Source organism: Erpetoichthys calabaricus, chromosome 2, assembly GCF_900747795.2.
Source record: "Erpetoichthys calabaricus chromosome 2, fErpCal1.3, whole genome shotgun sequence".
Classification (NCBI taxonomy): Eukaryota; Metazoa; Chordata; class Cladistia; order Polypteriformes; family Polypteridae; genus Erpetoichthys; species Erpetoichthys calabaricus.
The window spans coordinates 77,731,595-77,803,683 of NC_041395.2; positions in this window are offsets into that span (position 1 = coordinate 77,731,595).

The window sequence follows — 72,089 nt, forward strand, 5'->3', positions numbered from 1 at the left end:
TATGACCAGCAGTTTGGCCATCTTGGAGATAGTGCTGTTTGGAACTCATATATGAAATGACATTTCCACATTTTACCTCATAATTTTGTGCAAACCTTCAAATACATGGGGTCACCAGGGTGGTGCCCCAACCCTTTCATGTTGTCGTGTCTCCTCTTATAATTTTATTTCAGCTAATACTTCAAATATTCTTGCTGTGAAAAAAAAAACAAAAGAATTTTATAACACAGACATATAGAAGATGAAGCTAAATGATACCACAATGCAAAAACGCTAAGCTAACTGGATTTGCTTCCTTATTTTTACTATTAAAAGATCAGTCTTATGCAATCATATTTCCAAAGAATCACCTTGCAAAATAATATTTATTTCAAATGCTTTTTCAGGATTTCTGGTCTGTTAGATTGTAAAATGGATAAAATGTTTACTCTGCAAGTTCTCCGGTTCTGCATTTTTTTTCTCTTAGTTTGTCTGTGAATGCATGCAACGTCACACAGAAAGCTTGAAGATGATGTGCGATGTACACTAGCACCTGCAACAACTATTGAAGAGAAGGAGATTTTGATCTCGCAAGCTTAACTGTCCTATTTAATTTAGAGAATGAAAAATAAAAACTTGAGATTTATCTGACACATATACAGTATGATACTTTCTGTTTAAGTTAGTAACACCAACAACAAGGAAAAAATACACCGTAGGATTCATTGACTATTTACAAATCGTATGAACTTATTAAGTACACATCAGAATTAATACTAAGCCTAAGCCTGGCTCCTGTTTTCTCAAGGACTGGAGGAGATGTTTTGTTCTTTGGTGTCCAGATGCTATTGGGAAATGTCACTGGTACATGCTGAAAGATAGTGTCATGGGTGCAGTTTCATTTTTAGGCTTGGAGATAGGGGGGCAGATGAAGGATAAAAAATAGGTGCACAACTGTACTGCTAAACATTTAAATGAAGTCACATGTTAGACATACTGTATGTAAACAAAAGACCTGTGTGTTTGTGCATGTATTAGCGCGTGTGTATGTGTGTATGGAGCAGTCTGCTCTGCTCACGCTCAAGCACAGCCACTAGATGGCGCATGCATGCACTGTTAAATTTTGTCAGCGCATGCACCTTAGTTCTTACTACGAAAGATGTGTGTGTGTGTGTGTGTGTGTGCGTGTCTGTGTGTGTGTGGAGCAGTCCAATCTGCTCACTCTCAACCACAGTCACGGGAGTTGGTGTGAATTCTATGAAAGATGTAGAAACTTACACAAGTGTGACGTGCACTTGGTGAGATGGCACATGCATGCACTTTTACATTTTTTGCCACTTGCACGCACCTCATTTCTCATTCAACCCATGTAGACAAACTCATCTTTGTGTCACATGCACACTGTAAGTTAACACAACGATCTACCTTACATTTGTCTAAGGTTCCAGCCTGTTCTGTTAAATTTGTCCCACGGCTGCACTTGACTATACATCCGTCTTGGACAAGATACGACCTGTCCCGGCCCACTTAGCTGACGCATCTGCAAGTTCACCAATATAGTAAAACTGCTATGGAGTCTTTGAGTTGTTTTTTGTCCTGAAAACCACACAAAGCTTGTTATAGCATAATACAAAGTTTTAACATAACCTAAATCTCACTTACAATAGCACACGTAATACTTTGAAAGTCTAAAAAAATACACAAGTTCGATTACCGTATGTACTCGTGAATAAGTCTGTTCTTGAAACCCGAAAAATTGATCATAAAATCAGACTCTGACTTATACACCTGTTCAAAATTTTTTTTTTTAGAACTTCATGCCTCCTCCAATCTCGCACCAGCTTCTCTGACACATCGAATTTTGTTGCAGCAGAGCAGTTACAAATTTTTTTCGCCACTTCAACGACTTTTAATTTAAAGCCAGCTTCATATTTTCTTCTGATCGAATGCTCCAGCTTTGGTAAGTTATGCTCTTATGATAAAAGTGCATGAGGGTGTGTGATACAAAAAACACAAATCAGTGCAAACGTTGCTTTGGAATGGTTCGGGTATTACTGTGTGAGAAAAAAAGGCTGCATGCTCAGTGGTTACTCTCTCAGGTGGGCGTTAGCATATCATAATCTCTTGAACCAATAGTGTGAGTTTTCCGCATTTGACTTATATGACTGACATTATAAAATACCGGAAATTATACGGTAAAATCAAGCCCCGACTTATCTGTGGGAGAACTTAAACGCGAATATATACTGTACGGTAACTATACTGAACTGACAGAAAACTCTTTTTTTTCTGGTTTGTATGCTTATTGTACTTGTGGCAAAATATACATGTTCTTATTCTTTAAACAAGTTAGAAAATGTACTGTAAGCATGACATCATGTGTTCTGGGATTGGATTAACTGTTTTGAAAGATATTGAGGCTGGGTGGGTTGGCAAAGCTAAAGTGGCCTTTATTGAGTGTGTGTGTGTGTCTGCAATGGGCTGGAGTCCTGTCCAGGAATTGTTCCTGCCTTGCGCCTGATGAGCTTGCCTGTGTCCCTGCTCTGAATAAGTGGGTTTAGAAAATGGATGGATTGATGGAAAGTTCAGGCATTTTTAATTTTGTATTTACACACAGACGTGTATGTTGGGATGTAAATATTAGCCCAAATAAAAGATGACAACTTCCATGCTGAAAAAAGTGCTATGCATTTAAAAACAAAAACACAAAAAAAAACTTATTTGTTTGGGCTATACACGTTCATCAGCCCTGTCACCATAGTGTAGCAGCTTTTGTTGAAGTAAAAACAGACACCGTTTTGGATGTCATCACTACACAGTCAACTTGGAAGAGCTAAAATTCCAAGAAATGCAGAGTACTGCCTGGGATGGCGTCATTTAATCATGTTTCAGTGAAGTACATTTCTGCCAAGTGTGAGAAGTCTTTGTTTTATTTAAAAGTGAAAGTTCATTCATTTTGCTGCTCAGACATTTGCCAAGTAAATTCCTGGGAGTGGCACACAGAAGCCCCTATGTCGCTGCAGCACTAGTGCTCCAGTTTGTTTTCTCCAAATGCATCTCAGTACCAGAAAAAGAATCAGTTGTGTTCACCAGTATTTCATCCATCCATTTTCCAACCCGCTGAATCCGAACACAGGGTCACGGGGGTCTGCTGGAGCCAATCCCAGCCAACACAGGGCACAAGGCAGGAACCAATCCCGGGCAGGGTGCCAACCCACCGCAGTTCACCAGTATTTAATATACATAAATCTAACTTGGTAGGTTTGAAGCTGCTTATAATAAAACACAAGAGCACATAAAAATAAAAAAACCTTAAAACAACATACGTTATAAACAGTTGCAAATTAGTGCAGTTAAGAAGGAGATGTGCAAATGATGTGCGCAGCTTTTGTGTAGAGAGCTGTTGCTCCACCAATTAGAATGTCCAAAAAAGTTTCAGTTTGTGAAAAATCAGAAGTCTGATTGCTTGAAACAAACTCCCTAGTGCTTAGTAGATCCTCTCTGGTGTACGTGGTGGTGGCTGGTTGGCTTAATACAATACAGACAAGCAAAAACAAAACAATAATGAGAGAGCAGCCGTCTATGGCACCACTACTATTAATGTAGAGGACAATTTTAAATATGTCATATTTAAATACTGTATGTCTATAAAAAATCATAGTAATTTTAAATACAGATTCATTAATACATAATTTAATTTCCTGTTACTGTAGTTTTTCTGTTTTCAATGCTTCTGATTTGCTGTTATATTGGGAAATCTAAATGGTTGTTTGACTGTGGATTTTCACTCCTCCTTTCCTGACCTCTACCATTATGTGGAAGTTTTATTGTTTGTTGTAAGACTGTTACACGTTAATACAAGTTTATGAAAGAATTTTTTTCAAGATGCAATGATTAAAATCTCCAAAGATAATGCTTGGCACATTCACCAATCAGACACAACATTGAAACAGCCGACAGTTGAAATGAATAACATTAATTATCTCACTGCTGTGGCACCTGTCAATGGGGTGGGATATGTTAAGCCGGAAGTGAACAGTCAGTTCTTGAAGGTGATGTGATGAAAGCAGGAAAAATGGGCAAGCGTAAAGATCTGAGTGACTTTGACAAGTGTCAAACAGTGCTGGCTAGACATTTGGGTCAGAGTATCTCCAAAATGGCCGGTCTTGGGGGGTGTTCCCAGCATGCAGTGGTTAGTATTAGGGAATCCATTCCCGGACAGGTTTATCCATTCCCGGGAATTCGGGAATCCCGCATTTCATTCCCAGGAATCCCAGGCTCCCGGGCATGATACAGTGCACGGGCATCTCACATGTGAACGGTTTTAGAACAACCGACACTTATTTTTAATAAAACTACCACAATATGTTGACACAAATAAAAGACTAACCTTATCTACAAAGCAGTTCATGCTGTCATAGAAGTACATGTATCTTTAGTTGTGGTAATAAGAGTGTAGAAAGCACAATATCCTCACAGGTGGCGCAGTGGTAGTGCTGCTGCTTTTCAGTAAGGAGACTGTGGAAGATTGTGGGTTCGGTTCCTCCCTGTGTGGAAAGCGCTATGAGAAATGAGAAAAGCGCTATATAAATGTAATTTATCATTATTATTATTAACGTGTCCAGCGTGCGGTCGTCCAAGAACACACCTTCGTGCATAAGTACGCCAGCCGCTAAGAAAGCACGCTCTGCTTCCACTGAAGTAGGCAGCACAATCATCAGATACTGATACACTTGTTCTAAACAACGGCCGTGCTTGCTGTTGCTCTGAAACACCACCATTTCAGCTTTTACTGATGCATCCAGTTTCTTGTCATCATTCTGTGATGGCAAGTTTCTTGGCACAGATAATGCCGATGCAACAGACTGACGAATTGCAATTTCAAGTTGCTGTTCAAAGCTGTTGTCTGATGAAGTGCAAGCTGCAGCAATGGCGCCACCTTAATTATTTTCAACTATAACTCTGTTATTTCTTGATCGATTTTTACATGCTATATATGCAAGCTTGGCCGTTCCCGTTTTCCTGGGAATTACAGCAGTTTCATTCCCGGGAATGAAAAATGTCCAGGAATCCCGGGTTCCCGATTCCCTAGTTAGCATCTACTAATAGTGGTCCAAGGACAGACAACCGATGAATCAACAACAGTGTCATGGGTGATTGATATACTTGAGGAGTGCAGGCTAGCCCATCTGTTCCGCTTTTATAGAAAAGCTACCATAGAGCAAATTGATGAAAAACTTAATGCTGGCTATGCGTGAAAGGTGTTAGAACACAGTGTGTATGGTAGCTTGCTCTGTATAGGGATGTGTAGCCACAAACCATTCACAAACCATTATTGGGCCCTATCCACTGCCGAAAATGCCTAATATAGGCATGTAAGTGTCAAAACAGGACTGTGGAGAAATGGAAGAAAGTGGTCTGGTCTGAAGAATCACGTTTTCAGTGGACGGCCAGGTGAGTGTGAATCATTAACCTGGGAAAGAGATGGCAGCAGGATACACTATAAAGGATCTGCTCCTAACACTCTGGTGCCAGATACCACAGGGCACCTTCAGAAGTCTTTTGGAGTCTTTGCCTTGACTGGTCAGTGCAGTTTTAGTGGCATGAGGGGAACCTACACAATATTAGGCATTTTTAATGCTGTGGCTAATTGGTGTATTTTGACACTTACTGCAAAATGTGAATTATTGAATCTTGTCTCTGTTGCATTAGTATAGTTCAATATGGGATTCATGTAAAATGCTGTAACAAATATTTTTCAAAATTCAGTTGGCAAATAAAATGGTTTGAGAGATACAGAGAGCTGATCAAAATCCATGGAGCACAGGCATTTTCTGTTACAGAAGTTTTGCCTCCTCCGTCAGGGCACCTCTGTTGTTACAAGAGACGCTAAAAAGAATCTGTCTAAGTTATCCAGCTGTCCCAGAATATCATTTATCTGTAAATGCCACAATAAAAGTTTGCCTGTAGTCTTCCAACCTGAAAACAAGTCTTTCTTTTTTGGTTTGTCCAGTTTGCTTGAAAAGAACTGTGCCCACTGTATAATTATTAACCAAATGTATGTGTCTTCTTGTTTTCTCAGATAACAAGCAAGAATGAGGGTACGTCTTGTTGCATCTTTGTTCTCTGGAAGAGCTTAAAACATTGCATATTAACTGAATTGAATTTTTTGCAGTTTTCATTATAAAGAAAATGTATAAACCTAAACTCCTATCACTATGAAATGCAAAAACTGATACATTTAATGATGAGATACTATGGACACAAAATGACAACAAACGGAGTGATTGACATGGAGATACAGTATGCCATTAGAACAAGCTACAAAACTCAGACATTTCTCTCTAGAATTCATTCCACAGGAAAACATTTTATCAGAAGGCTTAGCTGGATCAGAACATGAAGCCACTACTAATGTTGCATATTTATGAAGCCACTAATAACATTGCATATTTATGAAGCCACTAATAACGCTGCATATTCATAAATTTTTTTGGCCTGGATAAAAATTACATTAGAAAAGAAATAACTCTACTAAGTTATTTATTAAAGTCCTAATATACTGCATTAGCACTTCAAAGTTCTGTAATTTAAAATAGTATGCTCATTTCCTTATTACCTAAAGCAAGCCTGAAATAAAATATTAAAAGGCTTTCTATTGTAGACATTATAAGGAAATAAAAAAATGTTAAATCCAGGAAACATACTAAAACCATACATAGCAGCATATTATAAAGTTGTAAATTCAAAATAAAAATTTGGAATTTCAGATTTAAAAAGATTAAAATTATGATTTTAAGAGTTAAGTAAATGCTTTTTCAGAGTTGAGTTTTTTAAAAGCCAATAATCAAAATCACAACATCCTAAAATTTGAGCTTCAAAGCTGAAATTCTGAGTTTAGATGCATACATTCTCAGATCCATTTCATTGTGGGTGTCAAATGGCAAGCACATACACTGGCAGCATTGGGTGCAAGGCAGGAAATCACTCATGATTGATGGACAGGTCATCAGTCAATCACAGCACCTAAAGTGATATGTGTGGGAGGAAAACTCACTAGACTCGGGTGGTGCTTGTGCAACACAATTATATGTACTAGTAGTAGTAGAGTCAGTGAAACCTGCAGAAATATAAGAATTAAGATAAAATGGCTTCTTAGATGGATAGGTGGTTAGCTCCTTTAGGATACTGGATTGTAAGGGTTGTGGGTGCCTGTCTTTCTACTCTAAGAGAAAAAGAGGACATTAGGTCTGGCAGGTGGGAGAACATGCTCCCTTATTAGGGGTCACAGTGGGCAATGCAGGAGAGCTACTTTGGTGACAAAGTCCTTTTAAGGGATGTTGAGTTCTCGGGCACAAACATATAGAGAACACTAGTTGCCTCTCTGTCTTGGTGTTCCAGTAGTCAAACAGGAACTGCGCTGGTGCTGAAAGATACACAATGGCTTCTAAATAGAAGTAGGTGTAATGTTCAAAAGTTGGGAGCAGAGTTTTAGTGAAAGCTCATTGGATAGAGGAAGCCGAAGAAGAAAGGCATATGTCACAAAAACAGGGAGAAGGTGACAGAATATGAGGGTGGAAGGTGCATACATGGTACTATGGATATGGGCCAGTGGATCACTCGACCTGATAAACTGTGGTAAATAATCCAAGTTTTGTTTCTGAGCCATGATCTCCTTTGCTATTTATTACTAACTTGTGTGTTACTCTTTAATATAGGCTGTGCAGACATGAGATTGTTAGAATTTTTTGTTTATATTATCTGCATCTGGTGCATTATTCAGACCATAAACAACATCTTTCATTGCTTTTCATTATGAGGCCAGTCTTGTATCTGTAATTAATCAAACATACTGTCACACACATGCGGACGGGAGAAGGTTTACGGGCTCAAAAAATGTTGTTTCTCAGTCAAGCCCAGGGTTGGCACTAACATCTAATCCTCTCTCCCTTTCTACTCCTGCAGACCAACCAAAGAACCCTCCCAGTAAGGTCTCTTCCTGGCTACAAGTCCTACCTCCAGATGACATCACTTCCACCTCCCAGAACCCTCCTCCTGATGATCTCTCTTCTAGTCCATGAATTTCCACCTATTCCTGTCTGCCACATATATATATATAGAATAGCCTTCCTATTGTTAGGCAGTTTATTTGTAATCTTCGTTTTGTAAAGACGTGTTTCTTTTTGCCATACTTTCAGTATATGTTGAGGCCATCCCCAAAACCTTTATCTGCCTCCATTTGTTTTTTGTGACAATACATAATTGAGATATTAAAGAAAAGCCAAGTTGAGAGTATATAAATTCTAAACAGAAAGAAACATACATTTGTACCCATAATGCTGGATCTGTAAGGCAACAGTGCTAACCATTGTACCACCACGGTGTTCTTGTTATTACAATATAATATTTTTCTTCTTGCCTTGTGACAATGTATATGTGATAATAACAAATCATTCATATTTTCAAAATTTACAAGACTCACAGTCAGACTTTGTCTAAACTGTACAATTTCATATGCAACATAACAGAGACGTTAGGAGAGTATTAGGAGAACCATTATATAATGGAAGTGAAAATCATGAGATAGAGATTTTACTACTGTTATTATTATTGTTATATTTAGAAAGAAAATGCAAGATTTCAGAAATGACATGAGATTATGAAATGATCTCCAAAATATTCATTTTACAGAAGCCCAAGCCATGGTGGCAAACAATGAGGAAAGGACTATAAAGTAAGTTCTGAATGTTGATTGGGGGAAAGCAACGTTATTTTCAGATAAAATAAGGAGTGAAGAGGAAGCTATAAAAGCGATGAATGGACTAAAAAGTAAATGTACATACAGGGAGTTATAAGGGCATAAGAATAGACTGTCATTAAAACAGGCTATCCAGTCTAACATTGCTGGCCAATTCCAGCTCACATAATGTTGCCAAAGTAATGTCTGTCCCCAAGGTGCCACTATGATCTGTATTGCTAGGTAAATTTTTCTTTGTTTCTACAAATCTCTGTGTGAAGGAATAGCTAACATTTGTTTGAAAATTACCTCTAATCAGCTTCCATCTGTGCCCCCATTTCCTTGATGAAGAACTTATTTTAAAGTAACAGTTGGCTTTATCCTTAATTATTCCCTTCATAATCCTATATACTTCAATAATATCTCCTATTAATCTTTGTTTTCTTCAGACTGAAAATATTCATCTCCTTCCATCCCTCTTCATCGCTCATAGCCTGCAATTCCAGCACCGTTTATGCCCTATAATTATTATTATTATGGAAATGAAAATTGTGCACCTAAATGTGAAGCTTCACATGTGTATTATAAAGCTGTCACTGGCAGGCAGTCACTCAGAATTACACTGCCACTCACAGCTAGTCATACTCCCTGAGATGGCAGCAGTGGGATGTGAATCTACAGCCTTTGAGTTGTAACAGAGAGCTTATACAACTGACCAGTACAGGAACCCTCCATCAGCCAAGCCAAGCTGGGTCTCTGACTTGTACCACATTAAATGTGGTGGGCTTTCTCTGTGTCTTCCTCTTAGTCTCCTTTGTGATTGTCCTGCTGTTACAATAGCACAACCAGAATCTGTCCCCTCTTGCACTAAATACAAACTAAACAGCAGGCTCACCCAAATATTAGCCTTTTTGGTTGCTTCTGTAGTTGCCAGTGATAAGGCTACTAGGCTTCCCAAGTCATTTTTAAAGAGTATACTAGCTTAAAATATTTTATTTTTGTCTCCTATGTACAAAACATGCCATTCCATCTGCAATACTCACAACTTTGATTTTATCCAAGTTTGCTGGGTGTGCTGCCCCATGCAATGGTAGCTTTGCACAGTTTCAAACTCTGAGTACCTGGAGCCGTTACCACAGATTTATTCTCACCAAATCTACGCAGAAACTGGAGTAAATCTGTCACTATTACTACCTATAAAATTAGGCACTCTTCTCATCGCTTCTCGCACTCAGCAGCTATGAAGTTCACATTAGCCTAAACACCCATCAAAAACCACTCCTGGCAGTTTGGGGTGCAGTTTTATATGGTTAGCCTTTATGTTTAACCAATCCCCTCTCAAGCCTTCTAGGATTCCCCAATAACAAATGATGATGAGACGTGAACCAGTCATCACACTCTAAACAGATATAGTCCTATGTCAATCAACAAATACATGGAGCAGGCTGCTCATTCACCTCACAGGTAGGTGACACTGTGAACTTTTTCTTTACTTCCTTTCACTAACCTTCTCGTTATGTGTGTATGTTTGCCAGTAAGCTTTTAATCTTAATGCTCTGTTTGTATCTACCTTTTTCCCAGAGCAGCTTCAGACACAAGCCTTGGTGTCCACCAGTTTGAGCACAGAGAAGCCCTCTGACTCTTAGGCCTCCAAGCCAATTAGCAACTAATGAGGGGTAACCAAACGGTGGTACAACATCACCCAACTACAGTGTTATCCCTCAAAGGAGCGCTAAACAACAGGCAAGTGTCTCTTATCCCTATAACTATTTATACAATCTGTAAGCTATGGAACTATCTATCTATCTATCTATCTATCTATCTATCTATCTATCTATCTATCTATCTATCTATCTATCTATCTATCTATCTATCTATCTATCTATCTATCTATCTATCTATCTATCTATCTATCTATCTATCTATCTATCTTTACCTTGAAATAAATCAGGACTTAGTTTATCACACTGGGCAAAACCTACTCACTCAAGACAATGTCAATACCCAAGATTCAATTGTCTCTGGGGTTTTTGTTGACTTCAAAGTATCCCAGTGTATTTAATTTTGTGTGATCTCTAAATCTAATGTGCGTATTTGTGCAAATATATTTCCCAATATCCATCCACTTTTACCTTTCTTATTGGGTTCTGGGCCACAGAAGCTGTTGCATGATCTGGAAGCATTAGGACCAATGAAGGAGGACAGTCATAGATTGGGCACCAGTTCATTGTAAGGCTCAGTCACACACACACACACACACGCACACACACACACACACACGCACACACACGCACACACACACACACACACGCACACACACACACACACACATACACACACACAGTTTCTCAAAGTGGCCCATTTTAGAGTCTCTAATTAACCTAACATGCATGTGTTTAGGATGTGGGAGGAAAGCCAGCACCTGGAGAAAAATCCATCAAAACACACAGAGGATGTTCAATATCTCTAAATAAATTATGTATATTAAAAAGAGCAATGCACTTTGTGCGCTTATCTCTTGTAGATTAACATTTTCACTGCTGTAGGGCTCTGACTTACCAAGCTGCACATTATCTAAGCACAGTTGCTTAAATATTTTTAAAGGAATTAACTCAAAATATTTGTTTCAATTCCATTCCCCTTCCTCACCAAAAACTTAAGAATAAAGAGAAAAGAAGTAAAATTGGAATACTCAGGAAATCATAGATTAATAAAGCTTAAAAACAAGTTTACAGTTTTTTTTTAAATTAGTTATTTTTTCAATGTGCTGTGGCATGGAATGTCATGGAGCTGTGACAAAATGATGGGTTACAGTTTATATAAAAAAGACATGCAATCATGGAACTCTTAATGTGGAAATGGGAAAATTACTGGTGCCAGTGGCGAGTGAGAGATTAGCGCAGCCATGCCTTCATTAGCAGCACCAATGGTCAGTTAGCCCAGCATCGAAACTAAGGGTAGGTACAAAAGTCTGAGCCCAGGGAGAAGGAAAGGTCAAAAACTAAGGTTAGAAATGAAAGGCAAGTACAAAAGGATTAGCAGAGTAACCAGTGCAAAAAAAATGTGTAGTACCCTGCAATCTTACTACAGGGATAGCAGAGACAGAAAGAGAGAGAAATGGAGAGAGGAGCACCAAGGACTCTCGGCAGGCACCGTTGAGGTGGCAGTGAAGGTTTGCAAAGATTGCATTTGTTGGTGTCTCTCACCTGTTGTATACCAGGGAGGGACTCTGGTACAAGAAAACATGTGGAGACAGATTCTGTTTTTAAAGCCTGGTTTTAACTATTTATGCTGTGCATAGAATTCACACTAAAACATGCCGTATGGACAAAAGCGGAAATGAGCGTATGCACAAAAAAAATCCAGATACATAAATCTGCGCGTTCACCAACTTCCATGTTCTTCCGCTACATAAATCCCGGTCAGGATGAAAAGTAACGCACGTGCACGCGCCTGCCACCACTCCCCAACTCCTCCCAGAATTACGCCTCTTTGAATATGCAAATCAATATAAATAGCCCTTAAGCTCAGCATTCTGTGAAAAGGGAATGGCAAAAGCACGGGGGAAAATAATTTCAGCGAATACCAAGTGGAGGCAAGGAAAAACATACTATTTGTTGGTTTAAACAGTGGTATGAACAATAAAAGGAAGTTGATTGAGTAACATAGAGTGTCGGAGAAACTCGAAAGCTCAAGTTCACAAAGTCACACAGTGCCTGAAATAAAAAAAGAAGTTGTCAGATATTAAAGTCGGCGTGAAAAGGGGAATCATAGCCCACCGTCTGAGTGTCATATGAAAGCTTATTTGGGTACTGAGAAAATAAAAAATAGAGACACAGTGGGAAAAAATCTCGAAATGTCAACTTTAATCTCGAAATTTCCACTTTAATCACGTAGGAACACAGTGGCGCAGTTTTAGTGATGAGCTGGCGCCTCATTCAGAGATTGTTCCTGCCTCACGCAAGATGCTTGCTGCGCTGTGTGCGACCTTCGATGAAATAATTTATTGTAGCTGTACTGTCTCTTTCAAATGTATTAATCCCCAATTCCTGTCCTTCTTTTTCTTTCTCCAAGTACCCAATCACCACACAATCAGCTTAGTAATAGACATTAAGCCATCTGTAAGGCTTAGAACTCCAATTCTTCAAAACTTTTAAGGAACATTGAAATATCTTCGTAGTACATGTTTAATTATTCTATCCATCAATCCTTCCAGTGTTGCGCCAGCCCCAGCAAGAATACAGTGTGAGGCAGGAACAATCCCTGAATGGGCGCCAGCTCCTTGCTAGCGCTGCAACACCGTGTCCTCACATGTTTAAGTATTAAAAATATAGATTATTTAAATGATGTTAACATTATCTGTATAATGTAATAAACATATTTTGCTGCATTTCATCTTAAAAATGATATCGTCATCATATGTAAATATGCACTTCATAAAGTGGCGCAGGTTGTGCAATATTATAATTGTATTGCAAGTTTACTGTGAGGTAATTGTACTTATAAGTACAAACAGTTCTACAAGGAGCACTTGATGGACTGATTGATTGTGTTTATAGTTCTTGGGATAAAACTGTTTCTGAACCGTGAGCTAAGTACAGGAAAGCCTCTGAAGTGTTTGCAGTTATGAGAGCAGTTGAAATAGGCAGCATGGCTGAGGCAGCATGTGCTTGATGCTATATACCGATAATTCTCTTTCCTATCAGCTGCTATAGAGCTGTGATTCCACATACAGATACAGTGATATAAATACTCCAAGTGGTGCAGTGAGAGTAATATGGAAAAAGATGATCCGCTGTCACAACCTCCAACGGGAGCAGCTGCAAGAAGAAGAAGAAAGTGCAGTGAGAGTAACAACGCTAAAGCAGTATGGTATTTGGAATAGTTTGGCCATTCCGTGGACCATTGTATTGTTACAATGCCTTAAACTAATAAAAAATATGCAGTTAATTTCACTGTATATGATAAAGTGGCATCAGGGATGTGGATCTAAAAAAGAAAGGGAAACCACACTGGAACAAAAGCACTGCTTTGACGCTGGGTTCCACCAGTTTGCAAAACCGAGTGGAGAACTTACGTACGCCAGGGATTGAGCTAGCGTGAAAATGTCCGTGGGTTTACACCAAGTTTAAGTTTTATACATCACGATTTGAGTGTGGAAACGGGAGTACGCAACATTTTTGTGCATACACACCATTTATACATGAGGCCCCAGGTCCTGAAAATTATGTCATCTTGGATGCCGGGACCAGAAGTGATGTTTCATGATGGCAGCAGAATTGGAGGTGATGTCTTTCGGGGTGCAGGCACAGGAAGTGATGTCTTTTGGGGTACCGGAACTGGAAATGATGTATTTTGGACCGTCGGAACCGGAAGTGACATCTTTCATGGTACATGAACCAGGCGAGTGTTTCCGTATCTGGTCTGCAGAGGAAAGTTTAGTGCATCCCACCACCCCCTGGACTGGAATTACCTTCTTTCGGTCCATTCGGCTTCCTCCTATTCGCACGTGTGTGACATCCTACATATGTAAAAACACTATGTATAAAGTAAACTGTATGATGCTCCATGTCCTTTATAGACACAATAAACCATACCATATAAGTGTTTTATACATCACTTTAACAGTCTGAGAAATTCCAACATCACAGTTTTTGGCAGTATTTAGTAATTCAGCTGCCAGTTGTTAATAATTTTCACCAAATGTATAAATTACAGTATGAAAACTAATGTAATCAAAGCATTGTTTTTTCTTCATTGAGGTGGTCACTTTTGCTGACAAGAATTCCTGTATATATTCATATTTGTAATTCAGTTCAGACTGTTGAATATGAAAGATAAAAAGCAACTATCTGTGCTTCTTCAAGAATTCACTTTCAAGCTTGACCGACTTGTCTCGTACCTTTAAAGTAGCTTTGCTTCAGCTCCTCTAGCCCTTGTCAAAATGGGAAAATACTTAAACTGCATTAAGACCTTTGTTGATGATCAGCCTAGAATGTAGTAGTTTTTTTTTTATCATTTTATAAGTTTCAAAAAGTTAAGAGAATTCCAGGAAAAGACTATCTGTAGGGAGTCAAAAGCAAATGGTTTGATCCCTTGAGGCAATCTGTGAAGTGCTTCTCCTCTTTCTTCCTTTCTTTTTAAGTTGCAGCAGTGTTCCTAATTAGCTGCACCACTTACATGCTTTTTTTGAGATTTGCGACGCCTCCTGCTGGGAAGATTTTTTTGTGCTCAATTTCCTTGTAATTGAAAAGTAAGAATTACAACCTGCAGTGTTGCACTCAGAGACAATATTGATTATTCTTAGCTGTGGATGTGTATCTACAAGGCAGAAGGGCATAATTGATAACAATGGGCTAACTACTTATCAGTGACTCTCTTATCAGTGGAGCACACATGTATGTAAATAGTCTATAAAATACTCCTGAACAAAAAGTCATAACTGACATCTTTATAATTGACTCCTTCATGAAAATTATGCACCTCATAGAGATTCTATTGTGCATCCTTTACTTTATATAACATTTATAGCTTCATCATAAAGCACTAACAAAGCAGTTACCATGATTAGACTACAAGATGAATCAAACAGCATACTGATAGTTGTGTTACAGTGATTAAAATACATCAAAAAACCAAGAGCTTTGAAAGGTTTTGCAGGCAAGCTCTACTCTGTATTTTTATCTGTGTGAATACAGCATTTGCCAATTTTATATAGTAACTGTGAATGTCTCCTTCTTGAAATAAAAGGAGTATTTCAGTATGTCACTGCTATTTATATAATCGGACTGAGCTCAGAACTGTTGAGCTGAAGATAAGTTTAGATTATAACTTGCTTCATGAAACAAATCTATAGCTGCACATACTGTATCGGTATGTGCATTCTCTATTGTATTAAGGTTCTTTGGGCAGCCAGAAAATTGTGTTATAATGCAAATGGAAGCCTATTCATTTCTTAAGTGTGCTTCTTCACCAGGCACAGTGGTCCATTCTTTATGGTGGACTATCTGTATCAAGGATTCCTCCACATTCATACTCTGCCCTCCTTTATCATGGAGTGAGATTCATTTTCAGGTTCAGTTGTTTTCCCTCAAGAAGTCCAAATCAAGGTAGGGACTGAAGCAATAACTATTATTTAAATTGTTTTCCAAAACAAAAACAAGGTTGTCATTAGAACACTGTAGATGAGAACAGGCCATTCAGCCCAGCAAAGCTCGCCAGTCCTATCCACTTACTGTATTTTTTCCAAAAAAACATCATTGAGTTTTGAAAGTCCTTAAAGTCTTACTGTCTACCACACTACTTGGTAGCTTATTCCAAGTGTCTATCATTCTTTGTGTAAAGAAAGACTTACTAATGTTTGTGCGAAATTTACCCTTAACAAGTTTCCAACTGTGTGCACGTGTTCTTGATGAACTCATTTTAAAATAACAGTCTCAATCCACTGTACTAATTTCCTTCATAATTTTAAACACTTCAATCATGTCACCTCTTAATCTTCTTTTGCTTAAACTGTATAGGCTCAGCTCGTTTAATCTTTCCTCATACTTCAACCCCTGTAGCCATGGAATCAGCCTAGTCGCTCTTCTTTGGACCTTTTCTAGTTCTGCTATGTTCTTTTTGTAGCCTGGAGATCAAAACTGCACACAGTACTCAAGATGAGGCCTCACCAGTGTGTTATAAAGGTTGAGCATAACCTCCTTGGACTTGTACTCCACACATTGTGCTATATAACCTAACATTCTGTTAGCCTTCTTAATGGCTTCTGAACACTGTCTAGCAGTCAATAGCTTAAAGTCTACTATAACTCCTAAATCCTTCTGATAAGGTGTACTCTCGATTTTCCAACCGCCCATTTTGTATTCAAACCAAACATTTTTACTTCCTGTGTGTAGTACTTTACATTTACTGACATTAAATTTCATCTGCCACAAATCTGCCAAAGCCTGTATGCTATCCAATTCCTTCTGTAATGATATAATGGATTCCAAGTTATCTGCTAATCCACCTGTCTCGGTATCATCTGCAAACTTAACCAGCTTGTTACTTATATCTCTCTCTCTATATATATATCTATTTAAATCATTTATATATATTAAAAATAGTAGCGGCCCTAACACTGACCCCTGTGGAACACCACTCTTAACATCAGCCAATTCTGATGAGGTTTCTCGCACCATAACTCTTTGCTTCCTGTGCCAGAGCCAATTCTGCACCCATCTAAAAATATCTCCCTGAACTCCCACTTCTTTTAGTTTGATGTCCAACCTCTCATGTGGCACCTTATCAAATGCTATATGATGCTTTTCTTATGTCATATGATGACATAATCTAGCATGTATAAAAATTGCTTCTGTGAAGATATTTGTGCCACCTCACCACTTGTATTACCATGTAAGACAAGAAGCATACACAAAAAAGGTTTGGGGCTCACCCGTGAGCCCATGTAATGAAAATAAATCAATAAAGAAATTATCTTTTTACAAAGATAGCAATAACATATTTTCAGACGGGAATCCAGTGCAGAAGAAGCTCAAACATGGTGCACCTTCTGGTTATATGTTGTCCAGGAGGGCGGACATCAATCTTCCATTCTGCAGTAGAAGGAAGAAAGAATACATTAGTACTCAGTACCATCCCCTAGTTCAGCGGACGGTTACCATCACAAGAGCCCTTAAGCTGCCTCCCAAGTGCATGTGCATGACAAGCAGTAACTCTCAAGTTTAGTAATGGCTGGTGGCTGCAGGTTTTAATTCAAATCATCCTCAGGTGTGATTTTTAATTAAATATTCTATTTTTCTTTCATGTCAATCCAGAAATTAATTTTAAGTTTTTATATCAACGTAGGTGAGGATGGAGAAGTATGTTGAATTGTTAATAGAAAGGTTTGTCTATTTCAGTATTACTTCCAAGTTTTTTGTATAACTGCAGCCACCACATCAATTCATTAGGTTAATCTAATGATTTAATTTGTTTCAGTTTATTTTTGTGTAGCACTCTTTAATGCATGTAGACGTGTAGTGCTGTAACAAGTTCACAAGTAAAATGTAATTACAGACTTTACAAATTACTAATTACATAATGCATACACATAAAGACACAAATTTGTTCAAAACACACAGTAAGACAAAGAAGTTCCAAAATGTTTATCATAAATGGAAACTAAGCAGTATCTGTTCATGAAGTAATTGTTGAACAACAGCAAGTGGATAATAGACAAGTGAAAAGAAAAAAAAACAGTCATCAGTGTCCCTGGGGAAAATAAACATCGGTGGGGTGTCCGTGGTCACTTACAACAGAAATACAAAATACAAAGTCAGACACAGTCACGGTTCTGGAGACCTTGACCATCTGGCTATTAATTCATTCCAAGGCTCCTAGTATTGCAAGTGTCTTTGCATGAGCAGGAAAGCAGCTTGGAAGTAGAGCAGTGACACCAAAAACCACTGTAGGAAAAACAGAGAAGAGAAACAAAATAGAGGAGTGTTATAATTATTATAATAGTTATATATTTGTACAAATGAGTAACAATCAGAGATACAGCATGCACAGCTAATCAACAGCTCTAGTCAGGGTATACTCGACTAAAGTAGTGAGTTATCAGTGTGCATTTAAAATCTGAGAGTGAAGGGGCAACTCTTATATTAGCAGGCAGATTTTTCCAAAGGTTTGGGGCCCAGTAACTAAAAACTCATTCTTCCACTGTTTTATTAATCCTTACAATATTTAGTAGGCTGGCATCTTAGGACCTTAATGTGTGCTCTGTTTTGTAAGTAGTTATAAGTTCAGAAAGGTAAGCAAGACCTTGGTTATTTAAAGATTTATGTGTAAGAAAGAGGATTTTGAAATAAGTGCTGTAAGAGTTGATTATTATTGATAAATATGATTTTCACAAATTCATTGTACTTTAATACAAAGACAAGTATTGATAAGAAAAGCAGTACAACCTAGTGTAGTAGAATCCTGACTCCTACAATCTTGTTTATCAGCAACTAGCAAGAACATAAGATGTGAAACTAACCATGTACTTCTATAATTGATAATTGTATTTAAGAAGTGTTACCAGCATCCAGCATTACAAGGGGTCCATTTAGCAGCTTTGTACTTCAACTTTTCGAAGTGTGCAGCTCCCCTTCTCTGCTGTTTGCTGTGGTTTATAGACCTCCTGTAATTAAAGATACTTTCATTTCTGAATTCTCTGATCTCCTGGCTGATATCACCCTCTCCCATGACAAAGTATTTATTGTTGGTGATTTCAACATTCACATTTGTTGTCAATCGAAACCTTTGGTCAATGACTTTTTATCACTATTGGACTCATTTGATCTTATCCAGCATATTAATACGCCAACCCACTCTCTCGGTCACACCCTTGATCTCGTTCTTACTCGTGATATTTCAGTGAATAATATTGATTTATGTGATGTTTCTTTCACTGATCACTTTTCTATAATGATGGATCTGAATATTACTGTTGATGTCCCAACTAATAGCTGTCCCGCATGCTGCTTGCACTTTTTAAATTCTTCTATTATATCCGATTTTAAAACCATTTTCTCTAGTCTTTATGTGCATGACCAAAATAATGGTATCGATGATTCTGTTGTAAAATTTAATTCTTCTTGTAAAACGGTTTTAGACTCAATTGCTCTGCCCAAGATACGCAGTAATAAGGGAAGACCTGCTCCCTGGCTAAATGAAAATACACGATCACTGCGCCGTGCCTGTCGAACTGCTGAACGGCGATGGAAGAAAGATGGACTGATTGTCTCTAAACAGATTTTTAGGACTTCTCTTTTCAATTTCCAGGCTGAAGTTAAGAAAACTAAACAAGACTTATTTGCCGATTTAGTATCCTGTCATTCAAAGAATCCTAGGGTCTTATTTAATTCAATTAATGCGGCCATTCACCCTTACTCTGCGATGGGATTAAATAGCACTGTTCATTCATGTGAGCAGTTTCTATCATTCTTTGTCAGCAAAATCGATACTATCCACCGTGGCATTGTTCAGACTGACTATAAACTTCCTACTGTTAATCATGACATTGTCTTAGAATCCTTTGATCTACTCTCACTTTCACAGCTAAAAAGAACTATTGACACCCTTAAACCAGCTTCCAGCCCCCTCGATATTGTACCACCACGCCTTTTAGTAGAAGCCTTTGAAGTGTTGGGCCCATCCTTACTAGCCATTATAAATGATTCTATTAGTTCGGGGGTTGTGCCCCAATTTTTTAAACAGGGTGCAGTCCATCCCCATCTAAAAAAGGCAGAATTAGATCCTGAGGTTTTAGCCAATTTTCGTCCAATTTCCCAACTGCCATTTCTGGCTAAAATTCTAGAAAGAACTATTTATAATCAAATGGTCGATCACTTTAACTCCAATAATTTATTTGAGATCTACCAATCTGGCTTTAGGCGTTATCATTGTGTATTCTGGGGTTAGCAAATCTCTGATACACAGGTTACAGTTGGTCCAAAATGCTGCCACTCGCTTTCTGGTTGGGGCAAGAAAGTATGACTCTGTTTATCTTCTATTTTAGTTTCTTTACACTGGCTGCCTGTCAGTTTTCGAATTGATTTTAAAATCTTGCTGATAGTTTTTAAATCTTTACATGGGCTTGCTCCTGCCTATTTATCTGAATTGTGTGCTTTACACCAGCCATCCAGAGTGTTTAGATCTTCTGGTCAGTTGTCTCTGGTTGTCCCTCGCACCAAGTGTAAACCTAAGGGGGACAGGGCTTTTGCAGCTGCTGCCCCTCGCCTGTGGAACTCTTTACCTCATTACATAAAGGAGTCGTCTACAATTTAACTGTTCAAAACAAGATTAAAAACTCATTTCTATTCACTTGCATTCCATGACCTTCAGTAATACTGATGGTTTCCTGTTTGTGATTATACAGTATAACATTACTTCTATTTATTATGTATCTTATTTTATGTTCATATATTTTATTTCTATTTATGTTTTTTATGTTAATTGTTTTGTTTTTCTTTTATTCTATTATTGTAAAGCACTTTGGCCACAGCATTACTATGTTGTTTGAAATGTGCTATATAAATAAATTGACATTGACATTACTGTGAGAAAATCAATGAAAAATGTTCTAATTTATCATGACATGCAGGACTATTACATGGAGAAAGTATGCTTGCTCTTATTGAAATGAATTTATAACCCAAACATCCTGTAAAATTTCATCAAGAAGATTAAGTAGAAATAGTAATAAAAGGTTTTCAGTCACTAATGAACAGTTTGTATTACTAGAATTGACATATATTTCTTGTTCAATACTTACTCTTATGGTACTTCTTATTTCTGACTGTTTCTAAAGACTGATAACTGTGGGGATCAATAGTAGTTATAAAGAGCAATGGTGGTTACTGGCAGCCCTGATCCCACACTCTAATATGAAATAGTCAGGATTTATTTTGTTTAAATGAACAGCTGCCGCTAAGTGAAGTAATTTCATTCAAGCACACATATTGGGTCCAAATCCAGACTTGCGCATTACATTATAAGGATTTCAAATTTTTTGTTATCAAAAGGCTTTCAAAGTTTGTATTTTTCTTTTGGAGCATTCTAATAAATCCCTATTTTTAAAAAATTAAATTCAATTGAAAGTTCATTGAATGGAACAAGCTCATAGTAAGAAAATGATGGTACTAAGATCTAAAGCTCAGGGTGGAATGGCATAATTAACCTTCACTTTCTTCTACTTGTACTTTGAGTTCATGGAAGTAATCAGAAGGCAACAGAAATATACTAACCTGGTGGGCTTTGGAAAAACGTCTTTCTCAAATTCCCCACTATATGCTTTGTGTTGCACTCTAGTCATCAGAAATAATTATTATTATTATAACCAATTTACTGAAAATCCAGTTGTGTGCCACTGTACACCACAAATGACAATATTAAATTTAGCTTTCAATTAATCTAGCAGTATGCACCTTTACAAAATGTTAGGCATAGAAAAATTGTATTTTTTTATATTTTACTTAACCCATGTAGTTTGTAGTGATGGACAAAAAATAAAATATAATTTTATGTTTTCATGCAGAATGGAGAAAACAAAAGTTCTAAAAGAATAGGCATCTCTGGTGACCAATGCTCATTGGCTAACATTGCACTTCATGTTATAACAACAAAAAGTGTGCACTGAGGGATGTTTAAAACTAAAGACTACAAGTTAAAGAGTGACAAAAAATATTATCAAGAAGAGATATGTCTCAGACGTGTATATATCCAAAGACTTTGAACAAGCAAGTCAATTTACCCATGCAGTTTCATAGCCTGCCAGTAATAATTTCAAGGTACTCCACTTTTGAATATGAATATAAATGTAACAAAGGGAGGCAGTTCTATGATTCAAATGCTTGTTTGTGTCTGAGCGTGTTCCATTGTTGTTCACGATTTTGTCGTATGGAGGTAGTTTATCTTCTCTTTATATAATAAAACATTAATGTCTGTGTGTGTGTGCGTGTGGGTGTGTGTGCGTGTGTGTGTGTGTGTGTGTGTCCGGTATGTCTGAGTAATCTGATTGGTTGATTTGGCTTTGGTCTGACTGATCAGTTTCTCTGCGGTTGCTCAGTCAAACGCAATCAAAACAGGAAGTGCTGAGTTGACTTCAAACACGGGAAGTGTTTGCAAAAGTACTCATGATGCTTTTATAGTGGGTAACTGGAGCTCATCTATTATTAGTGGTAGTCAAAAAGCAGAGAGGCGGTGAACAACCCACCTTGAGATGACACAGTCTGACAGACAGGCTTTATGGAAACGCGATCAAGAGAGAACGCACCAGTCACCACAGATTGAGACAAGACAATATTGAAGAAAGGCGAAGGTTGAACACTGAGCGTACATGCAAGACGATAGACGTTAAATATTTTTCAAATTATTCTATTCTTTAAGAGAAAATGTGGCTAGTTTAACAATATTTTAGTTAACTGTGTTTGGGACATTGTAAGCATACAACTGGATGGCTTAACATGTAGATTATGCTGTGTGAGTAATGTAAAATATTTTTAGGAATTTTTGTGATCTAATTTTTTGCTGCTGTCCTTCATTTATCTGCATGAAAATACAAGATAATTTTTTTGGCAAATCACTACTAACAAAAGTAATGCATAAAAATATTTTTGGTTAAAGCTTTCATTTACCAAACACTGATCAACAATTTGTACAAAACATGTCACAATTCATTTTAAACCTGTAGATTGCACATATCCTTCAAACTTATCCAAGGTAGTATTATAATTGAGAATGAAGTCAACAAGTGCCAGCCTCATGAGGTCATATGTTTTTTTGGGGGGAAAAAATATTCACTTATTTGCCAGAAAGTTTTGAATTTACAATCACTTCTAATCATCTAATGGTTCTGTTTTCATTAGTATCAGATGCCATGATTATGCCACAATGTTCTTCTATACCACTTTGCTTTTGGGTTGACTTGCTCAACTGGAAAAAATCCTAATCCACTCTCTATAACTCATTGGGACAGAGATGTCTTATATTATGTAAAAGTCAAATAAAAGTAATTGTCCCTGTGAGATACAGAGCAAAGTTTTTTTCCGAACTTGGCAAGAATTGTAAATTCTCTTTTAAAAGTCTTTTAGGCCCCTGCCTTTGTTCTGTTTTCTTTTGATTTTTTTAAATACATGATTTTAAATATTGTTTCATAATGGACCCTTTGTTCGTATGCTTTCAGAACTGTAGGGGTTGTGTGCTGGTTATAAATTATGATATATATTTTTTTTCAACTCCCAATAATAATGTTTAGGGATGTTTGTAGTGTTTTTTTTTTCATAGAACGGCATTTTTTGTACTTTTTCTAATTTGATCCTTATGCTCAAGAAATTTCTGAATCTTAAAAACAAAACAAAAAAAATTCCTATGACATCTTAAATTTTATCTATTCAAGGATCAGGGACATAGCGTTGCTCTTCTACTCCACAGCTTGGCCAGAATCTGCATTGTTCTTCCTGGATCTGAAGGTTGGGTGTTGGCAGGAATCTCTGTTCCAAGACCCCAGCACATGCTTTCCCAGAGAGGCTGAGGCGTTTGATCCTTGGTAACTGGGGCACATCCTGTTAAAAAAGATCCAGTGACTCCAGTCTCAAGCTACTGTTTCTGCTATTCACATTGCACTCAGGAGTTATGTTATGTACATTAACCAAGACGAGGGTTTTGCAAGTGTAAAGAAGTTAAACCATTTAGTGAGCTCAGTCAAAAAATGCACCAAAACCCAACCAATGCTTTTGGCGCTGCCTTTTTTCCAAAGGTATGTAGACTACTTTTAGGAGGTCTTCATTCTTTGCATATCTTGATGATATCTCAAATCAAGGTTAGTGTTTGCCACTCACACTGAGAGCAGTTTTTGTAACCTTTGACATACATTGAATGGTTTTGCATCATTGAGGGCACTGGAAAGTCATTATACCTGTCAACCACATGCTTTTGGTTTAGCCACTGCCACAGATGATGTCTTTTTGGTGTGCCAGTACATCTCAGTCATATCCAGAGGACTTTCCGCTAACATTGCATGGTGGAACACTTTCTTCAACACAATAGTTTACATCACAGATGGTGTCCAACAACAAACAGGTCCTAAGGTTGCTACCATTAAAAGAGATGATCAGCCTTTTTGTCACAGCTATATCCACTACTGAGTTCTTGATTCCAACTTCCTGATCTTCCCTGAGATGAGGGTTGAACTCATTTGGGACAGAAGCATATTTTGGACCCTATCATTACGCCCTCATGAAGGTGTGTCCATCAAATGCTTCCATTAAGTCAATTAAAGAAAATGATCATTAGCGGTGATAGTGAGGTAGTTTACTCAACAGCGCCTCAGTACTAGCTCTCTTCACAATTACCACAAATCGAATAATACAGCAAGAAAACACTGCCATTAGAAACTGCTTCATCAACTCAACAGCATTTAGCAAAAGATTCTTCTGCACAGGTACCCAGGATGGCCCAGTGGCATAGGCCTTTCAAATTGATCTCTTTCTCTCTATCCTGAATCTTGGGTGGGCACCTCATAGTCTTGAAGGCTCTAGGCAAGTCATTATGATGTTCTCTAATGTGTCATGGCATAGCATGCCTGTGCACAGCCCTATTAAATAGGTTTATGTAGCTATATAATACATTAACATTGTTTATAATTAGTTAAAATAATTGTATATACATTAAATGATGTCAGATGAAACAACAACCAGTCCCATTGGTCTATTCATTGTCTTTCCTTTCAGTCGCTGTCTTAATATTCACTCCCTTCCATATCTCTAGTTTGTCATCTGTCCATCCCAAGGACAGTACAGTCGACTCTGTCCTTATCAACTCCTTATCAAGACTGTGTTCTCCAGTCACCTCTTGGGCTCTGTTAGCTTTTTACGTGCTTTTGCCTCCTCCTTTTCTCATGATTTATGCAAAACAACAAGGCCAGATAGCTTTGCTTATTTCCCTGTATATAATCCTCCTGGAGCCTTTCCTTTGAGGAAACACTGGAGTGGAAGTCTCGTTCCAGAGTCAAGCCTGTGTACAAGACTACTAACAACATATCATTAAGGAGCTCTGTGGCGTACATAGCATTAAAGGAACACATGCTTTCTCATAACATTTTAGGGGGGGATTAAGGCTTTCAGAAGGAAAGAAAAGAAATAATGGATCCAGTATTTTCTTCTGTTAAGCCATTCTCAGGTACAAAATATTTAACAAGCAAATGCAGCTACAGACAAACTGTGGTTACTTTAGGTCAGGGTCCTCAAACTCCAGTCTTGGAGGGCCGCAGTGACAGCAGGTTTTCATTCTCACCCTTTTCTAATTAGTGCACTGTTTTGCTGCTAATTAACTTCTGTTTGACTTAATTGTAATTGCCTTACCTCTTCAAGACTCAGACCCCTTAGTTGTTTCTTTTTCCTTAATTAGCTGCCAAACAATAGTGAGATACAAAATGAGCCAAAACATGACCAGCAAACTTTATCCATCATATAATATCTGAAAATAAAGAAATATGAAGGTCTCAGGAATGTCGATCTGCTGAGGTCCACAAAGCATTTTAACAGACCTCTTAGAAAAGAGAAAATCGACAATTTCAGAAATGTCTGCTATTGCACAATGATAGCAGAAACAAGCCATGGAGTTAAAGAACGGGTTTAATTAATACCAAGACTTGGCGCCTAATTAAGTCAGAGTTTGAGGTCCTGACTTAGTTCGTCTTCTGTTGACTCACTCACTTCACGTTTCATTTCTGTTTGGGTGCTGTTTAAGGACACAATGAAGCAATTCAGACGAATAATGAAGAAATTCAGGGAAACAAATCTTTAAAAACAAGTCAGTTACAATTAATTCAAAAGAAATTCATTAGCCGCAAAAACAGGTCACTAATTAAGAAAACAGAATGAAAACCTGCAGCCACTGTGGCCCTCCAGGACCAGAGTTTGAGAACAATGCTTTAGGTGATAGGTGTTGGCTAAAAAATTATTCTAGTTTTATTTCAGAACTAACTTTAGAATAAATATTCATAAGACAGAGGGAAATGCAGATACTTTTTAATTGAACATGTCTGGTGGTATTTTTTAAAAATAGCTTCTTTTATCTAGATGCGTAACATTAGTCACAAAACACAGCCACACACAGCTCAAAACAGGTAGCAGAGGTCAAAACACTTTACAGAAAAAAAAGCACTTAGCTTGACGTTTAATGCTTGTTTAACTTCGTAAAGATACATATGTGGAAGGAGCTCCCCAAAATCATCCAACAAGGCCCTCTGGTACAACAAAAACATGGGCTATGGCTCAGGATTTAACTCTCCAGCTGTGTCTAAATGGTTTGGTTAGAAGAAAAGGTCCAAAGGCTGGAAGACTTTATGACTTCCAATGAGGCAGCACTGAGATGTGAAAGCCTTGTGATGGACGGTCTCAGAGCAAGAGAGTGAATGAGTAGTAGCAAGCTGTGCAATGATCTTATTGAAAAGTTGTTCACAAAATTAGTCCAACAAAAATGTCCCAGATATACGTATTGTTTTCTCTCTCTTTCTTTCTGTAACCAGAATAATCCTGCAAGTTTGTGGCTATGTGAAAATTCAGACCTTCGGTTTTAGCTTGTTTTCTAGTTTCTCTTTAGATGTTTACTGTACTGTATACTTTAGTACCTTATATTCCAAGCACAAGCTAAAATACTTTGTATGTTAGCAAGCTAAATCTATGTGCAAATAGAGCTAAAAAGTCACATATATATTTAATTATCAATTAAAAGCATACTCCTAGTGTTTTATCATGTTATTATATCAACTGTGACATGGACCTAATATAAAAGTTCCCAACTAATTTCTTAGGCTCTTTTAGAATGGAGTATATGAAGGGATATATAGTTGCTATTGGTCCTCTCTTACATGTCTCAATGTTCATTCTGCCCCCTACATGTTTCACTCTTGGGACCTCTATGGCAGGCTATACACTCCTGGGGTTATCTTTATATAAGAAGGGGCAGAGCAGGCTCTTTCTCCTTAGGAGACTGCGTTCCTTTAATGTGGGGAATGACATCCATCTTATGTATCAGTGTGATGGTCAGCCTGATTTTCTATGCTGTGTAGTGCTGGTAACATCACTTCAAGAGAGGCCAACAAGAAAATTTAAAGGGAAAACTCAGTTATAGGATGCACTATGGACCCACTGGAGGTCATAGCAAAGTAGAGGAAAAAAACAAAACTGAGTGCCATTATGAACAATGCTGTACACCCTCTCTCTGACACACTAACACTGAGGACTTTCAGCCAATGAATCATTCAGCAGACATGTGTCAAGAAACATTACTGGGGCTCCTTTATACCAACAGCAATACATCTGCATAATGCCTCACTGGGACTGGGACAACCAAGTAAGATCTTTTCCTTCTTTTGAATTTTCTTGCTTTATAGTCATTCCAGTGTGTGTTCATACCCAAGTGTATATAATTATTTAAAGAACTTCTATAAAAAGCTAAATTTTCCTCTGGGGACTAGTAAAGATCTATCTATCTATCTATCTATCTATCTATCTATCTATCTATCTATCTATCTATCTATCTATCTATCTATCTATCTATCTATCTATCTATCTATCTATCTATCTATCTATCTATCTATCTATCTATCTATCTATATTTAAACCTTTACTTCATCTCAGTTTACCACAAGCATCGCACTTCAATAAGGTGTCAACTTGTGCCCAGTTAGACAAGGAATGAACAATCTAACCTCCCATGCTAGACAAAGAGACTGACTTTAAGCTTCCACTCACAAACTATATTTATTTGCATCAAAACCAATAACATCAAGTATAAAATGATATATAGATTCATGCAACCTGAGTGGGTTATATTTTCAAACAATTCTATCAGCAACATCAAAACACTGGCTCACAGTTGGTTCTTTTTCATAGTTGCAAAATATGTGTTCTCAACCAAAACACAAAAAAGACAGAGATTACATTCCATGAAAGAGAGAGAGAGAAGGCTCTTTAAAAATGTCAGATTTTTAAAAGACAGAAGCTCTTCTTCCCTTCTTGCCCAAATAGCACGTAAAGCAGGTGTACAGTCATGGCCAAAAGTTTTGAGAATGACACAAATATTAATTTACACAAAGTTTTCTGCCTCAGTTTTTATGATGGCAATTTACATATACTCCTGAATGTTATGAAGAGTAATCAGATGAATTGCAATTAATTTCAAAGTCCCTCTTTGCCATGAAAATGAACTTAATCCCAAAAAAACTATTTCCACTGCATTTCAGCCCTGCCCCGAAAGGATCTACTGACATCATTTCAGTGATCCTCTTGTTAACACAGGTGACAATGTTGATGAGGGCAAGGCTGGAGATCACTCTGTCATGCTGATTGAGTTAGAATACAGAGGTTCAGTTGTTGTGAAGAAGGCTTCAGGGCACCCAAGAAAGTCCATCAAGCACCAGGACTGTCTCCTAAAGTTGATTCATAGCTTCCTCAGGAATGGCAGCAGGCAGGGTGTGAGTGCATCTGCATGCATGGTGAGGCAAAGACTTTTGGAGGATGGCCTGGTGTCAAGAAGGGCAGCAAAGAAGCCACTTTTCTCCAAGAAAAACATCAGGGACAGACTGATATTCTGCAAAAGGTACAGGGATTGGACTGCTGAGGACAGGGGTAAAGTCATTTTCTCTGATGAATCCTCTTTCAGAATGTTTGGGGCATAAGGGCACTACCATCAGTCCTGTGTCATGCCAACAGTAAAGCATCCTGAGACCATTCATGTGTGGGGTTGCTTCTCAGCCAAGGGAGTGGGTTCACTCACAATTTTGCCTAAGAACACAGCCATGAATAAAGAATGGTACCAAAACATCCTCCGAGAGCAACTTCTCCCAACCATCCAAAAACAGTTTGGTGACAAGCAATGCCTTTTCCAGCATGATGAAGAACCGTGCCATAAATAAGGCAAAGTGATAACTAAGCGGGATCGGGGAACAAAACATCAAATTTTGGGTCCATGGCCAGGAAACTCCCCAGACCTTAATCCCATTGAGAATTTGTGATCAATTCTCAAGAGGAAGGTGGACAAACAAAAACCCACAAGTTCTGACAAACTCCAAGCATTGATTATGCAATAATGGGCTGCCATCAGTCAGAATTTGGCTCAAAAGGTGATTGACAGCATGCCTGGGTGAATTGTAGAGGTCTTGTAAAAGAAGGGCCAACACAACAAATATTGACTCTTTGCATAAACTTAATTTAATTGTCAATTAAAACCTTTGAAACTTATGAAATGCTTGTAATTATACTTCAGTATACCATAGAAATATCTGACAAAAAGATCTAAAAACACTGTAGGAGCAAACTTTGGGAAAACCAATATTTGTATCATTCTTCAAACTTTTGGCCACAACTGTACACCAGGTGACATGCTAATTGTGATCAAATTTCCTGCCCCCTAAATTGATACTTTAATTGATTTTCAAGACAAAATTAGTTCAATTTTTGGAATTTTTTTATCTTTGTTTCAGATGTTTGCTTCATTCTGATGAAGTGTATGGTTGCTGCCACATTGTTATTATCTTTGCATGGCTCTGGCCAAACAGTTTACAGGTTGGCACACTGCTTGCAGGTGACATGATGCATTAGGTCTTATTTGTCTATGAAAGATGACTGCACTTAGTTTCAGCCAACCTAGTAACACTGAAAACAAATGAAGAGATGACAAATATTAATGTGAAATAGGTAATACTCGTATTAGAATTAGGAATTTCAGACTACAACTTTGGTTTTGATTTGACTTGATATATTTTGTTAATTCCTGAGGGAAAATAGTTTTTTTATTGTGGCTTTGATAATATTCTTCTTTTGTATTTTTTTTCTTTGGGTTTATTTTCCTAACCATACCCTTTACAGTAGAGAGGTTAGGAGCACGCATTGCTGCACCCACCACACGACAAACCAACTCAGGATCCAGATTAGGACCCAAGTGCAGCCATGCAACGGATGACACCTCAGCACCACACTTATTCAGATGGAGTGGAACAGTGTGAGGTTTTTTATGGTGGCTGGAGTGCCAATTCTGCCACCCACCCCCAAGTTTTCCCCTGCAGGTTGGAGGCCTTTTAATGTACTTAAATTTCCTGACCAACTTTTCAATAGCTTCTAATTATTTTTGGTGGTCATAAAATATATAAAGATATGCTTGCAGTCCCTGTACAGCTGTATAAAACATTTAGTAAAAAAGAGGTTCCTTTATTTTTTGGATTATGTAGCAGCAGGCAATGCTATTGGTTAAAGATGGGGAATCTCTTGAGTAATGGAGTATTGTGTGCCTCACCACATCTGATAACATTTTAATGGGAGCATGACATACTGAAAGTATATCGTTCATAATGATTAAATCTTCAGTGTAACAGGTAATCTTGGAGTATATAGTTTGTTTTATTTGTCAGAATTGTCTGAGTAGCTGGTGCAGAAAAGATATTACCAAATGGAGAAAATCATGCATGAGCTGCTTAAAACATGCTTGAACTGAGCTCCAAAACAATCTATCAAAATAACTAATTGCTTGATTCTTCCATTATGAAAATGCTAAGCTGTGTGTGATATAGATCATTGTTCCCTGCCTGTTGTGCTTACTTTCTTGTGCTACTTGCCTGAAATCCTGCTCATCTGGATGTATTGTTAGGCATCATCTATATATATATAAAATCCAACGTCTGTCTAACTGTATGTCTGTTCGCTTTTCATGAGAGAACTACTTAACAGATTTAGATCGGGTTTTTTCTATGATTTTGCGACTTCTCTCATTGCGCTAAGAATCATAGTTTGCTTGCAGTACTGAATTATTTACGCAAATCCGAGAGAGACGCAGCAGGCCGAGGGCAGGAGGGTGGGGCCCTCCTCACTCACACACCAGCCTTGGGCGTATCTTACATCCGCTTAACTATCGAACGAGAGAACTACTTAACGGATTTAGATCAGGTTTTTTTCTAGAATTTGCTTGAACATTCTGGGTGATTTTGCAACTTCTCTCATTGAGCTAAGAATCATAGTTTGCTTGCAGGAGTGATATATTCGTGCTAATCCAAGACAGATGCTGCGGGCCGAGGGGAGGGGGAAGCGTGACGTCAGGAATTGGGAGCCAGGCAGGTCCCTCCTCACTGTCCTGTTTCACTTCTACACGGGCGAAGCCGTGGGGGACGGCTAGTTAACTATATGGTAGTCATGTGGTGTGGACGGTGACAAATAAGACAGGAACGTGCATGTTTAGGGAAAGGTCAAACATTGCATTTTTAATATTTATTTCACCTTTGCACATGATGTCTACAGTCTTTTATGTTTAATTTAAGTACATTTTCATTCAGACTTGGAGTTATGTCTTGGCTTTTACAGACCTTTGCCTGCTTTCCTTGTATTTTTCTATTCTAACATCTGATATTTTTTGGATTTTGACTGTAGCCAATGGACATGAAAATATTTTTTAGTTCAATTGATTTTCAGCTTCAGACCACTGGTTCAGCCAAGGCTCTTGCTGCTTCATTTTGTTTGACCACTTATCTAAACCCACCTTCTCCAGATATCTTGGCTCTACTCCTCAGAAACCTGACACTCACATATTACTGAGCAATTAAAACATCTTCTGATGAAAGGATTATTTATTTGTCAGGCAGAAAGCAAAGCGATTCTTCGCCATGTCAGTCTGTTTTCTTGTTTGTTGATTGATTTATAAGAGATAGCAAAATACCCGCGCTTCGCAGCGGCGAAATACTGGCTGAATATTTAAATTAAGAAAAAAGTAAACATTTTTAAACTGAGGGAAAATATACAAATAATTATTTGTTAAGGATCTCTTTGTACACGACGTTGTCAGTTCGTCCCTCCGGTTGTAATATGACCAAGCTGTGTGCTGAGCTTACTCTTGAGCATGCAACATACAGTTGGCCATGTGAAAAGCAATCCTGCCTCAAATCAATGCCAACCTTTTGTAGTGTTTGTCCTTGAGACTTATTAATTGTCATTGCGAAGCAGAGCCTTACTGGAAATTGAATGCGTTTGAATTGAAATGGGAGATTAGATGGTATAACGGGGATGCGAGGAATAAAAACTGTGTCACCCGAGGCACTGCCAGTAAAAATAGTTGCTTCAATCAGGTTGTTTTGTAGAGATGTGACCTGAAGTCTCGTGCTGTTACAAAGTTTTGGTGGCTGTAAGTTTCTCAGTAACATTATTGGTGCCCCAACCTTCAAAATGAGATTATGCTCTGGAGTGCCTGGAGGATTTAGAGTGTTGAGAAACTCTATCGGATAATGCACCGCGTCTTCTACTTCTACAACTGAATCAACAGATTGATATGTTTTTGGTTGTGAAGGTAGTTCTTGAAGTAAAATGTGGTTTATAGTCGTAGTCATGTCATTTTTTGGTGTCAGGATAGCTCTCTCTCTTAACCATGACACGTTATTTTGGTGGAGATTTCGTAGATCGGGGTAAACATTTTGAAGAAGGCTTTGTAAGGTATTCACGATGAGACAGAGATTTGTAGGAATATTTATTTTACGATTTTCTTGTATGAAGGTGCCATCACCTATACTCATCAGAAGAGCAGAGAACTCCTCGGCTTTTTTGTCGCCTTTCAAATGAACTCTCATGTTTATTTTTAAAGTAACAACATTGATTTGTGGCCATAAGTATGAAGATTTCAGAGATGCTTTAACTTCATCAGCGCGTGTTCCTCTGGGCACGACTGGTAGGGTTTGGCGGAAGTCTCCAGCCAGTAACACTGTCAAGCCTCCCATAAGTTTGTTGGTGTTTCGGATGTCTTGGAGGGTCCTATCTAAAGCCTCAATACCTGCTCTGTGTGCCATAGTGCATTCATCCCAGACAATAAGCTGACAATGTCGCAGCACTTCAGCCATGTTGCTTTGCTTTGATATGTTACACATGGGGGATTCAGTATGGTTGAGGTTCAGAGGCAGCTTGAAAGCTGAATGAGCAGTTCTGCCACCCTCTAGAAGAGTTGCAGCAATGCCAGAAGAAGCCACAGCTATGGCAATGTTACGTTTTGCTCGGATTTTTGCAAGGAGAAGGTTTATTAGGAATGTCTTACCAGTTCCTCCTGGAGCATCAAGGAAAAACACTGTGCCAGTGGCTGACGCAACGCTGCTCATGATTTGGTCATAAACTGACTTTTGGTCACTATTTAGCAAACGCTCGTTATTTGTGACTATATTGGCCAATTGCGAGGTGTTGTAAGATGTCTCTTTCAAGTACTCGGGATTTGACGTAAGTTGTACCAGTTGTGTTAAAGGTGAAGGCAAACCGTAATGATGAAGAGATTGACCTCCAATACCAATTACGTAGTTTTGAAGCAACTGTAGACAGTTGTTATAGATCAAATTTAAGCACTGGTGGACTTCTGTTCGTATATGATCTTTTTCAGTCTGTCTCCTAATATCATCTGCTATGCTGTCTTTATGTTTTTCCCATAGGTTTAAGGGGTTTTCCATTTGGCAGAACACCAACATGACAGCAAACAGTTCACGGATCTTTTGAGGTGAGCGAGACAGAGCAGCTTCCTGTAGAGTCTCGTCCCAGTTGATATCGTCATGTAATAAACCGAGTGCCCTGCAGGCTGACTTATAGGTGGGATGTAGGACACCATCAACTGTTCTGAGAGATTTGAAAGATGTGGGACCTGTGATTTTGTTGAGCAGCAGTCGAAGATGGTAGCATTCAGAGTTATTCGGGTGTACAGTGTAGACCCGTCCCAGCACATTATGCTTTTTCACTCCCGAATGTCCTGATACAGGGTTGCCTTGTTTTCTTCGACGAAACATATTGTTTGCCCACACATAATATGATGGAATTTCATTATAATGAAGTTGTTTTGCAAAATCATCGTGTTTACAAAGGTCAAAGAATGCTAAAAGGGTGGTTTGTGGTGGATTGTGTACTTTATCGGCAACGTTGGCTTCTGTGAAATAAATTCTTTGTCCGTTCTCAAGATGCACAGCAAGATGAACGACCGGAGGGTAACGTTCGTGAATGGGAAAACAGAAAATGCGCCAGGCTGCTTCAGAGCTACTAATGTAACGACCAGCTTCGTATCGAGATACTTCGTCATTTTCATTTTGTATTGTAAATACTGCCTGTTCACTTCCCTTGTTAACATACTTGCAGATGTATTTGATTGATTTTACTGAAGTGCAAAATTCGACATTGATGTGAGCATTGAAGAAGCGGGACAGCACAGGACTATAAGGGACCACCCATCTGTTGTCGATATCTACTCCTTTGATGTTAATTGTATGACCTCCATCACCCGGTCCGCGCCGGCGGTACTGAGGGTAACCATCTTCTCCGGTCTGAGTTTCTGAGATGAACGGACGCGGGTACTTCTTAGTGCATATTCTGTTGATCATGCAGGGTGAGTTGATATTATGAGGTCCACATGGGCCGTGAATCATGGTGGATTTTACTATTTTGTGTAGGGCAGGGTCAGTCTGTGGATCAGGAATTTCCGCACGGATGACTTCATCGATGAGAGCTGGTTTAATCCTATCTTTTAACCACAATAGAATGTGTGCATGGGGAATACCTCGCTTTTGCCACTCTATGGTGTACATGTAGCAATTTGTACAGCCAAAAATGTTACTCTTCGTGAGCAAGTCTATGATTTTGAGAATCTTGAGATGAAATACACGACTGATAAGGTCGTGGCGATCGTGAAGTTTTTGACGTGGAAGGAGAATTTCAGTGATCTCAGGCCATTTAGGATTGCAAGTAAATGTGATGAATAAGTCAGGGCGGCCATAATGACGTACGTATGTCATTACGTCTTGTGTACGCTCGTGCATATAGCGAGGTCCTCCAGTGAAGGAAGATGGTAATATCACAGCTTGACCAAGTTCTATTAAATCAGTGTCTTTTTTGTGAATAGCATCTTTTAAGTGAACGTAATTTTCAGCTCGTAGTTTTTTCTGATTTAGTCTGATATAATTGAGTCGTTCGGATTCAATTTTTGCATACATATCAACTAAAAACTGATTTAATAAAGTTCGGAAGAAAAGGATAGTATTATCATGATGTTGTCTGATCATAAGGCGGTATGAATAGAAGTTTGCTGCAGAGACGGTTTTGTTCATAGGTAACTTACTGGTAGCATGAACTTGAGGTATAGACACAGAATAGCCGTCTTCACCATAGCAGAACATGAGAGGATATTGAAGTGCATCATAGGATCTGTGGGTTTCCTTAATGCGTTGTAGTTTATTGTCTCTGGTTTTCAAGACAATATCTCTACTGTTGAACGTTTGCCCAACGATGACAACACCAACTTGATGAACTGTGGGTTTATTAAATCTGCCTTTGTGTGCATGTAATGGTTTTTTGTCTGCGTGAATGACAACTTTGAAGTGTTTGTCATCATCTGAAATACTGTCCATTGTGGAGTGGAAGTCCTGGATGTAAGTGTTACAGTCATGGAGCATTTTTTGTAATTGCTTGACCAGGGGTATGTTAAGTCCAGAAAAATTAGCGCCGCGGATTTGTGCTTCCTTTTCATCATCCCCGACAAAATAAATTTGCAAAAATTTGTGTTCCTCTCTCGGCATAGGTAAAAGACTGCCAATCAAGTGATACACTTGTCCCTGAACTTTAAATGAAGGCATAAAATTTCCCTCAACGATTTGTTTAGCACCAAATGACGTCATTTGAAATGCGCTGTTGTACTTTCGAATATTGTTCAAGAAATGCTCAGTTTGAGGATGTTCGCCATTTAGCAGGCTCTCAAGAAGGTCAGGAAGCTTACGTAAAGGAGTGAGAGAGACTTTACCACCATTACAGCACAAACCAGGAGACTCGCATTTCCACTTCTGAGCCTGACAATAGTCACAGTGAACATCAATGGATCCAATGTGTACTGTTTTGTCAGACTCATAATGTATGTTTGGGTCATACGCAAATCCACAATTGGCTTTTTTGAGCCAAACTTGTTGTTTTCGTATGAGCCGCTTTGCATTATTGGGATCGTATCTAGAAACAGAAGCTCTATTAACTTGTGGATTTGCCTCCGTGTATTTAGCGACAGCGTGTCTATGAACTTGTGGATTTGCTTGCGAGTATTTAGCTACAGCGTCCCTATGAACTTGTGGATTTGCTTGCGAGTATTTAGCGACAGCGTCTCTATGAACTTGTGGATTTGCTTGCGAGTATTTAGCCACAGCGTCCCTATGAACTTGTGGATTTGCTTGCGAGTATTTAGCCACAGCGTCCCTATGAACTTGTGGATTTGCTTGCGAGTATTTAGCCACAGCGTCCCTATTAACTTGTGGATGTGCCTGCGAGTATTTAGCCACAGCGTCCCTATTAACTTGTGGATGTGCCTGCGAGTATTTAGCCATAGCGTCCCTATGAAGTTGTGGATGTGCTTGCGAGTATTTAGCCACAGCGTCCCTATGAACTTGTGGATTTGCTTGCGAGTATTTAGCCACAGCGTCCCTATGAACTTGTGGATTTGCTTCTGAGTATTTAGCCACAGCGTGTTTATTAAGTTGTGGATTTTTGTGCGAGTATTTGGCGGCAGCTGCACGAAGTTGCTTCTGTCTAGCTGCATCAGAAAATCTACCACGACGTCTGATACGCCTCCTTTTTACTGTGTTCTCACAGCTTGGATTGCTGCTGTCATAATCGGCTCGAGCTGGATTTGTGTTGAACTGACATTCGGTATGTGTCAATCGATATAAGCATACAACTGGCTTCATCAATAACTTCGCATCCATGTTTTGAGAGTTGAAATATTCATAAACATCAAAGTGTCCACTACTCAAATCGTCACCTGTGAATCTAAGATGTTTAAGAGGCATTGACGGTTGTCCAAAGGTGTAAAATATTTGGCCATTTCGGTATACTTGAAAGTGACAACCAAACAATTCAGCAGCAGCCATCAACTCACATGCAGAACCATAGGTGAAGGGCTTAAGCATTTCAGTCTTATAGTGCTCCTGCGTAGTATAATTATCTCCTGTACCATCATCAGTCCACACTTTGAACCTGTCCCAGTTATTTAATACATAAGACACAATGTCCCTGCGGATATCAAAAGAGAGCCTGATATGTCCGTGCAATATGTAACACACAGAATGGAAAAGGCAGGCGCCATCTCCGGGCATACACACCACTCGGTAAGTGATAGTTCTTTGATTGATGGTGATCACCTCGATAGACATTTTAATAGGGGTAGAGTTGCAAGAATAAAGGGAATGGGTACTTGATCAACAGCAGAGAAGTCGCGGATTAAATAAAGAAAATGGGTACCTGAACACTAAAGTTAGTGTAAAATATCTATACAATAACTATAACAATCTTAACAAATGAACAATAAAACAACGGAGAATCCGTGGATTAAATGTGCCTTATAAATTGCGCAGCGCCTTATATGGGTAGGCAGTCAGGCAAAGAAAGGGATTCAAATATATAAACGAAGAAAACAGCAGCAGAGAAGTCGCGGATTAAATAAAGAAAATGGGTACCTGAACACTAAAGTAAGTGTAAAATATCTACACAATAACTATAACAATCTTAACAAATGAACAATAAAACAGCGGAGAACCCGTGGATTAAATGTGCTTTATAAACTGCGGAGCGCCTTATATCGGCAGGCAGTCAGGCAAAGAAAGGGATTCAAATATACTGTATAAACGAAGAAAACAAAAGTAGAGAAGCCGCGGATGAAATGTGCCTTATATGGCGTTCGTTTATAACACAGCGAAAAAGATGTGTAAAGACCCGCTTCACAAAAAAACTGTAGAGCGCCTTATCTTCGTTGGCGAAGCAAGGAAAAAGGACGGCCTTATATCTCGCTCGTTTATAACACAGCGAAAAAGATGTGTAAAGACCGCTTCACAAAAAAACAGCAGAGCACCTTAGCTTCCTTGGCGAAGCAAGGAAAAAGGACGGCTTTATATCTCGTTCGTTTATAAAACTGTGGATAAGCTTTGAAAAGAATGCCTCCTTGGCGAACTGCAGAGCGCCTTATGTTATTTAGCGAAGCAAGGAAAAAGGACGGCCTTATATCTCGCTCGTTTATAACACAGCGAAAAAGATGTGTAAAGACCGCTTCACAAAAAAACTGCAGAGCACCTTAGCTTCCTTGGCGAAGCAAGGAAAAAGGACGGCCTTATATCTCGCTCGTTTATAACACAGCGAAAAAGATGTGTAAAGACCGCTTCACAAAAAAAACTGCACAGCACCTTAGCTTCCTTGGCGAAGCAAGGAAAAAGGACGGCCTTATATCTCGGTCGTTTATAACACAGCGAAAAAGATGTGTAAAGACCGCTTCACAAAAAAACTGCAGAGCACCTTAGCTTCCTTGTCGAAGCAAGGAAAAAGGACGGCTTTATATCTCGTTCGTTTATAAAACTGTGGATAAGCTTTGAAAAGAATGCCTCCTTGGCGAAGCAAGGAAAGGAATTCACACACCGCAGCGAAGAACAGCTTTATATGGGCAGGCAGTCAACTACGTGAGGGGCGTGGTGATTTCCGCAGCAGCCGCGGGGAGGCGTGATGATGCAAGACGCAACCGCCTGCGGGGAGGCGTGATGATGCAAGACGCAACCGCCTGCTATGGCCGTATACAGTATAAGAAAAAGGTTCCAGTTATGACCGTAACGCTTTGAATTTCGAAATGAAACCTGCCTAACTTTTGTAAGTAAGCTGTAAGGAATGAGCCTGCCAAATTTCAGCCTTCCACCTACACGGGAAGTTGGAGAATTAGTGATGAGTGAGTGAGTCAGTCAGTCAGTCAGTCAGTGAGGGCTTTGCCTTTTATTATGATAGATAGATAGATAGATAGATAGATAGATAGATAGATAGATAGATAGATAGATAGATAGATAGATAGATAGATAGATAGATAGATAGATAGATAGATAGATAGATAGATAGATAGATAGATCTTTATTTGAAATTTGTGTTTTTACAAAATCTCAAGAAATGTGGTAACAAATGACGATAACCCCCTCAAATACATACCAGAATTATGAAAAGTCAAGAAAAGTCAAAATTCAGAGGTCAAAATGAACTTCTTCTTCTTCTATTTGTATGTGGGGTTGATGTGCTTGATCAAACTTCTCCAAGCAGCTCGGTCCTGCACCTCCTTGCCAGTCAAGCCCTTTTCCTTCAGATCTTCTTTCCTTTTATCCATCCATCTTTGCTTTGGCATCCCATGCTTTCTCTTTCTCGGTACTTCCATTCCCATCATTCTTTTCTCCACATATTCATTGTATCTCCTTATCACATATTCATACATTTTGTTGTGTGTGCTTTACGTTTAATTTATATCTGTAAATATTTTATACTGTATTGCTTTTGCTCTGCAGTTTAATTTTGCAAATACCAAATATATTCAGAGACATTTAAAGACACTTTAAAACAATTAGTGGGGATGTCATAAGAGAAATGTAGAACATGGATATACTGAAATATAAGAAACATCAAAAAGCAAATCTTTTAAAACAGCTTCAAGGTTACAAGGTAACTACAAAAGTTGCTCTGTCATTGGTAGTAACTGAGGCGGTAGCATGAAAGTGGGTTACTGTACTGCTGGATGAGTAGAAGCAGTATTTTTAATGCCAAAGATTTAAATTAATTTATAAACTGAAAGAAAGGGCAAGGTTATTTGCTGGTAGTATACTGTAGATGTAATAAAACTGTTCATCCCAAAGTATACATAAATCCACATGACATCAGAATTGTCAAATAGGTTGCATTTACAATATCTCATCATATACATATAGACTGGGAATACTTCATTTCATTTTAATATTGATGTAGGGTACCACATCTTCAGAATCCTGGTTCAAATCGAAGCAGTTTCCTTGTGAAGTTTGCATGTTCCTGCATGCTTTTTTTCCTTTGAGTATGCCGATTTACCTCTGACATCCCAAAAATGAATATTAGATAAACTGGCAGTTCTAAGGCCATGTGAGTGTGTGTGTGAGTGTGTGTGAGGTGACACTTTGATGGACTGTCACCACTTTCAGGCTTGGTTCCTCCTCTCATAGACCTCAGCTGTCGTATGGCTGTGTGGGATTAATTGTGTTTGAGAATGTGATAGTACATTTTAATGTAACTTTTTAATACACCTATAGATAAATAAGTGTTCTCTTCCTCTCTGAAATCTATTTTATTTTTTACATTTTAAAAAAGAATATGTAAAATATGCAAAATTAACTTATCCAGACAAATGTAAATTATACTGTTTGCTGTATTAGATAAATTACTTCTCACTAATAAATGAAAATATATTAAAATTCTGCATAAATTATGTTAGAACTAATCTGACATAAACCACTAGAATTACTTATGTAAAGACCTATTTTTGAATATATTTCATAAAAACCTTTCCAAATAATTAATAATATGTTTATATGTCTTGAATGTTAAAAATCTGTCTACAATAAATTGTGTAGTAGGTGCGGTCCATTACATTTGAAAAGTACCCAAAACTCTGGCAGCTCCCCCAAATCTTATATTTTTCAGGACATCAGCAGTTAATGCTAGTGCTATGCAAAGTCTGAAATGTGGTATGCCACGTATGGCCAGGACCCTTGCCTGCTTGGGACACGTTTATGGTGGATGGACCGGGGCATAGAGCATGGTCTGGTCATTACCTCCCTCTGGATGCTAGAATGAAGTCCCCTGGCCTGCTGTGGCTCCACGGAGTCCCTCAGGGTACACTGGGAGTTGGAGTTCACTGCAGCCCTGTTGAGTTCAGTGGATGCTGCCAGGGGGAGCTGTGGAAATGGCAGAGCCCTTCATGGCAGGAATATCGCCACACCGGGAAGTGCTGCCAGAATGAGATCACGGGACACCCACAGAATTGGGAGGGAGAAGTCAAAACTTGCCGAAGGAGGAATGGAGGCAAAGAGGAACAAGAGAGAGAGAGAGAGAGAAAGAAGAGGACAACGTATCGTGCTTTAATTGGTGCTTTGTACTATGCTACTGTAAGGAGAGATGGAGAAGCACTTCCCCAAGAAATAAATGTGTGGTGTGCTGAAACTTGTGTCCTCGTGTCTGTCTGTGTCAGGTTTGGGTAGGCCACAGGTATGATAGAGTTAAGAAAAAAAAATTGCATGTTTACCTAATTTGGGTTTTAGGTACACTTTACTCATCCTGTGGGAATTCTGTTAATTGCAGAGAAATCTATAAATATATTTGCCCAGACAGAATCTCTTTTTATAATTCTGAGCTAGAAACAAAACTATATGTAACATATGTCCATTTCACAAATGCTAATGCCCTTTAAAATAGTGTGACAAAATGAAAACGTTCAGTAGTTCAGTAGTTAGTATTCTTCATGTAATATGATTAGTGCCCAGCCAAACTGCTGTAGGTCTGCCGACTACTATATCCAATCTGAGGGGTTTTATTACAGGAAAGCTCATTAAAACTATGCATATGCTAAATCCAAATACGGTACCAGAATGTTCAGCTTCAAGATTTATCCATGTAATTGTAGCATAATCTCATGGTATTAGCCAGTTAACTCTGTAACGGATTTCAAAGTTTATCAAAAAAACACATCTAATCTAATTTGATGTGGCACAGAAAACCATATGTCAACAATAGGTGCTGAACAAACAAGCTGTTTCTGCAAACATTTTGTACACAGAAAAGCAGAATACAATTTGCCCAAGGCTGACCCTTTCTTCACTAATTATGCTAATACACCTAAGTAGATAAATGACCTCTATCTGAGTACATCAGAACTTCTAATAATAATAATAATGTGAAACAGACACAAAGAGAATGGCTTGTGGGACTCCTAATACATTCAAATCCACATAATGCATATATCCATATGTGAGCAATGAATACACAAACAAAACACATATTATATTTTGGAAATAAACCATTTTTAACTTTGGACTTTAAAAATATTATTTCTGCTGCAGGAATTTTGTGCACAAGGACTACGACCAAAGCTTTCCATCCAAGGTTGTCCATTTTGCATTTTTGTTAATTTTATTCCCAGTTGGAGTTTCTGTTACATATAGAAATTAATACAATGTAGAATTAGCTGAGAACATTCTATAAAATTTTATCAAAATGTATTCTGGTGGCACACAACTTTTAATTTAAATTTTTATGGTGTAATACAGTAGATGTCATATTATTTTAAAAATAACTAAGTTTTCAAATTGTTGAATACCCAAATTGAGTAACATTTGAATGAAATATAACTGCGCCTTTGCTGCTTTAATCAATCCTTAAATCAATCAATCACTCTGCATTTTATGCAGCACATTTAAAGAAGCACACCATCAATAAGACATTTTGAAAAGTTAAAAAAAGAATTTCAATGCAACAAAAACACTTAACTATATAATAAATCAGATATCAAAGAAGTAAAACATGAAATGCATATATGAGTAGGTTAATAATACAAGTTACACAACACTCTGCCTCCACTATAAAGTAAGTGCAGGAACAGCTTAATTTAGACTGCCAAACAAAAAAGGGAGAATTTCGAGCATAACTTACCTGTTCTACTTAACAGTCCTCAGCAAAAAATGAAAAAATGTATTTACAAATGTAGAGGCCTATTCTAAAATTTAAAAATAAAAAATAACTTGGAGTTTTTGCATTCGTGAAAAGTCTAAGATGTTATTTGAGATAATGTGAGGGGCCATAATTTGCAGACCACCTGTGGTCCTCAATGTGACTGTAATCATGTCAGAGCAAAGTGACTTCAAAATTGCCCAGATACATCAGTCCATTATATACTTACTTAGGTATTTATTCATAATAGCCAGACTGCTTCCTGACATCCACGCTATGAAATGAACTTAGGTCAGTGAGGAAGGATTCTAAAATTGCTACCATGAAGCATACCATCTGAGTTTCTTGCAGGTGGAAATAACTTTTACTTCAGTGCTGTTCCTCCCCCTACACTCCTGCTTGCATCTTGTGATCAACCCCTACAAACTCTTTTCCACTTTTATTTACCCAAAATCGCTCAATACAATATGAAATCATATTGATGTCAGCTTGGAGAGCTCTCTTTGGTCATTGTAATCCTTTTATTCCGGTGGATGGTGATGTTCATCACTTCGGCTGCATCACTGCTGTCAACTTCTGACAGTTATACTATTATTATGGATTACTGGCTGAAATCCAGGGCTTTGAAAGTTAAATCCAGCAACCTCGGATTGAATTTTAGTGCTTTCACAAAAATCTTTTAAGTAAAATAAAAGTGGTAATCGTAATGTAGAATTAAACTAACGGGTGACTGATAGCAGTAGAAGGTCCGCTATGCCTATGCTTTTAATCCAAGGTTCCTCAATCCAATCTACTTTGACTGCCTTACATAAAACATGATGTCTTTCGGTTGTATCAATATATTTCTCAATGCTTTGACATTTTTTTATTTCAAAATAAAGTACATTGATTCTATACCCTGTTTAATTTGTCATTTTCTCTGCTATTAATAAAGCTAATTGAGCCGCTTTCTTTGTTATGACAGGTCAAAAATTATTTTGTGTATTTTGCAAATTGCTTGTATTTATTTATAAAATGGCCCTGGATTACATTCCAAAATTGCCTCAAAATAAACAGTGTTTCCTATCCTGCCTTACAGTAAAAAAATAAGTATTTGATGTTAGTCTAATAGGGGGAGCAACATGAAGCAATGGTACAGAACAATGTAGGAGAGCACACTGGAGAAATAAATTGCTACAGTGATCAATAAAAAAATAAAATAAATGTATAAATATGTAGCCATTCCAAATTGCAACTACATAAAAATATAAAATGAATACATACTGTACATACATTTTTCCTCTGTTTATTTGCTCTGCATTTTCCTTTGTGTGCATTATGATAAAAACAATTTTTACATACTTTTGGCCTCTACATTCTTCTGGGTGTGGAAGAATGTTACACTCGCTCCCTCTCCAATTTTGCATTTGTGCTAATCAGTGTCAAATGTTAAGCACAACACAAAGCCAGCACCAAGATTGGATAACATATTGACAGTTCATGAAGAATTTCTGCTGGTGGGAGATGCATGCTGTTATCAGCAATATCTATGATGAAAATTATGATGAGAGGTAGAGGTTTGATGTCAGAAAAATAATTTAAACAATGTAAATTCCATTAAACAAAGGCAGGACAAAAGTATTCAACACAGAACAGGCAAATGGAAAATGGAAAAACATCCATCCATTATATCCTAACTACAGGGTCACGGGGGTCTGCTGGAGCCAATCCCAGCCAACACAAGGCGCAAGGCAGGAAACAAACCCCGGGCAGGGCGCCAGCCCACCACAGGGTGCACACACACACACGCACACACACACACCAAGCACACACTAGGGACAATTTAGGGATCGCCAAAGCACCTAACCTGCATGTTTTTTGGACTGTGGGAGGAAACTGAAGCACCCGGAGGAAACCCACGCAGACACGGAGAGAACATGCAAACTCCACACAGGGAGAACCTGGGAAGCGAACCTGGGTCTCCTAACTGTGAGGCAGCAGCGCTACCCACTGTGCCACCGTGCCGCCCAAATGGAAAAACAATTAACTATTAACTAAACTCGACTAAATTATAGGAGACGTGATGGTTTTCATAAGAACTAAATAGCACAATGGCTCATGGTTCAGCAAAGACTGATGTGGTAACTACTTTTTAATTACTCACTCATCCTATAATGTGTTATAGTGCATAAGAGTTAACTAGAAACTGAGTAGTTTTTGAAGTAAACTGTCATGATTTGGATGTTCTTCCACCCCTGACTATTCCTCTTTTCCCCTTTCCTCTCCTGTCTTTTCTGGTGCAGGGCTGTGAGAGGCAGAGAAAGTTAAATGGTTTATGACGTGACTCTAATATTGTGACTTTGCTTCAGTCACCGTTTTAAACCCCCTACAGTTAATGTGTTTCAAAGATGTAGCACTTTTAATTTTTACGTTTTGACCTGACTTTTGTGTTATATGCTTCTTGAAAATGTTTGCCCAATTATTAAGCCCACATGTACTGTATATGACCCTATCTTCTTTTTGAATTATAGATTTTGAATTGTTACCTCTAAAAAGACAAGTTAAAGTCTTGAAATTACCTTTTCAGTCTACCAAAAAACCCTCTCCCACTGGTGTAGCAGACGCTCCATAGCCCCCACGGAGCAGGGCGTCTCCAGACCCAAAAGGCCCCCTCACCAGTCTTCCAGAAAGCCAGCCACAAAAATATATAACTTTTGATAAAAGCGAAGTGTGTCGCTTTGCATGATGTTACAGGCAACAATTGGGTACTAATACTTGAAATATGCATAATTTAGCTATTAGACAATGAAGAAGTATTATAATAAACAAAAATAAAATATTTAAATGCTGCTCAAAGATTGCAGCTGGCACCACAAACCATTGCCAAACTACCAAAGATAATAGCTATGCTTAGAGCATCAGAGGAAAAGGGAGTTGGTGAAATCCTACCAGTGCCATCACTGGAGCAGATTACTGTACTCTGTGTCAGGCGATAGAAAAGTTTTCTTCTCCTTGTCCTCCTTGCCCATCTCTTCCCATTACAGATGCCCATGAGTTTATTTACAGAGATGTGCCAAGCAACCTGACAGCCCCAGATTCAAGTAGAGATAAGGATATCTAGTATTAGAATAGAAATAAGTACCTACTGTAATATCATTGGCGTGTCAAAACGTGTCAAAATTGCGACAGCAGTTTTCCTCAGAATTGCAAGAAGCTAAACAGGCACAGCACAGGTTTAATTTAATTTAATCTATGAAAAAAAAGTTTTTTGAATAGTTTCTGGCTTCATCAAAAAGGCAGACAAATTTTACATACAGTGGAACACCCATGTAGTGTTTTTCTAGAGACCACCGGGAAAAATAGTGTTAAATCATGGAAAAAGTCATGGATTCCTCAGGATTCCATTTGTACACTGTATTTAGTTTTTTTTATATATATATTTTCACTGCAGTTATTTTTAGGATTAATAGTTATGATCCAGTTTGGTTAATTTAATCTGTTGAATTACTTATTGATATTGCTATTAAATAATTCCGTTATATTGTCATTCTTGTTGTTTCAAATTATTATTCCTTTTCATAAATGCCACCATGTTGTTGATAGAAACGGGGCCTTTGTTAAACCACCGCATACAACCTTGCATCTTTTTTCTGAAACCAAACAAAACAACCTTTACACTGCAGCTGAATTTACATTGTTTTTATATATACACATATATACATATATATGACACTGACCTGATTTTTAGACAAGTATGAGTAAGAAAAAAATAACATGGAATCAAATGTTTTCAGAAAGTATTTACACTTACAATGTTTTGCATCCAAGCCATCCGCATCACTCTGACCAGGCCTGTCTCCTGTCCTGTGGGTCACTTGTTTCTGTATACAGAACACTGGCAGTGATAAATGCGCTCAGACCATCTGCTATGATCTTTCGTTTCTTGATTCTTGTCCTTGCTATCCTGAACTTACAAACTTGCTGTAGTTCTGCACTTAAACAATATGAAGTGGAGTAGCACCAGTATCTTTTGGTTTGCATCTGTCTGAGAAAATTGTTTTATTGCTATATGGAGGAGGTTGATCAAGCACATCGACCCAAATGAAGAGGAAGAAGAAAGAAGAAGAAGAAGTCCATGCAGGTCACATTCATGATGAGTCATTAGAGTTGGATCCATCTGAGAAATTAATCTGACCAGTCCAAAAAAATTAGGATAGAGTCAATAACATATATAAAATAATAAATAAAATATGGGACCATTAAATCAGAGATCCACTATAAATACCTTTATTCAGGAGGGGCCCATAGGTAGGGCCTGTGAATTCTACTCTATGTCACAGTCCTCATTCCATGACCTTCAAAATCTATCAAGTGTTTGGTACTAAGTCACTTAAAATGAATACAGCTATAAAGGTCTTTGAATTAATATAGCATAGCATAACATTCTCAAACCTGCGTAATCCAACTAAGGGCTGTAGAAAGCCTATCCCAGCAGTACCTAGCTCAACGTGGAAACAAATCCTGGACTTGACATAGAAAAGTCTCCTGACACCAAAATCAATCTAGACTTCGTCCTTTCTCCCGTCTCTAAAGCAATTTACTATCTCTTGCCTCTTTTCATATTTAACTTTTCAAAAATACAACTGTTATTTACATTAGCGTATAGTACATGTTCTGGGATTAAAACCCTGTGTAACAAGCAACATTTTATTATTTGTGCAGAGTCCACATTAAATTTCTAGTTATCTTGATTTCATCCTCATCTAGGTTTACAGTTGCAAAAAAAAATTGATTTACCAGGGTTTCCGTATTTATTACTCTTATATGTTCTAATCTTCGACAAGGTCACAATAACAAAAAAAATTCTCCTTAAACTAATAAGAAACAAACAAGTATACTTCTTGTTGCCATTGAGTAGATTGTTTAATATATAATTGAAACATTTAGAGTACAGGCTGGAAAAAGTACATGAACTCTAGAGACTAATGATTTCTCCAAAGCTAACTGGAGTTAGACGATCCAATCAATAATTTGAGATTGGAGGTATACCTTGAAGGGACATTACCCTACATAAAGGCACACAAAGTTTGAATACTGACAGCATTTCATCTTGCCAAAAAAGATCTGATCATGTGAACCATGAAATATGAGAGACATTAGAAGAAGAAGAATTGTGGAGATGTATAAAGTGAGAAAAGGTTACAAAAAACATTGCGGAAGACCTGCAAATGCATCACTTCACAGTAAGGCCAAACTGTCTACAAGTGGAGGAAATTGAGTACTGTTGCTATTTTCCCTTGGAGTTAATGTCTCCCTAAGATCATGGCTAAAGTACAGTGTTCAATGCAAAAGGAGGTAAGAGTGACAGGAAAAGACATGCAGAACGATGTCCATGTGTCGACTATAAAAAAAACCTTGAATAAGAATAGTGTTCATAGTAGGACATATTAAACTCTCTGCCAGAAATGGGCAACACTGAAGGGAAAAAGGCACTGCACACTAATACCAAAACCCAACGTGGAGAGGAAATTGTGGTTTTGCTGCCCCAATATATGGACAATTTGTTATTATTGAGGATGAATTCAAAATTTTATCACCAAAATTTTACTGGATAAGATCAGGGTACTCATTCCTTACCTGAAGTTTAATAGAATCTGGGTGATCTAACTAAACAGTGACCTAGAACTTAGGGGTACATCAACATCAGAATGGCTTAAACTGAATGCATTTTATCATTTGGAATGGCGAAGTTAGAGGTCCAGGCCTCAACTCAGTTAAATTGCTATGGTATAACCCTAAAAAGAACTAGTTCACAATATCCCATACAAAAAATCCCAGAAATATCAATGAGTCAAAACAGTTTTGTAAAGAAGAATGGTCTAAAATTCCTCTTAATGGTTGTGTGAAGTTTGATGAGCAGCTTCAGGAAACATCTGGAGGAGGTTAGTGCTGGAAAAGGGTCTAAGAGTGGCATCATTATGGGGGAATTCTAGGGCTTTAGCTCCTAATGTCAGGTGTGTCCTCACCTGTTCAGTGCATGTATGCCTGTAGCACCTGATCTTCGATGGGGTCAGTCCTGGTTTCTTTTGTGTAGTTCCTTGAAAATGCCCACCAACAGTGTAAATACTCCAAGGTCTCCTCCAGAGGCGATGACAGCACAAAAACTCAATTATAATAAGTACTAAAGCTAGTGATGTCCCTGAGGTCTACCAGTTACTAAATACAAGGGTTCCCATACTTTTTTTAGCCTGGACTATAAATGTTTAAACAATATGTTCAGTAATCATAAGAAAAAGCACAAGTATTTGTGAATCATTAGTTTAAATTGATTTGTTTATTTCAATTATTGTTGAGGACCAGATCACATTTTTATGAGTAATGAAGGGCTCACAAACTTTTTCTTACTGTTGTATTTGTCCTAGACTGTTTCTTCTCTTTGATAAGAGTTCTTTATTTATCATATACAGTATGCATTGACCTATACTGCAGTGTCCTGGTAATAAATGGTCCAGCAGTCGAAGTTGTAAATAAATATTTTTTGTATGAAAGAAGTGTCATTAATGCATGAATGGCAAGCCTAATATTCAAATCATTTAATGCTCTGCTTTCAAAACAGATCTGAAGCTATATGATGATAAAATCTATGCAGGCTACATCATGTTCATAGCTAGTTTCAAGTTATGCTACTTTTGCATTTTTGCTATTGTCTTTTTGTCAATTCTTTGCAGTACAAATACTGTAAACTTAATTTGTTGAGGGCAAATATCTGCATAATTAAACCATCACAAAGGCATTATTCCATGTTCTGTGTTTTTTTTTTTCAGTATCATATTCACTTTGTATAAATTTCTTAAAAGAGCACTCAGTTATTTATGAAGTGCATTGTAACCTGAATTACTCCTCATTCCCTTTTCTTGTTGGATAATTTCATTAGCTGATTATATCATGATTGATAACCTCCGAAAGGAATCGTTGCAAACACGTTCAGCATTAATCATTGTTTGTTTTAATTCATGTTTAGCCACCACTTTGTTTAACAGGCAGTTGTTTTTTTTTGCATTGCCATCTTTAATACACTTTTAATGGAAAAGATAACTCAAAACAGCTGGGGGTTTTACGCAGCACTATAGCACTGGCATACTTACCTAATATAATTACTTTTATTTGTTTTGTTAGGTTGTGGAAGTTTGTTTTTTTTTGCAAAGCACTCAAAGTTGCTCACAAACATCAGAGACTAAATACAATAACTGTTTGATTAATGGTGTGTAACCAGATCCTTATTATTTGTAAATAGATGATTAATGAAGTAACCTATGATTATAAAATTTATTGAAATTTTAAAGGATGTAACATTCTCAGTGATATTCAGACTTTTATTGCTCCCACAGATATTTCTGCCAAAGTAATACAGTGCGTATGATGTGAATCTCTTGTTAAAACGACTTAGTCTGATAAGAGTAAGATATGAAAATATTCATAGATACAGAGATATACAGCGCTAGGGTTTAATAAAAGCCACAGACCCCAATCTCAAAATGACAACATCACTTTCCGCTGTATGAGTTAAAGGCCTCTTCAGAAGGGAATCAAACAAAACCCCGCTGATATTTCCCTAATGAGTTCAGTCTGAACAAGGATAATGTTTAGCTGAAGTTTTGCTATTGGTAACTTTTACCTAAAATGTCAGATCACAATTCCATGCTTATAAGCAATTTATTGTAACCAGCATCTGTTACCTTTTATTTGTCACCCTCTGAAAAATGTGAAGTACTTCAAGTAAAACTGGCTACTTTGTCTTCATATTTCTTGATAAAAATAGTGTTCAGTATCCACCAAATTAAAAGGGCTCATTTTAAAGAAGGACCATTGGATTTTTGATGCTGCTTTACAAGACACTGGCATCTTTGAAAAACTTTTGGAATCTGATTGCAACGTGGTGATTGGGTAGAAATCAATGAGTACAGATACGTGAAAGGAGAAAGCAGAAAAATTTAGATATAAATAACAAACCTTGAGAATGACAACAAAATTGGAGGGCACCAATGAATTGTAAAGAGCAGATGACCAGCTCTGTCATCAAACGGAAAACAGCAAGAGTGAAAGGGAAGGTCTACAGGACAGTAGTGAGACCAACTATGTTATATGGGTTGGAGACGGTGGCACTAACCAGAAAGCAGGAGACAGAGCTGGAGGTACCAGAGTTAAAGATGCTAAGATTTGCAGTGGGTGTGACGAGGATGGATAGGATTAGAAATGAGTACATCAGATTGTCAGCTCAAGTTTGACGGTTGGGAGACAAAGTCAGAGAGGCGAGATTGCATTGGATTGGACATGTGCAGAGGAGAGATGCTGGGTATATTGGGAGAAGGATGCTAAGGACAGAGCTGCCAGGCAAGAGGAAAAGAGGAAGGCCTAAGAGAAGGTTTATGGATGTGGTGAGAGAAGACATGCAGGTGATGGGTGTAACAGAACAAGATGCAGAGGACAGAAAGATATGGAAGAAGATGATCCATTGTGGCAACCCATAATGGGAGCAGCCGAAAGAAGAAGAAGAAGATGACCAGCTGTGTCACCATGTTGTTAAATTTATGCGATGGTTGGAAGACTTCTGTCACTTGTTCATCCATACAGTTGTTTTATGGAACTTTGTGCTTTTGGTAAGGCTATCCATGGCAAATTGGTCTAAGTGGAGCGGCCAGACAAAAACAAGACTACCATTATACTTTCAAACAAATCTCTTCAAACCTTTCTCATAGCAGATAACGCCAGACTCTCTCCTTCAGCTAGACTTGGTGTGTCTCACTTGTGAGTCTCAGGTAGCCAGATGATATACATAGATCAATAAACCATAGCCTAAAGCAAACTTGTGGCAACACAAACTGTGCTCAACACATGCAATCCGAAAGGTGGAGACTGGAGCAATGAAGTGAACTGACAGGCATAGGTGGAACACATTTCAATACGCTAGACTGTGACGTTGGACACTGGCATTTGAACATAACCTTGAACAGGACCTTATGCAGAAGGTTAAAAATTATAATTCATCTTCAATGTCTTGTCACTCTCCTGCTCTGGAGTTTGCCCAATGGTGAAGTCACGGGCAGCTGTAGAGAAAATAACAAGCTATACAATTTGAGTTTATATGAAACAAGAAGAACCATCCTCAAAGCAACATTCAGTTTTGGAGAAGAAAAATTAAAGTGTTGTTTGGCTGAATTCTGTATTCAAACACAAGTTCATCCAGGAGTTCTACCTTATGGCAAGATATCCTGGATCAAATGTCAAAGGTTGATTTTGTAGTTGTGTCATCTTATCCAACACCATACGTTTTGGACAGATGAGTAAAGAGTGGTTCTGAGGTGTCCACTGATCACTAACAGACTCAGAGTTAAAGAGTGTTAGCTGGACACACCTAAATGGTTAGTGTGGGTGGACTGTTTCAGACAAATTCAATTTACACCTCTGAATGTGCTTCTCCTACAACTTTTGAAAAGTCAGTAACATGGAGTCTGCATGGACCTTGTCCAAGACATCAGTAGTGATGACAGCTGAAAGAAGCTGTGGGCGGGAAACGCTTAGTGCCTGTCATAATAGCGATTCCTAACACCATTTAGTGGATGCCAGAGCAGAAGGAAGTCTTTGAGTTAAAGCAATAGGCCAACTAATAGACAGGAAAGCCAAGAAGGCAGCAGCTGCTGCAGCACCCTAAGCAAAGCATAAAGTGTACAAGGAGATTAGCAAGGCCGTGGAGAATAACTTCAAATAGCCTGAAAGACAACCTGTCAAGCCATTCATTGACATAAGAAAGAGTAGAAAAGGCATTGTCCTAGCTATTCTTAGGACATTTTGAGAAATATTAACCTATGGATATGAAACTTATACTTTGAAAAATTCCTATACCCAGGAGATATGCCCTACTTTCAGAGAAAATGACAGAAGCAATGGATGGGACTGAGCTTATTTCTATAGGTGAAGGCACTGCAGTAGTTAAAATCTCCATAGGGGTACAGCAAGAGAGGAAGATAAGATCCTGTCAGAAATACTGAAAATGCTAAACATTATATGGCATTGTAAATGTCCTCTCCTGAACAGACTGTTGGTTGTAAAAGTTTTCAAGGACTACTTTTATTAGATTTAGATCTATTACTTGCTTCATACACTTTTACGTTCATCTTAGTATCTGTCTGAGGTGATGGCCACCAAAAATGCCTAGTATATATTCCTTAACTCTCACAAATCATGAATGGCTGACCATAGGAGACCTGAAAACAATACTTTGCTCCTCTGTAGAGCAGACTTTCAAATGGAAACTATTTCACTGAACCTTCTTTTCTGATGCTATTTCATCTTTACAATCATCAGTATTTATTGCTGCTACAATTTGTTTTGTTTTTGACTTTGAGTTTAGTGTTGCCCCTGGACTAGATTGCTCCTCTCAGCTACTTATGTACTGACCACATCTTTGTTTTTAAAAGAAAACCAAAAAAAGCTCTCTGCTAGTCTTCTAAACAACCATGTGAGGATTTTTTTTATGTAAAGCTTATGACATGCATGTTTCACTTTGTGACAGGCTAAACATTTCAACAATATGGGAGGACAAAGGAACAGAACTACTTTTGTTGGGAATCAATAATGCATGTAGAATTAAAGTCACATTTATTAAAAAAACTTTGCTAGGCTCTGTGTTCAAAAGAGTGACTCACGGCTGCCATAAACAAATTTTACTGTAGACTGTGGAAAGGAACTCAAGCATCCAGTTACCATAAGCATCATGTCTGTGATTCCAAATTTTCTTTAAAAATCAAGGTGGAAAGACCAACTTTGAAGGCCTAAATCCTTAAGTGCATATAATCATCTGAAGCAAGCAGGAATAAGAACACCCTTGCTCCAATTAAAACAAAATCTGTGAGAGAAAAATAGTTCTCTATAGACACCTTCACCTTATTTAAGGAGACTCACAAAGCAACCTCAACCAGTAAACAGCCCAGGGCAAAACTGTATTTGACTTTGACAGATTTCCAATGAAATTACACATAACTGAGATGTCTAAGGCAATTTAATTAAATCCAATCTATGATAAACAGAAACAAACAAGAGATAACCATAAGATGAAGTTCTCAAAAGGATAGTCCCCATTTACTGCAGAGGTTGTAGGTTTATGATGATGCTCATTCACACCACTGGCAATGAATATTGAACTCTGCAATAGATCATATGGAGGAATTGTTGGAATCTGTTTACTAAAGAGTAATGAAATGAACTGGAAGAGCTTTATAGAGTTAGGGTAGTGGGCAGAGTAAGGTTGGGAGTCATTGATCTTTGTCTTGGTTGGAATCCTCCCAACTTTGGTAAGAACAGATATGCTATTACAGTCTCCATAAACTCTGCTGATGATCACATTCATACCACCCATGTTTTTTCATCCTGCTTTGCCCAATACATAAGATACAAGTTTATGAAGTCTGAGCTTAGTCCGATAGCATGACAAAACCAACCCTGAATGGGGGGGTCTATCAGTGGCAGTGGGCACATGACACACACACCAACAGTCTCTCTCACAAAACTAGGATAGAGCTGGCCTGTTGGACCCCTTCAGTTTTCCTACTGAGCAAGCAGGTCAGTGCATGATGCAGTTAATATGGGTTTGAACTACATCCTACAACATATTAACAACCCAGGGACCTACTGTATGCAAGGATTCTGTTTGTGGACTTCAGCTCGGTGTTTAACACAATCATTCCTGAACTCCTCCACTCTAAACTCTTCCAGCTTTCTGTCCTTGCCTTTACCTGTCAGTGGATTACCAATTTCCTGACAAAGAGAAAACAGCAGGTGAAACTGGGCTCCTGCACAATCAGGACTTGTGAGACAACTCAGGGGTGAGTGTTCACCCCACTGCTCTTTGCCCTCTATATTAATGACTGCACCACTAAGGACCTCTGTCAAACTCCTAAAATATGCAGATAACATGACCATCATTGGATTCATCAGAAATGGTCATGAGTCTTTGGTGTGGTCAGAACAATCTGCAGCTAAACATGCTCTAAACTGTGGAGATGGCTGTGGACTTCAGGAGGGCCCCACTGATATTATCTCTTCTCACTATACTTAATAATAATGTGTTATTTGTGGAAACCTTCACATTTCTGGGATCTGCAATCACACAGGACCTGACATACAAGTGCAAAATACAGGAAGTCATCAACTTATGACTTATGCATCTTACTACTATTCGACTTACGTCCACTACCGTGTCTCACTTACAAATGACAGTTTTCACCACACCAGCTCTGTATGCCGTGACTCATTCATCTCGATCTCAGTTTATTACCTGCAGTGGTTTCAACTATGTTCAGTTACATTTGTCTTACAATTGCAGGAAAAAAGTCAACACAAAAATGAAGGTGATCAAGAAGTGTGAGGAAGGAAAGAAAACAAATGCAATCGCAAATGCGAGGAAGGAAAGAAAGCAAATGTGATCGCAAGTGACTGTACTGCTGCGCTTTCGCTTTGAATCAGTTTTATCTCTTAAGCTTCTGCATCGTGACTCACAATGTGCTGCTTTGTGCAAACCATCACAAAGGGTAAATGAAACCACACTAAACTCCATTATCTGTTAATGTTTATTATTCACAGGCTGAAATGTTAAGACAGAAAACATTTGAGTGCTCAAACTTTGTAGGTACAATTCACCCTCTCACATTTAACACAATTAATACTAGGAGAGGTTCATACTGATGACGTAACATAACACAGACAAAGAAAGGATCTGTGAAGCAGTTTCGGCAGTTCCACACATATGAGAGCAATAGTAATACTGAAACAAAATAATAATATAAAAAAAAATTACAAAAAAAGATACAAAATCTACACAATGTGCTAAGAATGATGATAAAACAAACAATACGAGTTAAGACACTTATAATACAGAACTATACATACGGTCAGGTTTGAATACATAAACCGGTCTTTCTTAAATCCACATGGTCCATTGGAATCAAACGTGGTCATAAGTCAAAGACTAACTGTAGATTTCATCATAAAAGAGTCACAGCAGCATTGGATGTACTTCCTGCAACTGCTACTGATTCAGTTCTATACAGCAATAATTATGTCCATTCTAACCACATGACAGTGGAGTTTCAATCAGCAAATAAACATGATATGAACAGGCTACAATGAATTGTCAGGTCTGCTGAAAAGATTGCTTTCCAGTTTGCAGGACCTGTACTGTTCCAGAGTCATTAAGCGGGCAGGGAAAATCATCACCAATGCCTCATATCTAGGCCACAACCTCTTTGATCTTTTCCCTTCTGCCAAAGATAACAGACTAAACTTCGCCAAAATGTGTAGATGTAAGAACAGTTTCTTTCCAGTGGCCATCAAGCTCACAAATGGTTAACTCCGCTGTGCTTTCTAAGTATGGGCTCCCCTCCCCAGTACATATACAGTAGATAATGCCTAATTCAGTATTTATTTCATTATTTCTTGCACTGACTTGCACTTTGTAGGCATAATATGTTTACATTCTTTGTCTTTTATATATATCTCATGTGTGTACTTATCCATTGTGTGTTTATTTGTTACACAACTATACTTAGAGAGTCACCAAAAAGCCTGGAGTCAGATTCCTTGTATGCAAGAATACTTGGCCAATAAAAGTGATTCTCATTCTGATTAAGTGAGTTCAGAGATGATTTTTTTTTTACTGAAACATACAGTAAATGTCTTTGAGAAAAGCAAACATTTTCAATCTTTTCTACTTACTTCTGTTTCTATATGAAGAAATCACTTGCACAATTTTGAAATATATTTTTATCTTAAGTAAATAAGATTTTTCTTTTGGGGTTTTGTTTTGATTATGGCTGACCCCTTTTAGTGTGGTGTTGTCAAGGGCGCAGCCATTCAGGTGCTATAGCCATTGTCGGTCACCTGATGCAGTGATGCAACACTGTGATGTCACTTCCTGTTTCCTGTAGAGGATGACATCTCCCAGCTCAGTGTGTGCTAGTTTTCGACTAAACACTTTCTACAAATATCAATACAATTTTCCTACAATGACCACTGCCTACGAAATCTAAGTTAGTGTTAAGACTTTTTGCAGCATTCGACTTCATTGTACTTCAACACTGTTATTTTATTTTGCTTGATTCTGTACTATTCTGACCCTTGTCTGCTTTATAACCATTACTTTTCCCTTACTGTTAATTAATCTCTGGGTTTTCTAGTACAGTTATTAGGTCTGCAAACTATTGTGTCCAGCCAAGATCCTTAAATAGATAAAATACCAAGACCAGTGAAGCAACATATTTGTATTATTAAGCAGCATTTTATTTATAATAATACATTTGGGAAGGAGAGTATTGTGATAAAACATTAAACAGAACATGAAAGTGTAGTTTTATCTGTAGAGTATATTCTGTACAAGGCTGACCAGGTCATGTTATTAATATATAATTTTTAAATGCTTCTAACTCAGGGAAGTTTACATTGATAGTTAAATTGTGCACAGAGACTAAATGAGCTTTGTGAAAATTACTAATTATTTTACTAATATTTTTATTTTTTAACAATTCACTTTCTTTTCAGTCTTCATACTTATACAACATATAACTACTAAACACAACATTATGTACATTAGATTCAGAAAGTATACAGACTCCTTCAATCTACACTCAATAACTTATAACTTATAATAACAAAGTGAAAACAGGTTTTAAGAAAGGTGTAAGTGCCATGAAGGACAGATGACTCTGCTGACTGGATGAGAAAATTGCTTCTTGTCCGAGTTTTAAAGGATGGACCAATTGAAGCTAGAGGCCAGGAGCAGTTCCGTCCCAGATATGACAGGTGACAGTGGTCCTCCTGAGGCATCCCAGTTTGGATACCCGCATGGAGTACACGGGAGTTGGAGTCTGGAAGTGCAGCCCTGTCGAGGTCCCTGGGTGCCATTAGGGGGTGCTGTTATGGGAGGACCTCCCTGATTTCCACATGATCCAGAAGTACTTTCAAGACGACATACTAAAGTTAAGCACCCGGGTCTTGTTTAAAAGGTGCCCACTGCCTCACCTGATAGTCAACAGTAGGAGTGGGAGGAGAGAAAGAAGAAACTCTTGCTTTATAATTGTGGTTGGGTAGGTTTTCCAATCTTGATCATTTATATTTTGTAATAAAAATCCTTTATTTGAACCAGCACTGTGATGGATATTTATTGTGTCTGAGGTTTGGTGCTCATTGTTGCCCCCTTATGCTCATAAAGGTTTGCAAAATGGGGTCATGTGAATCCCATTTGCTTTATTTATCATTGAGATGTGTCTGGAGCTTGATTGGAGTCCACTAGAGGCAGATTGAATTGATTGGACATCATTTAGTGGGGCACACGCAAGTTCCCACATAATGTGCCCATAAGGTTCTACAATTCATAATGCTTATCTGGGCTAAAAGGTAGCCATTAAGTTGAAGGAACTCTTTGCAGACCTCCAAGATAAAATTGTGGTGAGGTATGGATCAGAACAGGAAACCCCGTCAATCAGGCATTTATATTAGAGGGGCTAAACAGAAGCCATATGTAAATGTGTAAAAGACATATGATGGCAGTTAAAGAACCCAAAGAGCATGAGGGAAAATATTTTCTGGTCTGTTGAGACAAAATAGAAACTATTTGGGCAGAACTCTGAGCATTATGTCTGGTGAAGACCGGGCACTGCTCATCACCTGCCTAATATCATAACTAATGTAAAGCACGGAGGTGGCAGCATCATGCTATAAGGCACTTTCTTTGACAAGGATAGAGAGACTGTGTAGAACTGAACAAAGGATGCATGCAGCCATATACAAAGACGTCCTTAAGGAAAACCTGCTCCTGAGTGCATGTGATATTAGATTGGTGTGACAGTTCACCTTTAAGCATGACAATGACCCAAAGCATACAATCAGGACAGTGCTGGAGTGGCTTCAGGAAAAGTCTGACTGTTCTTAAGTGGCTCAGCCTAAGTCCAGACTTAAACCCAACAGAACATGTGTGGATAAACCTGAAGATGTCAGTTTATAGACACTTCCCATTCAATGTAATGGAGCTTGAGAGGTTCTGCCAGGAAGAATGGGATAAAGGTGAGATAACCAACTCAAATCCAGGGGCCTCATGTATAAATGGTGCATACGCACAAACATATTGCTAAAGCCTGTTTCCATGCTGACATCGTGATGTATAAAAACTAATCTTGGCAAAAACCAATGCACATTCTCACACCAGCTCACTCCATTGCGTACACGAGTTTTCGGTTTGGTATTGCAAACTGGCGGCATGCAGTGTCAAAGCAGTGCTGCTGTTCCTGTGTGGTTTCCCTTTATTTTTTAGATACACATCTCTGACACAATATTAAATACACTGAGAGTAACTGCATATCGTTTTTTAGTTTAAGGCATCTGATTGTAATCATTCTGTAACAATATCATGATCACCGGAATTGCCAAACTATTCAAAATACCACAGCTGCTTTAGCATTGTTAATTTCAGTACACCCACTTGCTGCCTCAGCCATGCACACAGTCTAGTTGAACTTCTCCCATTCGGCCAAGCTTCAGACCCTTTACTGCACGAACCTCGTGTTTCAGAAACTGTTTCATCCCAAGAGATATAAACGCACTCAATCAGTTCATCAAGTCCTCCTGGTAGAACTGTTTGTACTTATAAATACAATTACCTCACTGTAAACTTGCACTACATGTAATATTGCACAACCTGAGCCACTATATGAACCATTTGCACTATATATGTGCATGTATATTGTACTTATGCTTTTATATTGTGTATTTTTCATTATTTTTATACTATTATTATTTATTGTTATTTTATCATTTTATAGGAAAATAAGTTTATGGAGGATTTGCATATTGAATCTCATTGTACCGTACAATAACAATAAAGGAATTCAATTCAATTCAATAGAAGAGAGCGTGCATTTATAGATGAAGACAACTGGTTTCTAAGTCAACTTATATTTTCCAAGAGCTGTCTTGATAGCTTTTGATATCATTTTTAAGATGAAATGTTAAAGTATGTATATTACATTATACAGATAAATTTTTTATTTTATTCACATAATGTAAACTGTTAGTAATTAAACTGACGCCCCATTCCAGGATTGTTCCGGTCTCACGCTGTATGCTTGCTGGGACTGGCGTGACTCTGGATGGACAGATGGATGGAATAATTAAACATGTACTACGATGATATTTTAATGTTCCTTAAAAGTTTTAAAGAATCGGCAATTCTAAGCTTACAGATGGCTTGACATTTATTACTGAACTTATTGTGTGCCGATTGGTTACTTGGAGAAGGAAAAGGAAGGACAGGAATTGGGGGTTAGTACGTTTGAAAGAGACAGTACTGATGCAATAAATTATTTCATTATGGGTCGTGCACATCCCAGCAAGCATCTTCGGGGAGCCAGGAACAATCTCTGGACAGGGAGCCAGCTCATCGCTACCACTGCGCCACCCTGCCCTCTTGTTTAATACATGCTTTAATTAATTTCCCATGAACATGATATCAAGTATACATCTTAGTATTTAAATTGTTCAGAGAGTTGTAATATCATGAATGTAATGCGTTCTGTGTCCTGTTGGCGGAAGAAAAAGCCCATTTAAGAAGCACATACTGATTCACGCACATTCAGCACATAGAAGAACAAATACAATATGAAGCATTTAACGTGCTGCTTTAGTTACGATTAGATCTATGAAACTCTTTAAAGATTAAGTTTACAACGTTCTACTTTAAAGACAAAATAAACTAAGAGATTGAAGTGGACATTTTGACTTTTTTTTAACTGTGTCCCTATTTTTCTTCTTTTCTCTGTACCTTAATATGCTTCCATATGACACTCAGACGGTGGGCAACGACTCGCCTTTTTACAGCGAATTTGATTTCTGACCACTTCTTTTTTATTTCGGGCAATTTATGACTTTCTGGACTTGAACTTTCAAGTTTCTGTGAACTCTATACCACTCGATTGACTTCCTTTTGTTGTTTACAGTACTGTTTAAGCCAACAAATAGTACATTTTTCCTTGCCTCATCTTTGCATTTGCTGAAATTCTTTTTTTCACATGCTTTTCCCATTGTCTTTTAACCAACACTGAATGGAAAGGGCTATTTATATTGATTTGTATATTATAGTATACAAAATTCTGGGAGGATTCAGGGTAGGGAGGCAGGCGCTTACACGAGCATTACTTTTCACACTGACCGCAATTTATGCAGCAGAAGTGCATGGAAGCTGGCTTACACATGGTTTAATGCATCTGAATTTTTTATGTGTACGCATATTTTCACTTTTGTCCGTACACCATGTTTTAGAGTGAATTCTACGCACGGCGTTACGCATGAGGCCCCAGGTGTGCAAAGATAAAAGAGACTTATGCAAGAAGACTCAAAGCTGTGATTGCTGCCAAAGGGGTTTCTACAAATGACAGAATTAAGAGTCTGAATACTTTTACAAATGAGAAATTTCATTTTTAATAAATTTGCAAATCTTCCTGCAAAATATTTTCACTTGGTCATTATGGATTATTGAGTACAAAATGGCAAATTATCCATTGAAAATTAAATCTGCAACACAATAAACATCAAAAAGTGAAGATGTTTGAATAATTTCATATCAAATTTGAAGGTATGCTGAATAATCATTTCCATCAGTGTTAATGATGCACAGTGATAATCTTTTGCATATCAGTGTCTTGTCAACATTCTGCAGGATTTGCCCACTTAACCGTACCTGCAGTTATCTATTCATTTTGTTATTTCTCAAGATGGCAAAAGCCGGTATGTGCTAGGAGAAAATTTTAGAAAACTAAAGGACACAAGATTAAAATGACAATCTTTTCTTCCTTTCTCCTTTTCTTCACTGTATTATTAGAGCTCGTCAGCAGTATGTGTCAGATGAAGCCTCATGAAGCCTGTTACACTCACTAGAATATGCCTTCAGATTCCATTGCTTAGTTCTCTTGCAGGACAGAACATTGAAAGCAGAGCACTTTTCGGGATGATAGCATATTATAATTAGAGGAGGAATTCTGCCACATCTATCAGAGCAGGTTTGACAAGACCAGCTTTGAAGAGCTTTCACAAGCTACTGGCTCCATGTAGTTTGGATTTGCAAAAATATAATCTTTCTCCATCTGCTCATGTCTTCTTTTGGATGAGCACGCTGCACAGAAAGAGCATTGTTTCTTTTATTTAAAACTTTACTCATGGAGGGAAGGGTTCCCATTACATTTATTAATTTTAGACAATTTGTTTACTGTACAGATGTAGATTTTCATTACGGCTTACGTTTAAAAATTGGGTTCAACAAAGCATGTAAGTATTCAATAAGAATAAAAAATGAAATATAAATAGTGATAGTGTCATGTGTCACTATTAAAAGAGTAAAAGTCACTTCAGATTCATAATAAGACATAAATCTCATTCCCAAAAAGATACTGTATATATGTTCCTAAGGTGTCTCTAAGGCATTTGATCCCACTCTTTCTGGTTTTTTTCCTTTCATCTAATCTTAAATTTACTGCAACCTGCTTATTCAGTGTCATGAGGAGTTGGACCTAGTCCATTACTGGGCACACATACATGCACATTCTTAGTCATATAGTGGTCAATTTAGAGATGCCAATAATATAAAATTCATGGGTTCACCAGCTTCACCAGTGTTTAGTAGAGCTCATGAGCTATCCCAACTCACTAGGAGCTGTAACCAAATTGTGTTCAGGCAGAGATCGGCACCCACAACCCAGGAATTGCTGAATGGAACAAAAACACTGGATTCTTTCTTATGAGCGGTAAGAAAGAATATGCTGACTATCGTGTGCCCCAGCCAAGATTCCAAATTACAAAAAAAAAAAACAAAAACCAAAAACACTATTGTACCAAGTGTCTTTTGTAGCTCCATATAGACAAAAATAAAAAGCCTACATTCTGCATGCATTTTTGGACTGTTTTGGAAGGTAGCTAAAATTCTGATTGGTAACTTTCAGAGCCAGAAGAGAATATCCTGCAGACCAGTGGTGTCTACATACTACACAAACAGGCCACCAGACTGTAGTCTAGCACAAAATAAATGTTATCACCGTTATAGAGGTTACCAGACACAAAGGGGTAATAAGTCAATTGGTTGATTATAGTGGTTAGGACTGCAAGCATTAGCAACAATTTTCACAATTTCCTGATAGCAATGACTTTTCCCACTTAGAAACAGACACACAATGAAGGAGAAAAAGACAGGTCTGGCCACCGACCTTTAAGATTCTTGATTCAAGTAAATGGAGAACTCATCCACTAGCAAATAATGAGAAATTGAGGGTACAAGAGTGTAATCCCTAGATCAGGGTTCTCAAACTCCAGTCCTGGAGGGCCACAGTGGCTGCAGGTTTTCATTCTAACCCTTTCCTTAATTAGTGACCTCTTTTTGCTGCTAATTAAGTTCTTTTGAATTCATTTCATTTGACTTGCTCTTGAAGACTCAGACCCCTTAATTGTTTCTTTTTTCTTTATTAGTTGCCAATCAATAGTGAGATACACAATGAGCCAAAACATAACCAGCAAAATGTGTCTATCATATAATATCTGAAAATAAAGAAAAATTAAGTTCTCAGGAATACTGGTCTCCTCAGGTCCACAAAACATTTTAACAGTGCTCTTAGAAAAGACAAAATCAACAATTTCAGAAATGTCTGCTATTACACAATGAGAGCAGCAACAAGCCATGGAATTAAAGAATGGGTTTAATTAACAATAAGATTTGGCACCTAATTAAGCAACTGGTTGGAATGAAATTGGTTGGAGTTTGAGGACCTGACTTAGTTGGTCTTCTGTTGGCTCACTCACTTCACATTTCATTTCTGTTTAAGGAAAGAAATGAAGTAATTCAGAGGAATTCAATTAGTTAATTTGCAGCAAAAACAGGTCCCTTATTAAGCAAAGGGTTAGAATGAAAACCTGCAGCCACTGCAGCCCTCCAGGACCAGAGTTTGAGAACCCTGCCCTAGATGGTGACATGCCCAGCTTTCAACACATGTGATATTCCACTTACTGTACACAATTAAGGCCTAAACCACAATTACCTGCATCTTGGGGCTCCAGTAAAACTTGAACCCCTTATGAAGCCAAATAGTAGTAGAAAATGGACAGAATCATCAGAGTAACAGAAATAAAGTTTAAATATGGCTGTATGCACTTTAACAATGGCCAAAGCAAGGTGAACATGTTACATGAAAATTCATTGGTTGCACCACACACACACACACAATGTGTTTTGGATTTTTAAAAGACCATTTCTGCAGAGTAGAAATCATCTAGCCATTGTGTTTAGGTTGCTTGTTTTATATTTGAAGAATCTCAAAATGTTTTTAGGTGAGATTGGGTGTCACAGGTCACTAAATATGCTAAATGTTTGAATCAGCAGTGGGAAATAAATTGTCAGATTATAGATACATTTTAAATTAAACTAAAAGCTTTAACCATTGTAAAACAAAGGGATAGTCATAACATATAAAAAAGTTGTGGAACCAAAGGAATTCCAATTTATAAGCCAGTTCTTTAGGATATTCATACTCAAAACAAGCCAAAAATGTGGTCATTGGATACACTTTCAAGCTTGGTTGGTTTAAAAAAGGGTTCCTGTTTTGGCAAGTCGTTTATCACAGCGGACTGTAAGAGGCTAGAGACATAGCTAGGGTTCTTCTTCCAGGCACTGGCTTTAAATCCAGGAACAGAAGATAAAAGAAGACACATAAATGGTGTCACTCACACATATGTAAGGGTCACCTACATGATTCCAAGTTAGGTGATTCCACCCTGAGATGAAAGGGGGCCACTGCCAGCACTAAGTACCTTTTATTTTCTTTCTGCAGTTCAGAGGGGCAAAGCCAAGATGACACATGATGTCACTAAGGCCCCACAGTGGAGGACCCGCCACCAAGGAAATACCACTATAAAAATCCATCATGCAAACAACATGGTGTTCACTGTTGAATCTTATATAAGGAAATGGACCTCCCAAGTTATAACAGAGAAAGACAACTGCAGGGATTTACATTTACCACTGATTTACATTTATTTTTATTTTATTTTTTCCATTATTAAACAGGGTCATCACGGAGGTACCCCAACATATGAACCTATATTCCTGTCATCATTTATAGTTGCTATGATTAAACTAAATCCTTCCCCACAAGTTTCCATAGAATACATACCACATTCTTGTATATGACACTACATACAGATTTAAACTGTATACTAGAAACACAAAACTTTAATGGTTTTCCAGTGTTGAAATAAATATAAACAATTTAACAACATCTTCATACAAACGGTTAAACTATGATCTTCAGCAATTTTATTTAGGCAGTATGCATTTAATGGGAGGATCTTACAGAAATAAGTGAACTCAAATTCTGGTTTATTTTAATTACTATTGGCATACATTCAACATGTGGGGAGTCATCATTTTTTACTGGCAACACTGGAACCTACTTTGGATGAGCATCAGTGCATCACAGGGGGCAGTTGCACATGCACTCACACACCCTTGCAACAACACAATTCAAAGTTACCATTTAATCTAACTTGCATGTGGGGCTCAAGGCTGAACCCAACCCTGGAAAACATGCCAGTCCATCACAGGGCAAACTTTCAGGCACTCTGCTCATCCAACTTAACGCAGAAAGAATGTGCACGCTCCACAAAAGGCTCGATTAAAATCAAACAGAAATTTCTGGAGTAGGAACTTTTCAAAAAAACTACTTAATCTAGATTTATATAAAAAGTACTGGCTGCGTATATATATATATATATATATATATATATATATATATATATATATATATATATATATATATAGTTCAAGTTCAGAAAATCGCACAGTGCCCAGAATAAATAAGAAGTGCTCAGAAGGCAAATCACAACCCACCTTCTGAGTGTCATATGGAAACGTATTAGGGTACAGAGAAAAGAAAAAAAAAATAGGGATATAGTGGAAAAAAAACGTAATCTTGAAATCTCCACTTTAATCATATAGTTTATTTTGCCATTAAAGTAGAACATCATAAACCTCATCTTAAAATCATTTAATTTACTAGTTTACTAAAGTAGCATGTTAAATGCTTCGTATTCCATGTGTTCTTCTATGTACTCTATGTGTGTGAATCACTACGTGCTTCTTAAACAGGCTTTCTCTTATGCCGACAGGGCACAGAATACATTACATTAATGATAATACAACTCTCTGAACAATTTAAATACTAAGATGTATACTTGATATCATTTTCATGATGATAGGAATTAAAGTGACGCAGTGGTAGCGGCAACCTGGTGCCCCATCCAGAGATTGTGTCTGCCTCCCGCAAGATGCTTGCTGCACCGTACAGAATTTACTGTCTTAATCTTCTTTGTTTATTTATCTGGTTTGTACAATGCTATATACTGTATATTCTGCCGTTCTTTATTTATTCTGTAAGTGCCTTGAGCATGGGAAAGGCGCTATATAAATAAAATGTATTATTATTATTATTACATGACCCTTGATGAAATAATTTATTGCAGCAATACTGTCTATTTCAAACATAAAACCCCCAATTCCTGTCCTTCCTTTTCTTTCTCCAAGTAACCAATTGCCGCACAAGCTCTGTAATAACTGTAAGCTTAGAATGCCAATTCTTCAAAACTTTTAAGGAACATTGAAATATCTTCGTAGTACATGTTTATTCTATCCATTTATCCATACAGGGTCATGCTAGTCCCAGGAGGCATAGAGCGCAAGGCAGGAACGATCCCTGAATGGGGCGCCAACTCATTGCTACCACTGCGCCTTCACACGTTTAATTATTAACAATGTACATTATTTAAATGAAGTTAAACATTTATCTGTATAATGTAATATACATACTTTACTGCATTTCATCTTAAAAATGATATCAAGAGCTCCAAGAAGATAATGATTGGAAATCAAAATCGACTTAGAAGCCAGTCATCATCATCTGTATATACACAATTTTTTCTATTGAATTGAATTGTTTTATTGTTATTGTATGGTACAATGAGATTCAATATGCAAATCCTCCTTAAACTTATTTTCCTATAAATGATAAAATAACAGTAATAATAATAATACAATAAAAAACAATGAATAATATGCAATATGAAAGTGTAAGTACAATATACATGTACATATAGTGCAGATAGTGAAATGGTTCACAAAGTGGCTCAGGTTGTGCAATATTACAACTGTAGTGCAAGTTCAAACAGTTCTACCGGGAGCACTTGATGGACTGATTGAATGCGTTTAGAGCTCTTGGCATGAAACTGTTTCTGAACCACGAGGTCCCTACAGGAAAGGCTATGAAGCGTTTGCAGTATGGTTGAGGTTCAAATAGACTATGTGCATGGCTGAGGCAGCGTGTGCTAGTTGCTGTATCCCAATAATCCTCTTTCTGATCAGCTGTTGTGGAGCTATGATTCCACACTCAGATACAGTTGGTTAAAATACTCTGAGTGATGCACTTATTCTCTACAATTGATTGTTAGCTAAACCCAGGTCACTCAATGGAATACCTCCAAAAATTTTCCAGTGAAACTTGTGAGGCTTTTGCTGTATTTTGTAATCCAAAAATGAATGATATTAGAAATACTGATCCTCTTAAACCCCAGTAAATGATTTTAATCAAATTATATCCTTTCACCAGGATAGATTTACCTGATGTATATAAAATAATTTCTCAACTGAGACCATCCACCTGTGTCCTTGACCCAATACCAACAAGTTTTTTCAAAGAAATATCTGGCGTGATAATTGATAGTATTCTTGACATAGTAAACTCATCATTAGATACGGGGGTCTTCCCAGACTGTCTTAAGACTGCTGTAGTTAAACCCCTGCTCAAGAAAAATAACTCCTCTGCTTTTGAAAATTTTAGACCTATTTCTAACCTGCCTTTCTTAAGTAAAATCCTACAGAAGGCAGCCTTTATGCAGCTAAATGACCACCTCAATAAACATACCATTCTTGAAAAGTTTCAGTTGGATTTCAGAACAAATCACAGTATAGAAACTGCACTCGTTAAAGTAGTAAATGACTTGCTGGTAAATGCAGACAGAGACCATTTATCTGTTGTCATCCTCTTAGATCTGAGTGCTGCATTTGATACCATTGATCACAATATTCTTAGAAATCACCTTAGTTAATGGGTGGGCCTCTCTGGCAGTGTCTTAAATTGGTTGGAGTCCTACCTGGCAGGTAGAAAATTCTTTGTTAGTTGTGGTAATTATACTTTTATGACACATGATATTCTTATATGGTGTTCCACAAGGATCTATCCTGGGTCCACTACTCTTTTCGATTTACATGCTTCTATAAAGCCAGATTATCTTGGGGCATAATGTAAGCTACCACAGCTATGCTTATGACACACAACTGTATTTATCAATAGCGCCTGACGACCCTGACTCTCTTGATTCACTGACCCAATGTCTTACTTGTGTTTCTGAATGGATGAGTAGTAATTTTCTCAAACTAAATAAGGAGAAAACAAATTTTAGTGATTGGCAAAAATGGATATAATGAGAGTATTAGAAATAAACTTGATGCATTATTATTAAAAGTCAAGACATAGGTAAAGAATTTAGGGGTAACTATTGACTCTGGCCTGAATTTCAAATCACATATTAATCAGATTACCAGGACAGCATTTTTTCACTTAAGAAATATAGCAAAAGTTAGACCTCTTATAACATTGCAAGATGTTGAGAAATTAGTTCACGCTTTTGTTTTCAGTTGACTAGATTATTGTAACACACTTCTCTCAGGACTACCCAAAAAAGACATCAATCAATTGCAACGAGTGCAGAATGCAGCTGACAGAATCTTAACTAGGACAAGAAAATCTGAGCACATATCTCCAGTTCTGATGTCACTACATTGGTTACCTGTCATTTAGAATTGACTTTAAAATACTGCTTATGGTTTACAAAGCCTTAAATAATCTCGCTCCATCCTATATTTCAGAATGTCTTTCACCTTACACTCCTAATTGTAACCTTAGATCTTCAAATGAGTGTCTGCTTATTATTCCAAGAGCTAAACTTAAAAGAAGTGGTGAGGCGGCCTTCTGCTGTTATGCACCTAAATTCTTTTATAGCTTACCAATAGAAATTCGCCAGGCTAATACAATGGAGCACATTAAAAAACTGCCAAAAACACATTACTTTAAGATGGCTTTCTCATAGCTTCATTCTAGTTTAATCCTGATGCTCCGTATATTCAATTAATTATTATTATCATTCGTTGTGGCTCCGAAATCCGTACTAACCCCTACTTTCTCTGCTGTTCTTATTCCTGTTTTCTGTGGATAATTCTGCACCACCACCACCTGATCAAAGCACCGTGCTGTCCCTACATTGATGGATTGAAGGCCAGAAGTCCACATGACTGTCATCATCAAGTTCTTCCATGTGAACCCTGAATACCATGAGGACTGATTGAGGTCATTTATGTTATGTAGAATGCTTAGAGGGAGCTGGGTGGTCTTGTGGCCTCGGAACCCCTGCAGATTTTATTTTTTTCTCCAACCGTCTGGTGTTTTTTTTTTTTTTTTTTTTTCTGTCCTTCCTGGCAATTGGACCTTACTTTTATTCTATGTTAATTAGTATTGCCTAATTTTATTTTCTTATATATTTTGTCATTTTTTTCTTTTTTCATCCTGTAAAGCACTTTGAGCTACATCATTTGTTTGAAAATGTGCTATATAAATAAATGTTGTTGTTGTTGTTTTTGTTGATCCATTTGTTTTCTGCTTTAACTTTAGTATGGCTAGTTGAAACACATTCATGAAGTTCTGCACAAATAAGAGTTAACACTCATGAAGAGAAAGCTCCTTGTCTGAATTCAAGCATACACAAGCATACAGCTGAAACACTGAAGGCATTTTTTTGAAACCGTGATCTTTACTGCTTTGAAGTAGACATGTTTGGTAAGCTTTAAGGCTTTTATTTCAAAAATGGGTTTGCTCTAATAGCTGCAATTGTATGGCACTCAGGGAGATGTGGCATTTTATAATATACTGTACTTAATACAGCTTCACTTAACCTTTCTGGGGTAAAGGAAATTACATCATGATTGTGAAAAAATATGTTCAACTTGAAAATTGACAAACTTATCCATTAAATTAGTGATTAGTAATTCAACATGCCATTGAGTTTTAATCCTTCTTTTACTTAAATTAAATAACTGTGATGGACAAGTTTTATTGAGACCTTTCAGGATTTTGCAGATCTCGATTAGACCCCCTGCACAACCTTCTCTGCTCAAGACTAAAAAGGCTGAGTTCTCTTAACCTGTCAGCATAGGACATGACTTTATTGCTCAGATGTGTTTGGTTGCTCTTGTCTGCATAATTACTGGAATTGCTATTTCTTTTTTCCAGAACTGCACATAGTATTCCAGACAATGACTCACTAGCACATTGCAAAGTTTGAGCATAATAATGCTAAATATATATTGAGTATTTTTTACAAAGTAAGTAGTTAAAACATTTTGTCTGCCTTTTTGATTGCTACTGCACATTGTATAGACTATGAGAATGCTACAGCACCATAGATCCTTCAGTCCTTTTCAGCTGTTTCTTGTAGGACATTGCTGCCCATCACATATTTACAAATAATTTTCATTGGGCCTACACATACACTTTGCCCTTCTGTATATTAAAATGCATTTTAATCACTCAGTTTTAAAGATTATAAAAACCTTTTCTAAATGGTTTATGTTTTTCTGTTCCTCCAAATTTGGTGTCACCTCTGAGTTTTTCCGATGTCCTTGCCTCATGTTGCACATTCTCCTCTTATCCGTACAGTTTATCTCCAGCATTGAAATCCAGTTTTGTAAGCTACTCTTGGTTCTAATGAATTCTAGTCAAAATTAATCTTTGATGCAAAACCATATCAAAGTATTTTTGAATACCAAAATATGTTGCTTGTTTTTTACCTTTGTCAACTATTAATTTTGCACTGTATAGAGTAACACTTTTTGGTCCTAAGATCTCCTTATTTAACTTCCTGTGGAAGGGACTAACCCTGGCAGAGTTTCCAGTCTTCAAGTCTTCAGTCTTCCATTTTATTATAATATTTAGCCCATCAATAACAAACTGTGAAAGCCTGCGATTAACTACCAATAGTCCTGCATTATTTGTTAGAAGTTCCTATAATAAAAGCAAAAAAGGAAGCAAATATTGTGACAGTATTGCTTTAACCATAAGCCTTAGCAATGATCAGAAGCAGGCTGTAGATGCCTGTTGATCTTCACCCAACACAGAAAACAAGTGAAGGGCTGCATTCACTTGCTGGGGCCATAAATTTGTAATAGTCATCAAAGCAGTCATATGTGTGGTCCTTAACAAAGGACTATCCCTGCCCTGAAAAGTCACTTGGCTGCAATGCCACTCTTATGAAGATGCACAGAGTCCTAGTGAGAAAAAGAAAAGGTGTGTAGCTAAATGTTTGAATGGTTAGCCAGCCCTGTGGTATTTAGCAAAAGTTGGTGGCCTACTGTTTAGTACTGCACTAATCTAAAGTCCTGAGATGGGATTCTGGAGTCTATGGAGCTTGCATGTTTCTCATGATGTTATAAAGCATGTTAGAGGTCTGTGGAAGTGTGTAGGTTTTATATTAAAAACAGTGTGCTTAAGCTTGGAGGGGTGTAGGTGTGCACGTATGGTGGAACAGCCCCTGAGTGTTGATGAAGTAATTGACAGAGCATGCATACACCTGCAGATGTGCGCTGCTGCTCATTCAACTCATATTGCTCTATAACTTCTTTTAAAACATACACATTTTATTTTATATGACTTGTCTATTTTTAACTTGTAATCTTTTTTTAAGCTTTATTGGATCTAGGCTGAGTGACTTGTTTTTCTCGTCATACACATTTCATTGTATGTTGACCCTGTGTTAACCTATATATGACAAATAAACCTAAACCTAAACCTAACGTGTTGGGGTCTGTAATTAAGGTACATGCACCCATTGGTATGATGAGGATACATAGCAGAATAGGGGTAGAGTTAAAAAAAGAGCAAAAAAAGAGCAAAAGGCCAGGAGGTTAAAAGAAAGGAAAGAAGGCACAATCGTAGTTAAGCTGGTCTGCTACAGAGAGAAGGCAGGCAGTCAGGAAAGTGGCCCTGTTGGGAGTGAGCGGATGCTGCTTATGGTTAAGGGTCATTGCTGCTGAGCATCAAGGGAGCAGGAGCAACTAAGTGCTATGGAAAGTCCTCTACAGATTGCCATGGGACAGTGGTGGGAGAAGG